Source organism: Spea bombifrons, chromosome 3 (genome assembly GCF_027358695.1).
Source record: "Spea bombifrons isolate aSpeBom1 chromosome 3, aSpeBom1.2.pri, whole genome shotgun sequence".
NCBI classification, from domain to species: domain Eukaryota; kingdom Metazoa; phylum Chordata; class Amphibia; order Anura; family Pelobatidae; genus Spea; species Spea bombifrons.
Window position 1 is genome coordinate 6,971,337 of NC_071089.1, and position 72,089 is coordinate 7,043,425.

General features: G+C 40.1%; 1 protein-coding gene and 1 long non-coding RNA gene across 2 annotated transcripts; both read left to right on the forward strand.

Moving 5' to 3' along the window:
- Nucleotides 1–18,634: 18,634 nt before the first annotated feature.
- DUSP10 (dual specificity phosphatase 10) lies at nucleotides 18,635–44,070 on the forward strand. Its single transcript, XM_053459604.1, has 4 exons — nucleotides 18,635–18,758; nucleotides 20,294–21,152; nucleotides 40,544–40,912; nucleotides 42,983–44,070. The coding sequence occupies exons 2-4, from the start codon at nucleotides 20,342–20,344 to the stop codon at nucleotides 43,246–43,248; spliced, it is 1,446 nt and encodes a 481-aa protein (XP_053315579.1). The 5' UTR covers nucleotides 18,635–18,758; nucleotides 20,294–20,341; the 3' UTR covers nucleotides 43,249–44,070.
- LOC128483406 (uncharacterized) lies at nucleotides 33,083–33,456 on the forward strand. Its single transcript, XR_008351067.1, has 2 exons — nucleotides 33,083–33,279; nucleotides 33,311–33,456. It is a non-coding gene; the product is annotated as an uncharacterized LOC128483406 (long non-coding RNA).
- Nucleotides 44,071–72,089: the final 28,019 nt, after the last annotated feature.

Genomic DNA, 72,089 nt, shown 5'->3' on the forward strand with positions numbered 1-72,089 from the left:
GTTGAGGGTGGATAAAAGTTTCCGGTTGTGACATTTACTGAAGATGTAACAAATAATTATCCTTTTTCTAAACTAAAGGGCGTGACACAACTGACTTTTATGGAAGAACAAAGAGACGCGCCGATGAGGAAACCACGGGGATCTCCACCATGCACGGACCCTACTCAACGTCTGTTTAATGGAGGAATGTCTTGCACAGATCCATTGTGTTATCGATCACAGCCATAAAGTCTCCGGATTTCACACGCGTAGAGCGCCCATGTCAGAGCTGCTTACCGGGTCTCAGGGCTCGTTTGTTTTATTTCCATGCTGGGGAGCGCCATTTTGCCGTGCCCTTCACTCAGCCTGGGTTGCACCCACTGTTTCAAGGCAGTTTTGGATACCTACCCCTATTCCTCACACCCTTTCCCGCTTCCTATATGGAACAGGACTGGAAAAGTGTGAGGCTTTTGGGGGTCAGTTCTAGGACGTTCTCAGGTATGATCTTAACTAACAGGGATTTATTTACTGGGCAACATTCCCCCAGGGCAGGGCTGGCGATGATGGGGCAGGCCAGGCACTTTAATGCCAGCAGCCACTCGATGCTGTGTGTGGTCCAGAGCTGAATACATGCGCAGCCACATGTTACGTTTTTATGCTCATGTAGCCTGCAGCTAGGCATATCCAGCCATCCGGTGAGTATGGTGCGGCGATGGCCAGTGGCTCACGAGGCATTTGCCCGGGGTGCCCGATTGCCAGTCTGGGCCTGCTTTCCACCTCGATCAAGCCCAGGAGATTGACCCAGAATATAATAGCCCAATGAAATCTTTTGGCAGACTGCAAGCTAAACAGGCATATATTATTTCACATTGGATAAAAAGGATTGCATAAAAAAACTTTTATATGAAGCACAGAAAGGATCCAGTTGTGTTGTACATAAAAGGTTTTGTTTCCTGCCTCTCTTGTAATCATCTTCTGCACAATATTCTGTATTTCACGTTTCATTCTTAACCCCTTAAGGACAATGGGCGGTCCCTAAACCCATTGAAAACAATGCATTTTGAGCCCGTACATGTATGGGCTTTGTTATTAAGGGGTTAAAGTCATAATAATAAGATACAAATCCCATTTTTCGTGCTGTAAAGACTCAAACCTTAATCAGTCGTTGGTCTCGTCTTAGATTCAGGAGCCGTATGTCTATCCCATGCATGTTTAAATCCCATCGCTGTATTACCCTCTACCACTTCTGCTGAGAGGCTGCCCCACTTATTCACCTTTCTCTCAGTAAACTTTACATCTATGCTTTCATACGTTCATATTTCAGATGAAATAGCAAGTTCAAAAATATGTAAAATAAAAGACTTAAAATGTAACTTTTACTGCCTTTAAAAAGGGGCTTTCCATGAAATCATAAAAGAAAAAGTACTTTTTTTTTTAGAAACGCAGTTCAGATTTTGAGTGGTATTTCAGTTCTGTTTTTCTTTCTTCTTGTGGTATTTAAGAGCAGACGGTGGTTTATATATACGGTATATATATATATATATATATATATATATATATATATATGAAATAATTCACGTAGGAGAGGAAGCTGATGTGGCGTCTGCTGGATTACAGACGGGTTTCGCCGCCATCTAAATATTGAATATGTGGGTGTGGTTTGTGTATTTTTACCGCTGCGGCTTTAATGAAGATGATGTCATCGTTTAATAGCAAATCTTTCATCAGAGACGGGCAGCTGGAAGGCGGCTTTTAGCGGCAGAAACCTCACGATAACCCTCCGGCTAATCACAGAAATAGCGCGTCTAATCTGGGCCGCTCAGGGCCGCTGCACACACTCCGAGACGCATGCAATATTATGTTGCACTACAAATGGCAGAAAGACAAAAATACCCCATATTCACGGTAGCTTTAATCCTATTGAAAGACGAGATAAAGTTCTGCTTTGGATGTCTAAATGTTCTTCGCTACTTTAGAATCTAATCCCCGCGTGTAAATATAGACCGGTGCATAAGGACCGTCTAGTGCGCCCGCTTTACCTGCGAAGACTCAGACCTTGGTCTTGTCTTAGATTAAGGAGCCATGTGCTTGGTGTACTTTTCAATAACCTCGCTGTATTAGTCTCTACCGCTTCTGCTGGGAAGCTGTTCCACTTTTTTTGTCACCCTCCCAAAGAAGTTAAAAAAAAAAAAAGAAAAAAGAAAAGGGTATAATTTTTGTCTAAATTCATTCTCGCACGGGAATTTGACATTTATAAATCAATAAAAAATAAAAATTATATATATATAATTTTATATATATATATAATAACTCAATAAAACTGTAGCATAATAATATAAATGCATTTATATATATATATATATATATATATACACAATAATAATAAATCAATAAAAATAAGAATAATAATATAAATCCATTTATATATATATATATATATATATATACAATAATAATAATAATAATAATAATAATTATATGCATTATTCGAACATTTGGCCCATTTCTCCTGCTGTAAAGACTCAAACCTTAATCAGTCGTTGGTCTCATCTTAGGTTCAGGAGCCGTATGCCTATCCCATGCATGTTTAAATCCCATCACCGTATTAACCTTTACCACCTCTGCTGGGAGGTTTATCCATTTAGCTATTAGGTCAAATGTAAGCTGAACATCAGAGGCTTGTCTTAGCTCCATCTATAGCACGGTTTGGAGAAACTTGTGGGGTGTATCATAAACATTTAGAAGTTTTATCAGTTTTAAGGTTTTACCAGTAAAGGTGTTGATACAATAATAGAATATATTAAATATCCTATAATAATCCTATCATACACTCTATAATATAAAGTAAGAGGAGCTTATATGAGGGCATCGAGGCGGTAAGCGCAGGATGACCTCAGATGTTGAAAGACCATCTGTCCGGACTTTTTTTGGCTCGGATGTACGGTTGCATCTCTCTGTTCATGTTTTCGTGACAGATGTTTCTGTGGAGGTAAGGACACACGGATATTAATATAAATTGACATTTAATATGCCTGAACGCAGCCATCGAAACAGTTTTTTATGTGTTTTTTTATTTGGTTTATTATTATTAGTTCCCAAAAGAAGACCTAAAACAATTACCAATGCATTTCATTTCTATACCTTTTATATATATTTTTATATATTTTATATATTTTATATATTTATATGGTATTTCTTAAGGAATCAGAAACAGCTTTCAATCAGTGGTGAGGATCAAAGTAAGATCTGGGGCAGAAGCCTTTTCTGGTGACCATGGGGTCCTTTCTTGACCTGGGGCCACCAGCTTCATGCTTCAGTGAGAACTTTAGAGACACAGTTGGGTATATCCAATAAAGCAGAACTTTTCCTAATGCTAAAATTAAAAGATTGTTTTTAATATAAAGTGCTTCATTTTGTACCACCCATTTTAGGCATACTCTTTCAAGCTGTCACCAAAACATACATACCAACCTTTCCTCCATCCCTTTCTTCCTTCCTCACCTTCCTTCCTTATATTCCTTTTTTACTTTGCCCTCCTTCCTCTCATTCTTACCTTCATCTCCCTCGTTCCTCCCATCTGCTTCATTCCTTCCTTCCTTCCTTAATTCATTCTTTCCTTCCCTCCTTCATTTCCTCCTTTGTTCCTTTCATCTGCTTCATCCCTTCTTTCCCCTACTCTCTTGTCCTCTCCTTCCTTCCTTCCTTCCTTCCTTCATTTCATCTGCTTCATTCCTCTTCTTTCTTCCTTACCCCCTCTCTCCTTTCTTTTCTTCTTTAGCTGTCTATACCCCCCCCCCCCGTGAATCTGTAACAAGCTAAGCACTCTTGACAAGTTAAAAGTTCCTTCCTACTGATACATTTATGACTGTTTTTTTGTCTTTCAAGTGACTGTAAGTTTTTCTGTCGTGCAAGCTTTTAAGCGTCGGGTTCCTTTGTGGTTGTCTTATTTGCTAAAAAAAAGATTCAACATCACTGATAAAGTGTGAATTACACATAACGATATTTTTTTTATTTTAAACAGTATGCTTATCCCGGAAGAGTCAATGAACGTCACAAGTGTCAGATGACTGTACCGCTACGTTTCACAACGACTAACCTACTTATTCTGGTTTGACATTTAAGAAAAGGAAATTATGTTTTAACTTCTACAAAAAAAATGGTTTTACTCAATGAAAAGCCCCTGCCAAAAACTACCTACACGCCAGCAAAAAGCAAACTTTAAAATGTCATATTATATATATATATATATATATATATAGTATATATATATATAGTATATATATATATATACTATATATATAGTATATATATATATATAGTATGTATATATATATATATATATATATATATATATATATGTATATACTATTTATATATATATATATACATATATATATATATATATAGTATATACATCCATATATATATATAGTATATATGTATATATATATATTTACTATATATATATATATATATATATATATATATATACACTATATACATATATATATATATATACATATAAATATTTAACACCAAAAAGTTATCACCCAAATCATCCCAATATAACAAAAAGTCTTAAGACGTAAAGAGGGGGATTGTCACCTACAAGAAAAAAAAAATACTTTATATGAACATGAAAGAGTATCAAAATGTGTATATTTATTATGTATTAATTTATCTAATGCCATCATATTCCGCAGTGCTTTATCACAATGACGTAACAAGTAGTGCATCACAAGACAATTTGGATTTACAGAGATGAAGGATGAGGCGGGCCCCGATCTACTGATACACATATCTACTAGACTCGTGCATTCGGATTTGCATGAAATTTTGGCAAATTTGATGATTTGTAAAAAGCGACAAAACTAGGCCAGACCCCCCCCCAATGATGCGGACAAAAACAATGCAAAAAGCTCTGAATTTTCATCCAAAATTTGCAAATGTCCAAGTTACATTTGAATTATTATGGGCAGATCTGCCAGAAAGACCGGTAGGCTGATTGGAAAAATCCCGTACCAACTCCTACTTTTAGTAAATAAACCTCTTTGAGCTGGCATTGCAACAAAACCTACATCCCATTTTTATGAGCTTGGCTGCTCCGCAGATCCCCATGCTTTGGGACTTCATGAACTGACCTTGAATCTCTCCTGAATATTAAATATTTACCGTAATAATCCGTCAAACGTAACGTAGTAACTTGGTGATGGTGGCAACTAAGTGGTTCTAATAAAGATTCTGTAGCAATCATAACTTATCACGCCAGTCTATAAGTGGGCTTATAACGTGGCCTACAATAATCCCGGGGCAGGTCGTCAGCTCCATACTGTGTAAGCGGCCCGAATTTACTACTCTTTTAATGATTCATCACTTTATACTGTACATAGATAAATCTATATGATGTCTACATGATCTGCTTTAACTTACTTTCTTTATAAACCACAAGAGATAAATAAGAAGGTGAGAACGGAAAGCGTAGGCGTTAAAGATACCTTAAAATAAAATATGAAACAGTCTAAACAACTCAACAAAACACACTTTTACAACATTTTATGACTTTGAGCACTCTATTATAGAAACACAATTGGCACTAACTAGAAATTTGCGTGAGAGAATCTCAACTAGAACTAGTTTTTCTCATCCTTCTCAGATACTCATCAATATCCTTTTGTTTAGAATCTTCAAATAGAACTTTCAGATGTGTCAAGCAACCCTCTCCCTTTCTTCCATCCTCAGGCTTTGCCGAAGGCCGTTTATAAAACGGCTGCACTTTTCAATATCGAAATGCGCTTCTTTCAACCTAGAATTCTTTGCAATCCTTAAATGCTTTTGTTCTTTAACATCCCCAAGGTGAAGGCCGTCTCTTACCTTCAACTTCACCCTTTGCATTGCAGTTCATTACCAAGGCACACCGAGGGTTACGTGCACAATCTCATACCATACCTTACAACTGTCACGGTTCACACGGGGCAGTCCTGTTCTGAAGGCTCTGTCTTGTTCCAAGAAGTGGTGATCCAACCCATAACGGGGCAGGTCTAGGGGTTGCAAAGAGAGTATGGCTGAAGAAGGTGGAGGGTCCATTGGGACAGGAGGTATGGTAATACTTAAAATGCTCCTTATATCTCAGCCGGGTCACTGGTTATGGTGAATGCATGATTCTGAAACAATAGAAATATCCCCGGGCCTGAACGGCATTGGCTCGAAATATGGGTTTAATAAAAACCTGATGTGCTCGCTAAAAGCTAACCCCAGTCGTCTACAGCCAGCCACACAACATTTGTGAAACAAGTACTACATTTGTTTAATGCTTGTCTAGGTCATTAGCCTCACATTCTAAATGGACAATCTATAAAGCTGCCTTATTTACAAAAGCAGTTAGAACGCTGTTATTTTCCATTAGGTGCAGATGGAGGAGGAAAATCAACGTAGAGGGACGTGTAACAAAATCTTCAATGTCCAGCACGGGACTTCTTAATATTATAAATCCTATCGCAAACGTATAAACGTTCTTTCCATTTACATAAAAGCGATACAAACCATCACTTATGGTATAAGGGAGAATGGCGTTTGTAATAAACGCGAAAATAATGGAGACGCTCATTCAGGTTTGGACCAGGGACATATTTCACACCAATAATTTTAAAGCACGGCATACAATCGTGTGAAAATCTATACAGAAAAAAGTTATTGCTGCTAAAGGTGGTTCTATAAGCTACTAAATTATAAGGTGTACTTCGTTTTCACACATGGCTTCTCCATTTTGATTTTATTTTTGTTGAATAAATCATGACACAGTGTAATATGTCATGTGTTGTTGTTCATCTGATGTTGTATTTACCTAATTTTTAGACCTGCTAAGGAACAGATGATTGTTATTATGTAAAACCAGACTTGTTAAGTTGATAGTAAATGGCAATAAAAGAGGGATTTCCTGGCATGTCATCAGGGGTCTTAACAACGGGCATTCAAGGCAGTTGTCTTGGGTGCGTGAATCATAGGGAACCAAGCAGTGGCTTATTCCCCTAAGGAAGATAGGTCGCATGTTATCTAAAAATGAAAAGAAATGCTGGGGACAAAGATTATTCTGGCCTTTGGTGCCACCTGGCCTTGAATCGGCCCTGCAGGTGGTGGTAGGGGCAGACACTTTGGGGTTTTGGTTTTCTTCCTACAGTCTGGGCATTGACCTATAAACATTCATTCAAACAAGTTGTTCTTGGCCCATTTAGTCTATTTATTGTTTTTAATTTACCTACTATAAAACCTCAAAGGTGTTGTACTCAAGACAGCCAGCCGTATGCCTATCTCATGCATGCTTTAATTCAGTTAACTGGATTAAACTGCTGTAAGGCGGTTCCACTTGTCAACCACTCTCTTAGTGAAGTTATACGTTCTTGCATCACACCTCGACCTATTGCCCTCTAATTTAAACTATGACATCATGTCCTGGCATCTTATACTTTCTTTTGCTCCACTCTGTATTTAAATGTTTCTATCCTATACCCGTCTCTCAACTTCCTTCCAAGCTATACTTTTTGACTTTGTCACGAAGAAAGAAAAAAACAATTAAAAGATTCTTTCCTGCCTTAAGATATCTCAACCTCAGCCCTTTCTGGAAGCCTTTCGGATTCGTAAGCCGATGACGCAACAGGTGAAATCTAATGAGAAACATTATATGTTTCAGAAAATGATATGTTCCCGGCTGTGGCGTTATCTCAGTTAAAATAAGATATAATATATCTGAACTGGGCTGTTATAGAGTTGTGTATAATTTAAGGATAAAGCACACGCAGCTCTGATGAGAATAACCTCTCAGCTCCCCAAGTAAATAAACAGACTTTACGTTCGATGCCAGAATTTAAGGTTAAGAGACAGGTTTATCCAGAACTAAGACCAACAATGTCGCTGTGTCTTCATGGCCGCTGGTTTTTAATAATTACCACTGTTCTGTCTATAGTACACAGCGTGGAACAGCCACGTGACGATGACCTCAACCGTAAGAGACTAGAATCCGGGAGGAGTAATGTTTGTGAAGTGTGGGCATAGACAAGGTGTACTAAGATTCTATTCACCCTACAGGGTTATGAATGATTAATGCACTAAATCTCAAAAAATTATCACGAAAGAATGGATTCCTATCGTCACTTCGTGGTAATTTGTCTTAGAAGCTTCTGTTGTGAGTTACAGAAGCCAAGGAGGGAAGGAACCGTCTCAAAGCAGCTTAGGTTTCTACTTCCTTTATAAAATGTCATGTAGTGGGTTATTTATCAATGTGATTTTTTTTTTCTTATAAATGTTGAGCTGCAAGTGCATAATCATCTATCAATGGCATATCATCAATCATACAGATTCTATTTTGTTATATGTATTGTATCTATTGTTATAGTATGATATTATGTTATATATTTTATGTTATGATTATACTATATTAATACTATTATACTGTATTAAAATCCAATGTTAACATTCATAGTTGATGTAGATTGTTTCGCTGTTTTAGTTTAGATGTAGCAAGAGTCATTAATACAATATGACCAATAGGGGGGTATTTGGGATGGAATTGGTTCAGCTAAGATGAAGGAATTTTTGAGTTTAAGAGGTATGGGGGCAGCGTGAGTTAAGTCTTGTAAGTGGGAAAAGAAAGGGGTAATAAGCAAGGAGGAGAGCCTTAGCCCATGGGAAGAAGGTAAGGATAGAGTAGGGAAGTATTTTGTTACAAGAACACCATTACATTAGTTATGGTGGGTAAAGGTGATGGGGAAAACCCTTCCACTAAAATTTAAGGGGTAGTAGAAGTATTATTAAACACTCACCTACAGACACCAGACAAGCCAGAAGGCTTGTTTTTCCCTCAGAAATCTCATGGTGCTTCCACAGCCACAAGGGATTCTGGGTAGGCGCATGCAAATAAGGCTAACAATTATCCTTATTTGCATGCGCCTACCCAGAATCCCTTGTGGTTGTGGCAGCACCATGAGATTTCTGAGGGAAAAACAAGCCTTCTGGCTTGTCTGGTGTCTGTAGGTGAGTGTTACGAGAACAGAAATACATGCACAAATTTAATTATTGAGGGAATAGGAGCCAGTGGCGGACCTAAGAGAGTGGGGGAAGCAGAAGAAGAGCGTCGAGTCAGGAAGATGAGCCTAGACAAGCTAACCTGTTTTTACCAGTTTATATTAAAAACTGTCTGTTTCACCGAGACACTCAATGACCGCACCAACACGCATCTAAATGCTGCATGGATGAACGCTGGACGCCTACAGAAGTTCTCCGAAGTTTCCTGAGAATTCCAAAAATACTTCCAGACTTAAATTAATCTTTAATAATGAAATTTAACACGTAAGAATATTGTATTAAAGAGAAAAATATGTTATTGCAACTAAAACGGATATGGCAATAGAGATGGACAATCCATTGGCATTCCTTGTTTAACCATTTCAGGTTTCTTCATTTTGTTTATCCCCTATTATTGAAACTGACCAGACTGTTGTTAGTTTGAGTCACTGAAGCCTTGTCAAAGATGTAAAGATGTAATGTCAGATAAGCTTTTTTAAGACCACAGTGGTCTCTTCCTTAAACGATTAGGACAATGCTTGGGTCAGACATGAGTTACAGAATTACACCCCCACACCGGTCGCTATTAACTGTAAGTGAACCTTATCTTATTTTTAGCAAAATCAATGCTATGTGGCCCAAACTGCTCAAAATATATATATTTCTCAAAATGATTATTTAAAAAAAATGGTATTCCTTTTTTGGGTTTCCTTCCTCTATATTTTAGGTCAATAATTTAATCAGAAAGTTTATCAAATAAAAAAATGATGGAAAAAGTAAGAGAAGGCCAGTTTTATCAGAATATCTTCATACTTTTTTAATGACTGCAGTCTGTGATCATTACGCGGATCTCTGCCTGAATAAGTAGGGCAACCGGCATGGATACGCTTTTAGAATTCAAAGATTCGTTAAACGGATAAATGAACCGTACTCCCGAACACATGGGCAAAGGCGGACACGTCGGTTACAAAACGCGAGCCTAGGGTAAGAACACAAGCAGGAATGAAACTCACAAGAATCTGCGTTTTTCTCTATGTTACATCAAACACATTTAGTGATTTTTTTGTTATCTGTTAGTAATTGCCGTCAATGGGAATTAACACTTTAGATAAAAATAATCTTTTAGATTAAAATAAGTGTAATCTCGCAGTTTGGTTTTTTTAGGCATTTTTGTAAATGGGCATCTGGCACACTGGGCGAATGCCGAGTTGGCCGCCGGCTAACGGTGCCACGTACCAGATCTGCGTTGTGTGGCCAATGACGGGAAATGTCCGACTGCACGCTACGCGAGCACAAATTTGTTCTCGCGTAGTCGGGCATATCCAGCAGCCGGTCGCGCTTACTTTATCAGGTGCCTGCTGGCCTTAAAGCGCCAGGTCTGCTCCATCATCGCCAGTTTGGTCCTGGATTCCGGGGAATTAGTCAGCAAAACACACACAGGTGTAAGTGATTTTTATTCTGAGTAGTAAAATGGGAAAAAAATAGATAAACTTTTGAACGAAACAAAATACTAATATATATAATGCAATAATATAATATATATGTAATAATATATATATATATATATATATATATATATATAGTCCCTTCACAATGCATTATTCTTAATGGGTTTAATTGTCCTTAAGGGGTTAAATTATATATATTATATATATATTCTATATACCGTATACATATTACAGAAAAATCCATTCAAAAGTCATCTCCCTTTTAATTGGCCCATTGAGCAGTGGCCCTACAGGGAGCCTGAACTCCCAATAGGGCGACTGCCTCCCCCTGGCCCTTCCGCCTTCGGCCTGAATATGCCAATGTCTGCGTCACACTTGTATCAATCTTTTCTAGAGCTAGATGAAAAGTGAGATTTTGTTAAAATTGTGGTTATTTGCTGATGTCATGACGTACGGATTAACTATTTGCTTCCCGAAATTGATTTGATTCCTTATGTCGTAATGGAAACATCATGATGCGCCTGATGTCACTGAACATGGAAACACTGGGTAGAAAAACCCCAAAAACTCATTTATTTATTTTTTAAAAATAACAGAACATTCGCTCAGTTTGTGATTCAAGCGTACGATGTATTTTGTAGAAGACTAGAATGTTTAATTTATATGCGCAGTTTAATGCACACACTTGCCGCAGGTTAAATATTTATGGTCTTATTTATTAATAAGGCATGTAAAAGCACGCATAAAACACACTATAAACCTTTATTTTCTTATAATTCTTTGGCCAAACCAGGGGCATTGGATCGAGAGAGTCCTGGAATTAGGGATGTCCTCCTTTTATATGACTTCATTTTAGAACAGTTAATTTCTTAGCTGCTACCAGATTTGATGGAATGTGAATTTAGAAATAATTATTAATTTTGTTCTGATTTCAAAACATATTACAGCGATTTTAAGGAAAGGTTGGAGACGCGTTCCTTGTAGCAATGTCACGACTGGCCGCAGCTCTCCCTCCTGTGTGGGAGTGGCTTTGTGAATGAGTGGGAGTATCCACACATGGGGCGTGGCTAGAAGGAGCAAAGGAGGAGGGGTAAAGTGGGCAGGGAACAGGCAGAATATGGGTGTGGTTTCCCTGCTCGGAGAAAGAAGAAACTGACCTGGGGAGCAGGGGAAGCAGAGCTTCACCCAGAGACTCCGCGTCCAACACGGAAAGTTCCCAGCTAAGCAATGAGTTATTTCCCATGATGCTGTGCTTCTGCACGGTCATGATAAAACATCTCATTTCATATTCCGCTGTCCAATGAGTGGAGCCTCAGTACTGACGAGTGACAACATGATGTAACAGGATTCCTCCACATCCCAGCTGGTACCTTGTTTTCTTGGTACTGTCCCTTTAAACATTCCCCTTACAATTGCTACTTAGTACTTTTTCACATTTTTAATGTATCCTACGGAATCATTCCAGGTGGGGGATGGGTGCAAGTGTCATTGTAAAAACATATTACTAGAAAATGGGATCTCAAATGCAAATTTAATTACCTTCTCCCTTTTGCTTGTCACATAGAGTCCTTAATGTCTGTAAAGTTTGCTGTATTCATTCTTCAATACATTAAAGCATTTTGAAAACATTTAGTTTGGAATATCAGATATCATAGAGATTAGAATTTTTAGAAACTTCACGCTGTGTTAATACGTTGGAAATGTGTTATCCATTACAGAGTCAGATGGATGATGAATGTATGGCTTTGTGTATTTGTAATGTATGGCTTTGTGTATTTGTAATGTATGGCTTTGTGTATTTGTAATGTATGGCTTTGTGTATTTGTAATGTATGGCTTTGTGTATTTGTAATGTATGGCTTTGTTTGGGATCCCAGCCCTGCGCAGGACCCAAAAGTCAACTGTTTAGAGAACAAACCTATTTTTTCCTTAAACCTACCCCATTCACGTGAAGAAGAGGTCATGGGACGCGAGCTCCATGAAACAAGTTCTTACAAGACATTGATGGTTATGTAAATAATGGAGGTGAACTTTCCATCTGTCCAAAACACAATGTTCCATTACAATGGACGGGTTGGAACACTGTGGAAAAATAAAGAATAAATAGAGTGCAGCAGGAAGGGGAGTCAGGGTGTACAAGGAAAAAAGGGTAGAAGGTCAAGAGGATGAAAAGGAATAGTGTGTGAAGGGACCAAATGTAGTCCGTAGAGAAAGGACATAGGGTGGGGGTATTGTTAACATATAGGCAGACCAGGGCATCAAGCTGGCAAGGGGCTGGAGTATGTGGGAGGGGGTATGCTAGAAACAGTTCACATATGATGCTAGGAAACCTAAGATCAGTCTTGGTAGGATTGAAGAACCTGTAATACCCAAACGGGAGACAGCCCCTCTGCCACATAATGCGATCAGGCTACCCAACACTCCACTGCTCCATGGGGTGGTTGGGGAGATTAGAGATCTTGCATGTAACCGGCCCAAATACACTAATGGACACAACCTCCATCGTGAACTTACTCCACTCCACACATGCAGCGTGCTGGGATATGATGTCATGTTCCGGTGTTCAACATAGAGGACAGCAGTTGGCGAGGTAAGTGGTAGGGAGCTGCCCCAGGTTTAGACTAGTCTAGGACAGCACCCAGGCAATATATACGTCTCTGATACCTACTATAACAATTATAATTCTTATACTCTTATAAAAAACAAAAATATGTATTTTCAGTGCTTTTGAAGAGTAAGAAAGAGAGGAAATTTGACTCAGCTAAGCCTTAGGTTTCTTGCCCCAATCTCAGAGTCTCTTGATGATGGGGCAGATTGTTAGGTCACACAGTCTGGAGGTGACCCTCTGTTCTACCTGGTTGTGATCATCTATAAGACTCCCAACTGGTGCTTTTGGATATACGTATGTTACGGTTGATATCCCTGCTTCAACGCAGGTGACTCAATTAAGTGTATCTTTAAATAATGGCAAGTCACTACATAGAATATTTACAAATAGCTATTAAAGGGTTAATATTCCAGGAGTCTCAGGGTCAGCTCATTTAGAAAGTTCTCAGGAATGGTCATCATTCTTACAACTGCTGGTCGGTTCATGTATGGCAACCTGACAAGTATATTAGGAAGAAGAGAAGACATGGGACGGGAGGAAGGAAAGAAAGGAAAGGAAAAGAGAAAGAATATAAAAAGAAAGGAAAAGGAGGGGATGATAACAAATGTATATACATAAAAAAAACTAATAAAATAAAAAACCCTTCTACCAACCCCCCCAAAAAATCAGCATTCATTCAGATAAAAATAAATAAAATAAAACAACATCTTTCATTTTGGATTTTAAACCTCATGTGAAATATATTTTCAAGAAATAATCCTCTAAAAATATTCGCTATGAGTAGTGGAGGAAGCTGTTCTGTGAAAATGCTCATCATTCTTTTTGTAATCCTTTAAGACTGAAAACCAAAGCGGGTTCTTTCTCCAGCACTATGACTCAAGACCGCCTGAGCCACGGGGAAAGCGTCTGAGATGGTTACGGAGAGATTCAGCTAAAAAAGAGCTCAAGGGAATGGCGCTGTCAATAATATCTGACTATTAAATAATAAAATGCAAAAGCAAAATGTTAAATGTGAAATGGAGATGTAGAAGTCTCCATTAGACCTGTGCTTTTGGATTCGTATGAATTGCAAATTTACTGAATTTTGGTAAATTCAGCGATTTGTTTGACGCCCCGAAAACGAGTCCACTGACCCCCCCCCACACATTCACTCACACTCTGAGTGAGGAGAGGAAAAAGGACTTCAGGACAGGAAAATGATTAAACAATTCAGGCTCTGCAGCCAATCACAGCTTTCACGAGGCAAACTTCTAAACTTATTATCTCCAAAACCATTACCAACAAAATACCAACAAGATACCCCTAATAAGTTATTTTATGATAGAAGCTGTAAAGGTGAAAGTTCCACTTTATGACCAAAATTATGTGGACTCCCCTTCTAATTATTGAGTTTAGGTGTTTCAGCCGCACTCATTGCTAACAGGTGTACAAAATGATGCCCATAGGCAGCCGTCTCCATAGATAAACATTGGCGGTAGAACGGGTCGTACCGAAGAGCTCAGGGACTTTAATCTTCCATAGGATGCCACCTTTGCCACAAGTCAGTTTGTGAGATTTCTGCCCCAGTCCACTGTATGTGCTATTATTGCGAAGTGGAAGCGTCTAGGAGTAACAAAAGCTCAACCACAAAGAGGCAGACATACATTCACAGAGCACAATGACGAGTGTTGGCTGAAGTGGAGTAAAGCACACGGCCACTAGTCTCAGAATGCATAGTCCCTAATGTAGAGTTTGGAAATAGTCTGGGGCTGCTTTTCAGGGGTTTGGGCTACTTAGTTCCAGTGAAGGGAAATCTCAATGCTACAGCACACCAAGATATATTGGACAATGCCATGCTTCCAAGTTTGTGACACCAGTTTGGGGAAGGCTCCTTTCTATTCCAGCATGACTGTGCCCCAGTGGACAACGCAAGGTCCATAAAGACATGGTTGGATGAGTTTAGGGTGGAAGAACTTGACCGGCCGTACAGACCCCCAACCTCAACCCCATCAAACACCTTTGGGATGAACTGGAACGGAGATTGTGAGCCGGGCGTCTCGTCCAACATCAGTGCCTCACCTCACAAACGCTCTACTGGATGAACGGGGCAAACATTCCCATAAAATCTTCTGGAAAGCCTTCCCAGAAGAGTGGAGGCTCTTATAGTGGCAAAAAGGGTATTAATATCCATGGATTTGGAATGGGATGTTCATTTAGGTGTGATGGTCATGCTGTGAATAAATAGGCTAAAAGCAAGGATTTGCCATATCCGTGGTACAGGATCTGACCATTGTCCTCCCTAGGAATCAATGTGTTTGCATGTCTTGGGTACAGGCAGCAGAGAAGGGCCATTTAAATTGCCGCAAACTCTTTTCGTGGCAAAAAATCCCCTTTTATTATAAAAAAAAAAAACGATACCGCAGACCTTTAGGATGCGAGCGTTATCTAGATCAAATGCTTTACAGTCACGCTCGGCTTCCTCTTCCTCTTCACCCTTACTGATTTCTGAGCAGTTTGACATGGCATAAAATCTAGGTAATTTCTGAAATAATAGGACATGTTTGCTTCCTTTACGCGTCGCTGCTTAGCCAAACGTAACTTAACCCGATGCTGCCCTTAATTACCTAGTTCTGTTATTCCAGTTAAAACGTCTCTCTCCATTTTACATTTGGTAAAGATTTTTTTTTTTTAACACTGATTTCACAAATCCGACCAAAAAGAACTTCAACCCAAAATGTAAGAGTTCTCATGCAGGATTTAATATTCATATTGAAAACTCTGTACCCGCCATAAAATAAATCATTATGCATGTGATGTCATGTGACAGAGGCAGGAAGCTGATAGAACAACTTTATTGCCTATGTATTGGTTTTATACATGAATAAGGATAATATAACATATAAAATGACACACAGCTATAGACAGACAGACATATAGCTGGTTAATAATGTTGCTGCATGTTTTTTACATATACTGTAGCGCTAAACATAATGATGGTTGTTAATCACCTATAATATAAATACCACATCACAAAACGGGTAACCCGATCCAAGAGGAGAGTAATCTGGTTTAAAGAGAGGGATCGGAGGTTACTTGATATCCAGGGACTGGCTGCCCTCTAGAATTTCATTGTTGGGAAATCATTGTCCCCCAGCGTTTCCTGGCATTTAAAAGGAAAATTCTAAAATTATCTGCTTTAAATTGCTATAATTTTTTTTCCTCCCAAATAATAACTGACTTATATATATATATAAATAATAACTGACTTATATATATATATAAATAATAACTGACTTATATATATATATATAAATAATAACTTTTTTTTAGCTCTACCGCAAACTCGGCTTTCTGCAAATAGAGAAGTTACCCCGCTTTCCAGCTTTCTACCTGGGTGACAACTCCATTGTTTGTGTCATTGACTTTCTTTTCATATGAGCTCTAGGTGAGAATGAAGGCAGGTGTGTGAGGGGGGATTGTGAATCTTTTTTAATCTATGTAATAAGGATGCTGGAAGTTGCAGGTTGCTGTAGTTAAAGTTACTTTATAAATGTAACTAAAGAAAACAATTAGATGAAGGGTATTATGATGACCCTATAAGAACACTGCAAGATACAAAGAGTCATTCTCCAATATTATTTAGAAATAACCAATATATTTCTAGCTATCTAGACCTTAACCTTTATATTGTTTTATGTTTATTGGGGAAGTCTCATGGAAACAAATATTTTTTCTCTTTGAGCATTACCCCCAGCACTGTATACAGTAATATAACCCCCCAGCGCTGTATACAGTAATATAACCCCCAGCGCTGTATACAGTAATACAACCCCCCAGCGCTGTATACAGTAATACAACCCCCCAGCGCTGTATACAGTAATATAACCCCCAGTGCTGTATACAGTAATAACCCCCAGCGCTGTATACAGTAATATAACCCCCAGCGCTGTATACAGTAATACAACCCCCCAGCACTGTATACAGTAATATAACCCCCCAGCGCTGTATACAGTAATATACCCCCCAGTGCTGTATACAGTAATATAACCCCCCAGCGCTGTATACAGTAATATACCCCCCAGTGCTGTATACAGTAATATAACCCCCAGTGCTGTATACAGTAATAACCCCCAGCGCTGTATACAAAAGTAAGCTGCCACCATTGTTCTAGGAGTAGCAAGCATGTGTAACAAAAGGCTTTTCTGGTGGAAAGTAGAGAAATATATGGCTAGTTGGAGAAGGAACTAATAACTGGATATTTTTTTATAAAGTTATATAAAGGGAGCGTGAAAATAGACCAATCACAAGAGAATAATGTGTATCTAGTGGAGACAATGCGCATGAGTGTAACTGGGACACCGTATTTGCTTGATTATAAGACGACCCCCCCAAATTTTAATAGAATGAGGTCCCACGTGCCTCCAGCCACAAAGGAAAGCCAGAGAAAGTAACCTGGAAGGCAGCGGGACCCAGCAGCCACAGAATGAAGAACTGAAGAGCTTGTTGCTGAGCAACCAGGAGGCGGGGCTTAGCTCTTACACTGTAAGACTTACAGCAGCAACTTGAGCTGAATGAGGGATGGAGAAAAATATCTAATGAAAGGGAGGGCATAAAGAAAGTGAAGAAGGAGAGGAATGATCATGACGAGACACGGGGCAGCTGGGACTGAGAAATAAAGTGCTATTCAGGAGAGCAAACAGAAGGGGCAGCTAGAAGAGGGGAGGGTGGCAGCACGGGGTATATAGTTTGCACTTTGCAGACACCGGTTAACGAGCGCTGGATACTGCGAGGTGCGACCGTGAACCGGGACGGCTGATTCTTGCTGCAGTCGGCTTGGCTGCATCCCAATTGCCCGCACTTTTTTTTTTAAACTGACGTAAGGGCTGGGAGGGAGCGGGAATAGAGGGGCCCTTCCCACAGACTCCGGGGATGATTTTTACTTGTCAAAAAAATCCTTACTGTCCCTTTAAACCGTAAACATTGTTTCGCATGTTTTGTCTGTTTGAGATGCCGGGTATCGCCTTACTCCAAACAGGATAAAAACGGCATTCAGGTTCAGTGCACTGAGCTTGTGATGGGGCTTAGAATGTAAGCTTATGAGCCGGGCTCTCTTTGCCTAATGTATCGGTTTGTCTTAGTCTAGTTCTACTTTTGTCAGACCCTTTGAATGTACGGAGTGTAAGAAGAGCTACGTAAATTGCTGGTACGAAATAAATAAAAGATGATGATAATAATAATAAAGCCACTCACAGCACACTAAGCAATGAGGGAACGAAGCACTTCCTCGCAGCCCTGTGTGCATGTAAATAGTGAGCAGCTGCTTCACACCGGCTCAGTCTGGCTGGAGGAAGCTTCTGATTGGCTGCCAATGACATCAGAAGCCGAGTTCTGACCCAGAGGCCAGGAACCGTACTGCTTGATACACTACATTCTAACCACGCCCCCCTCTTCCTTGCTTCAGCCAACCCAGCACCAAAAAGGCTTCCTGCTAGGCCACGCCCTATAGTGTCGAGGCTGACTGTCATTCATCAGCAGCTCCGCCCATTGTGAATCTTTCATTACTCCGTAAAAGAGAAAGTAACTGTGTTGCAGCGGGAGATCAATGGAGCCAAGTGAATGGAACGTTTATATCTAAATCAATACCTGCGGGGAAAGCATCAAATGCCGGGGAGACGCGCTCATTTCGGCACGGTAAGTGTCTGCACGGGAGATACCGCCGTATCCATTAAAGGGATGCAAGCACCTGATGATTAGACCAACTTGTCACAATGTTATGGTATCGCTAAGTTTATTTACTCCGTTGCGTGTCGGTAATGCCCGGTGCTTTAACGATCTGCCCTGCCTGATCCCGTTGGACGGACGGCTGTTTTTGTTGGAGGCTGCCGTGTTGTAGGAGAGAGATTGCTGCAGTGGGGTGAGTGCATTAGTACATTCATCAGGCTAATCCAGGACAGGGTAGCGGAGATGATCCAGCTGCCGAGGGGGGGGACCTGAACTCAGATCACCGTGGCTGTTTGAGGGTGATGGGAGTGGAAGGTCCACCGGCAGCTGGTGGGCCACCCTTGGCCACTAACCATCCATTTGACATACATTTCATCCATGGAAACCAATATTTCTACTATTTATATTTATTTTTGCTAATATTTAATGTGCAATGACCCAAATCTTTGGCATTTATAGACAGACATATAGAAAAATCGCGAATATATAGCCGCTCTATAATTCTCTGATGAGCGATCAGGAGGAACTGCTGCAGGGATGCGTATAGAACTAGATTCACTTTTCACATGGATCAATACGAACTTAGCCAGCCAGGCAATAACAGCGCGAGACGGGGGCTTTAACATGGATCTGATGAGTGATCGCATGTAAAATTATCAATGGAGCGCAAATCTATTGTACCCAAGAGATAAAGCCGGATCCCCCTGTTTACCCAGACTTTGTTCATCTCTCTGGCTACTAAAGGGTTAGAGTGACTTGCTGTCTGCTGACCGATCATCCCGTATTCTGTCAATTTGTTATTTCAAAGCAATATTGCGTTTAACCGTGCGTGCGCTAGCACCATCAACAACCCCATTATTTCAGGGATTTGTTTACCGTCCATTGGGAATTCAAACAGGAACGTGATCGCGTCTTTCTAGAAATGTTTTTTGGGAGAGCCCGGACAAGGAGCAGCTCTTCTTGTGCCGGGGCGAACTAAACGGATATTGCAGCTCGATAAAACAGTGGTGCATATCTGCGTTGGCAGCGTCTCAGATCATGTATGGTCATGGCCGGCTAAACCAGCGATCGGTTAATATGGATATCTTCTGCTCCCGCTACGGAAGGTGTATTAAAGCTAATTTTATTCCAGCCCGCATAGTTAAACTGCGTGCCCTTGGCTGCTATTTTTATCCCCCCCTGGCATTCGTTATCTCTGTGCTCCAGCCGGTCAATGTGAATGTCAAAAAGACTCATTTAGATGTCGTAAACCTTCCAAATTTCCACGAATCTTATTTTAACCTTAAGTTCTTCTATGGAGTAAAAGCCCCTCTGACTTTGAACCATGTGATCGGTCTACAAAAAAAGTTTAAAATGTGCAGGGACTGAAGCAGAAAGGATTATTATATTAAATTACTATATTATATTACGTGTTTCGCCATGACGATAACCATGATGGTAGACATGGCTTTGGGGGCTAATCAGAAGTTATTTTACATATAATATTTTTTTATTCTTCCGCGCAGAAGGTGATCGGTGGTTCGAGTTGAATCGGCAGAGCTGCCAGCTTCCCCATGCCTCCCTCTCCTCTTGACGGCAGGCTTATTGTGGCACTCTCGAGACCGGTGAGACCTCAGGAACTCAAGCTTTGCTTAGACTCTTCTTTCCTCGAATCCAGCTCGGTCAGCGAGAGCTACAGATCTTTGCTAAGCACAAGCGTAGTGTCTCTGAACGCAGCTAATCTGACGTATATGCCCTCTTCCAACGGCTCTGCACGCTCCCTGGGTTGTGGATGTAGCAGTGCCAGCTGTTGCACTGTGGCAGCTTACGAAAAAGACAGCCAAAGCCAAAGTCAGGCCATAAGTAGCTCCACCATCTCCAGCAGTGCTGCAGGACCCTCATCCTCTTGCCACCCAAACCAAATGGTCAACAACAATGAGGGCAGCGGCACTTTGAGTCCATCTGGTGGAGTGGGAAGTCCCGTCTCTGGTGCTACCAAGCAGTTTGCCAACGTGAAAATCATCTACCCCAATGACTTGGCCAAAAGGTTAACGAAATGCACCAAAACCCACCTCCCAAACCAAGGGCCTGTTATCATTGACTGCAGACCGTTTATGGAGTACAATAAGAGTCATATTCAAGGAGCCGTGCATATTAATTGTTCTGATAAGATCAGCAGGAGGAGGCTTCAGCAGGGCAAGATAACGGTCTTGGATTTGATATCCTGCAGAGAATCCAAAGACTCGTTCAAGAGGATCTTTTCCAAAGAGATAATCGTTTATGACGATAATACCAATGAGCCAAGCCGAGTAATACCTTCGCAGCCGCTCCATACTGTGTTGGAGTCACTGAAAAGAGAAGGCAAGGAGCCTCTTGTTTTAAAAGGTACCGTGTTATCTCGCGTCTTGATATGCGTCCAGTCTAGCAATGACTGTACGGCCATTGGCATGCAGCTTTTGCATCAGTGTGGCATTTAAAAGGTTAATCCATTTTAGAAATATAGAATTTCGTGGCAGATAAAAACCATTGGGCGTATCTAGTGCGACGATTTTTTCCTGCTTTAAAGACTGAAATCTTAATCAGTCCTTGTCTTAGATTCAGCGTGGCAATTAAGAGGTTAATCCCTCTTAGAAATCTAGAATTTGATGGCAGATAAGAACAATTTGGTCCATCTAGTCTGCCCATTTTTCCTGCTGTAAGATCTTAATCAGTCCTTAGTCTTCATCCTAAATTCAGTATAGCTTAATGCCTATCACATTTAACGTTCCATACTGTATTACCCTCTACTGCTTCTGCTGGGAGGCTGTTCCACTTATCTACTACCCTCTCAGTAGCTTCCTTTCATTACATGTAAATCACTATTACTTAAAAGTGGAAACTATCAATGCAGTTGTCTGATTAAAAGTAGGCATGTAAACCTTTGCAATTCCTCGCTCTTCCTGAGAGATTGTGAAATGGTTAATTATTCTACCTTTATTTTTAATGCACAACTGACTATGGACGCACGATTTGTCTGGCAGTGAAAGGGTTACAGCCTCCTCCTCCCATGCTTGCATTTTGACTTGTAATATTACCCCTTGGGGTTTTTTTTTTTTATGTAATTCTATTTTGATCCCAACCGTGACAGTAGAAGAACGACTGATTTCTGCCAAACGGGGGAAATATCGGGGATTAAAATTATTTGGGGAAATATATACATATTTTTATATTAAGAATGATGTTCCACGCGCTTCAGGTATAGTCTATGTGCGGAATTTACAGCTATGATATTTGCGATATGGCAAAGTACCCAAGGTCGTAGAAGGACATTAACCATTTAACCCTTTGAGAGCAAGCTGTTTGTTGCTTACGTCTGTGGCACCTATAGGGTCAATGTAATACTCCATCAGTTTCATTATTATCATTATTATTGTTAGGACAGAAACGGGGTACTTTGATTGATATATCCGGAAAGTTATGTCTTAGAATAAAACCCCAAATATATCAAAACCACACTTTTGGAGTAAATTTCCGTTTTCGCGTTATGTAGTTCAATACAGGATTTTATTTACGCAGCACCGAAAAACCCAGAAGGAAATGATTACAGAGTTTATACAGCATCAAATATTGTTTTTCCCACGCTGCATGTGCTGGGTGTGTGCAGTCAACACCTTTTTTGATTTGTGTTCCCTCGCTTCCCGTAGACTAATCATTCGAACAGCTCATAGACACGGATGTGGCCCATGCGGCCCCATCTAGTCTGCCCGCTTATCCTAAAGACTCAAACCTTGTTGGTCTTTTCATAGATTCAGGAGCCGTGTGTCTATCCCGTGCATGTTTAAATTCCCTTACCGTATTAGCCTCTACCACTTCTGCTGGGAGGCTGTTCCATTTATCTACCACCCTCTGGATACATCTCACTGCAGTGTTTAAAAATTCTATTCTGATCTCTGTACAATCAATGGAGATATATAAAGGAATACTTACATTGAGGTTCTTAAATGGTTAATTATACAATCAAAATATGGACACGTTTATAATATCTTAAATAACGGATTTATTGGTAAAACTGAAAATTGTAATAAAATTTGTGCCCATGCTTTCAATGTTTTTTATAGGGTCCCTAAGCAAAAAAACCAAACACACACAAATGGGGGGGGTTGTTATTAATGATGAACTTTTTTACGGCTGTCCTCTACTATCCAAGAAGCATTCTGTGTTGTCTTTTAAGAGTGTCCGATGTCTGCGCATGCACGAGTGTTTGTGGCATTAACAGGTGCTGGTTGGGTAGCGGTACCAGCGCCAACAAAGGAAAGGGTCTCTGTAGTCCTTGGGGCACCACCATCCGTGCAGAGTGGTATTAGGGTGACCACGATGGCCATGTTTTTGACTACACAAGTGCTGCCCCCTGTAGTATGTGGGATGTATAACAGTGTAACTGTTTCGCGTCTGTGAGTTTCTATACCCCACGATCTGCAGGGGGAAGCACTCTACGTGTGCAAGTCAACAACACGTCAAATGCATGCGTGTCCTGGAAATAAAAGTGACCAACGTAGGCACCCTAGGACTGCATCAGATTATGAAAGCGTTCGTTAACGCGGTTAGCGCAGACGGCCTCATCTCATTAGGAAGTGAAAACAACCGACGGGGCAACTAACGGTAGAAATGGTGAATTCCGTGAACATAAGTCCCATCTTATTAAATGCCTGTTGTGAGCAAAATGGACCCAGTAAAAATTGCACCTGTGATCGAAAAATGAGGAGGTTTCGCTTGATTTCACCCAGGGCCAGAATCGGGTAGCCCGTGGCCACCTAAAGACGTAAGTCATACCTCCCAACTGTCCCACTTTGTGCGGGACAGTTCCAATTTTGCCACTCTATCCCTCTGTCCCTCCAAGCTCTACCTCTGTCCCAAAAAGCTTGTAGGACATTGGGATTCAAGACCCGTAGGACATCGGAGAATGCATGCCCCGCATGTGCAGCGCCGCTAGTGACCTCTACCCCCCGGGCTGCGGGGTCCCGATTAGTCCGGGGTAGAAGTTGGGAGGTATGCGTAAGTGCAGCCGCGGCCATAGATTACATTCTCAAGCTCGTGTACCATGAGCCCGGGCATCCGGTCAGTATGGAACAGGCCAGGGGCCCACCGGCCATTTGTCTGTTATGCCAGGTGGCCAGCCTGGGCCTGATTTCGCCTATATGTTGGATCATCCATTTATTAAACTGGCCCCTTAATTTTATTAACATTCAATAAAAAAAAAAAAAATATTTAAAATAAATATTTTTTTTTTTTTGTGTGTTTTTGTTTACATTTAATTTAATTGGCTTTGGGGGGAAAGGAGCCACCTTTTAGTTCCCCGTCGCATTAATAAACAGCTTTTGCCATCCATGTCTGGGGCATATTAAGGGTGCTGTTTCACTTATTCTGCTGAATTTAAAGATCTTGATAGAAAATGCCGCGGAAGAATGACTTTTTCTTTAAATGCCATGTAAAATATTCACTGGAACGCCTCATTACCATGTGACCAATAACGGGCTCCGATAGGCTGTTGCCATAGAAACTTATTATTTTTATTCACAAGGACTTTAAATCAAAATCTCCCACACTCACAGATTTCACATTCATCTATTTAAAGTTTTTTTTTAATGAATAACGGGACATTCAGGAGGGGAAGCCTTAAATCTATCAGCGGTTCTTTCAAACAGATGCTTTTTATTATTCCTTTTGAACCGACTTGATAAGGAAAGAAATCATGTTTTTATTACCTTCTTTGTACATTTCGGTTGTTCTTTTTCTAAAAAAGTTTTTCTTGCGATATCACAAAAAAAATGAAAGTGCAAGTTATTTTAAAATCGATTCTCCAACATAATCTTCTTTTATTTTATGTCCAGAATTAACACTTTAAAGGAGCCCTGCGGCTGCCTTCCTCCTCCATCGTTTCAGGGTCCTTGCCGCTGATTGGCTGCCGGAAGCAGCAAATCAGTGGCAGGAGAACACTCTCATTGAATTAAATGGGAGTGCTTTCCACGTGGAAATGAGTAGACCCCCCATCATTTGCCCAGCTAGAACTGGAGGGGGCTGGTGGCAAGTATGGAGATGAACACGCCGCCTGCACGTAAAATAGCTGCGGGGGTGGGGAAAGGGGCAAATGCAAAAGGGGTGATACTACAGAATCCCCCCCCATTCATTTGCATATGGGAAACCATGAAGATTTAAAGGGACCATGCAGCTATAATAAGCATTGCAGGGGTGTCCAAACTGCGGCCCTCCAGCTGCTGCAGAACTACATCTCCCATAATGCTCTTTCAGCTAAGGGGCTGGCTGAGGAGTATGGGAGATGTAGTCCTGCAGCAGCTGGAGGGCCGCAGTTTGGACACCCCTGCATTAAAGTGTCCCTTTAAGTGCCAGAAGTTGGCAGATTGCACTTTAGCACAAGATGCTCATTAAACGTGCGGATACCGGCTCGGCATCCCTTCAAATAGAATCCAAGCGTGTATTCCGGTTTGTCTGTTTCCTTGAAAAAGTGTATTTCCTGGCAGTTGAAGGAGCAATAATGACAAAAAAAATATATTTTCAGGGATCAATGAAAAACAACAGTTTTTCACCGCCATAGGAAATTGTAGGGGGCTTCAGTAATTTAATAAACCGATTAAAAAAAAAATATATATATATATTTTTTTTCCTTTAAAGGGGATGATAACTATTTAATATTTTCTTTTAAAACATTTCTGTTATTTTAAAAAAACAAACAATTCCATTAATAACACAATCAAATCGTTCCCTCTGAAAAGCTGCTGTCACGGGGTCAGTAATGGGGTCTTTGACGAGGGCTGGCGTGATTCGAGCGGTCGGGAGCAGTAATTGTTTCCAATTTTCACAATCTTTTTCATATGCTGTAGTCGGAGCCTTTACATAGAGGACAAGGTCTTGGGATCAAATCTAAAATAGACTTGTTTATTTGTCGTTTCGCAACCTTTTAACAATGTTTGTCCGATTTTTGTCTATTTTATATTTAATGTGTATGTTTTCAGTTTGCTAATGTCCTGATTTGTATAAGCGTGATGGGTTTTGAAGCTTCATAATGGTCGGAAACTTCAGGAATGGAAGCTTTCATGGGCAATAACTTTCTATACATTTTAGTATATGTTCTGAATGTTGGTTGGCTTTAATCCCCTTGATTTGGAATATTAGAAATGGAGATCAGCGGCAGCCTGTGGCAGGACCAGCAATATGATGCAGATAATGAGAAATGTTAAGATACACTATATGGAGAAAAGTATTGGGACATCTGCCCGTTCATCCAGTAGAGCGTCTGTGAGGTCAGACACTGATGTTGGGCAAGAAGCCCGGCTCGCAATCTCCGTTCCAGTTCATCCCAAAGGTGTTCGATGGGGTTGAGGCCAGGGCTCTGTCCCGCCGCTCAAGTTCTTCCACCCCAAACTCATCCCACCATGGCTTTATGGAACTTGCTTTGTGCTTTCCTTCATGCTGGAATAGAAAAGAATAGAAACGCGCCTTCCCACAAAGCTGGAAGCAGAGCATTGTCCAAAATGTCTTGGTATGTCCCCTTCACATTTGAAAGCCAAAACGTATGAAGTATACCCTGTACTTTGTATATATTGTATCTTTCTATGTGTCTGCCTATCTACCATTGGGGTAACTAGGGGTGGCAAGAAGTGTAAATGCCACCAGAGTCCCAGAGGCTCTAACATTTGTTTACCTAGTGACCTATTCTCTTGGTGGTCTACCAAGGAAGATGTGGTCCTTGGTGAGCAGAGATGTCTCTCATCTATATGCATTGCGAGGGATGAAGGGGGTTAATGGAATTGAATCTATAAGCATCTTTTCAGCTCTTTCTATAAATGTTTTCGCATATTGTGAGCTCCTAGAAAAGAGGGACATCAGGGGAGGAAAGAGGGGCAGAGGAATTTCTGACCCAAACAGGGACTCTCCTTAAGACAGGCAATGGGGAGGTATAATATACGATCTCCCGACACTCCTTTTATTTTAGGTGGTGTGGTTAGAGGATGAGTCTGTATCAAGGTGTCTCCAGATTGTTTTTTGACCTGTTGTGTTTAGTATAAGGATGTATTTTATTGACATAATTCTATTTAGAGCATATTTCTGCTGTTTGTAAACACATTATTGGGGGGTTTTAGGGCTGTAGAACCCTGCGGTACCCCCAGAACATTCTGAGCTTCTAGATGAGAGAGGCATAATGGGAGGAGAGAGGACACGTGAATTTGGGTCCCAAAGAGGGATTGTCCTTCCTAAATAGGCAGACTTGGTGGGCATGATATAACAGGGCATATACCAACACTGTGTGCTATCGACACAGGGAAACGAAAAAAATAATCAAAATTCAGTGTAAAGGGAATTCTACAAAGCAGACAATGACGATGTTCGGTATCACAGCTGGTTTCTAAAATGCACAGACCTTTTATAGGTGATAACAACGACAAATGACCCTTACAATATTCAGAATTTTGTGCCTGAAAAACTTGATTCAAAAACGCAAGCAGACATTGTGTATCTGGTTCTTGAGTTTTTGCTTTCGATGAATGCTTTAATGTCCCACGCATAGATGATGGCGGTGTCACCCTGTACACTCTTTTAACGGTCTATGGGCAATATTTGCTTAATCATGTTTGAGCTCTAGGGGCTACCCTAATATTTTCATCTTGCCGGTACTAATGTTTTTTTATTTTTTTTTATTTTTTTTGCGCATGTACCCTTTTTGGTAAGAAAAGCTTCTCTGTATCTCTTTGGGAAGCGTGATTTATCGTCACTGTGGTGTTAGCGTGTGTAGAAGGACAGATCACTCCTTGGTAAACATGTTTCCAGCAATGACTTCTAACGCAAAAACTCAACGTATTCATGCGCTGGCAACCGGAGCAAATTTCCACCCTGTCCTGAAGATGAACCACAGCTTTAAAAAAAAATAAATATATATATATATAATAGCGAGCGTATACTCTGCGGTTCGGCAAACATTCTATAGCCGTCTGCTTTATTTTAGGAAATGTATTTTCACCCTTTGCGATTCAGTCATAATTTATTGCCAGGACAACTGATCCCGTGTTTTTCTGTTTGTAAACACCGGTTGCTAGCTTGCCAGTCCAAGTTTAAATCCCCCGTCCTCCTTCTGCCACCACGCATTCCATGTTTGGTTCTGCGTGTCAAGCAGACGGCTCTGTTACCGTTTCGGTAGCTCAGGATCACGCTGGATAGAAAGCGATCATAGAGCCGCTCGGATTTAATTACCGTCTCAAATTATAGCCCGGTTATAATGGCGATCCTGGAAGATCACAAACGCCACTTATTTTGGTTGGTGCAGGAAAGAATAATTCACTTTATATAATATTATTATTATTTTTATTATTATTATTATTATACACAGGACTTCTTATTAAATCACATTCTCTGTGGCTCGGGCTTATTGATTGAATAGCCGATATAATGTTTTACTAACGCAGGATATTTTAATAAAAATTATTATTTATTGTAATTATTAATTATGAACATATAATAACTGTAATAATGGTTTTAATCCCATAGGAAATATTCACTTTCTAAAGTGTTCCCGTTTTTCGCAGGACAGTCCTGACTTTTGGGCTGCGTCCTGCAATGTCTCTCGTATCTGCCTCGCTGTCCCGCGTTCGCAGGCTGTGGGGATGATGGGAAGGTTGGGAAGATTCTCCGATCTCCCCTGACCGCCCATGGGAGCTGTAACGTCAGTAGAGATATGTGCTGATGCAGCTTCCACGTGGCCACCTTGTGACGCTCTGCAGATGCGGACTGCATGGTGGCACTTTGGGAATGGTGAATGGGGGGTCTCTCCTTGATGGGCCACCGCTAGCCATACCCTTTCAACAAAGGTGTCCAGATTTAGACTCCAGAAATATTGGGGTGAGGGTATGAATTATTTGTTGGAGGGGGGCGAAGTATGGACGTCTCGTCCAACATCAGTGCCTGGCCTCACAAACGCTCTACTGGATAAACGGGCAAAAATTCCCACAGAAACCCCCCAAAATCTTGTGGAAATCCTTCCCAGAAGAGTGGAAGCCGTTATAGCTGCAGAGGGGGGACCGACTTCATATTAATGTCTCTGTATTTAGAAGGCGACGTCATCAAAGTCCCTGTTGGTGTAACGGTCCATGCTTTTGTCCATATAGCGTATAGCTACTGATGAATATCTGTCTAGTGGCCGAGCAAAAACGTGTGATCTTACAACATATCCCCAGGAACAACAGACACAGGTGTCATTCATCAAACATGTCGTTCACACGTCTCGTTCATCATACGTGTCGTTCACACGTGTCGTTCATCATACGTGTCTTTCATCATATATGCTGCACAGCCTTTGTTACTATGTGACACAGGATGCACGTTACATAGAAGAGATGATTTTTACTACGTAAGTAAAAGGGTTTTGCCAGACAACACTATAAGAAAATTGGATCTAGCTGTATTACCCCGGATAAAATTGAGTCTTTAGTCAAAGCGGGTACTTTTGTATTGGACGGTAACGTTAGATTAGGGTATTTTGGAAATCCCAAAAGCTTATGGGACATAATAGCCAAATAACAACTCAAGTAGACGTCTCCGAAATGAATAAAGCAGCGATACGTTTTATCCGTTCATACAATGCAAGAATGGAACAAAGCGTAAATGATTATATCTCTATCCACAAGACATAGATGGAAAATAATAATATAAAAAATAATATACATCGTTTCTCTATACAGCCATCTAACATTCAACTGACGCTCCGCCTCACTGAAGAGGTACATTGTGGGACGTTTGTTTCATCCTTTAATTAAGGTCCATGTTAAACAGCATGTAAGGTCTATCTAGGCTGTGTAGCCCCTTTATTTTTTTTTTGTGGGGTTTGGGGTCACTGAGAAATTCCCTTGTTTTTGAAAAAAAAATAGCGCATTTTGTCAATTAAAATAACATGAAATGGATCAGAAATCCAGCGCAGACGGGGTTAATGTTGTAAATGACTATTGTAGCTGGAAACCGCTGATTTTAAGTGGAGTCTCTTCATAGGCGTACAGAGGCTCTTTATCACTCCCATCACTCCTGTGTTCCAATGGCCCTTTATCACTCCCATCACTCCTGTGTTCCAATGGCCCTTTATCACTCCCATCACTCCTGTGTTCCAATGGCCCTTTATCACTCCCATCACTCCTGTGTTCCAATGGCCCTTTATCACTCCCATCACTCCTGTGTTCCAATGGCCCTTTATCATGGCCCTTTAAGGCAGCTTTTGCAAGAATGGGGAAGAGAAGATCTCGGCGTCTTTCGGTTAAGCTTTCAAACTTAACACCTCCAATACAATTGGGCTGTGAATCGGATCGGGGGGTTATGGGTAGAAATACATGTAATTACACCACGGTTGCTGTTTAAGGGTTCCTGACGTGTGTTCACAGTACATCTAACCCCTGCGTGCTTTGCTTTCACAGCTTAGTCCTAATTTGTGTGTCGCTCGTGATTACGGGTTGTGCCCATGCGCGTGTTTGCAGGCTGCCTAATATGACTGTATGTGCAAACATTTACCTTTCTGAATGCGCTGCTTTAAATGGGATCCTCTCGGCAGAAAATACACGGCGCTGCTGCGCAGAGAATAAGAAAGACTTATTTCAGCAAAGCAGTCTTAGGAGGTAGAGATGTATTCTTCACATAACAGCAGTCTGGTAGAACGATGCAGGCGGATCGGCACTCTGGAGAGCAAACTCCGTATTTAACGTTTATTTAATAAAGAAGTATTTGGCTGGATAGTTTTATGGCAAAATGTGGCCTCAACTGACCTAACTCACTGATTGAACCATGCTTGATTTGTGCAAAATGATCCTAAAACTTTAACAGGCGTAAGCATGGAGATACCCATTTATTTTAAGGGTTACAATGTATTAAATTACGTTAAGTAACACTGCTTGCCACCCACCAGGGATCCAGCGCGTCCTTAGCTACCTGTGCTAGTGCCACCCGAGTTACCTGGAGCTCAGACGTTGGAGGTCGGCACTCACGCCAGGACAGATGATCCTTGGGTCAGATTCATCCAAAGAGATAACCTGAAACCTGGGCTCCATTCCATATCCTATGCCCTATGGGTCGCGATCTATACTTCAGAGCCCAAACATCTCTATCCTGAACCCATAACCCATTCTCACGTAGTTAAGCAGATCTGGGCCGTTATACTTACTACACAGCCGAGCTCTCGCTACCTACTCGCCTCTAGCAATCCGGGACTCTGGGCACCAAGTTGCTATTTTATAGCACAGTGTCATGTGACCTTTATAACATGGTGAGATGCACGGACGTCCATGTTTCCTGAAAATGCACAGGAGGTGAAGGTGCAAACTGCTTAACTATTTCAGCGCTGCACCTTTGTGTCAATCATCAAGTAACGTGGCCGGACTGGCAATGGCGGGACGGACCTGGCACTTTAAGGCCAGCGGCTGCCTAATGACGGCAGCTTATGGCTGGATATGCGCAGCCAGATGGATTTTTTTTGCTGACGTATGGCTGCTGGAGTGGCAGATCCGATGAGTGTGTGATGCCCATCTGGCATTTGCACAGTGTGCCAGACGGCCAGTCCAGGCCTGACTGTAATAACATTTATAACAATTTAAGTTCTAGTAAAAGCCAGTATTCCTCCGTTTAATCTACGAAGCTTTTTTTGCGATAAAATGCTATATTTAAAAGCCGCTGCTCTTTCATTCAGAAGCTCTCGGCTTTTATCTGTAATGCGGTTCTTCCGCCGGTGCTTCGGCAGCAAAAAGTAAAATAAATGACATTGTATATCTGATTCACGGATACGATTTTCCATTTTTTCCCCCCGTGCTACGTGTTTTTTTTTTTTTGCCGCTCTTCCAGCAATCTGTGACACTTCTGTTCCTGGCACACAATCTGCCGGCTCCGTCGTGAGGTTTTTTGGCTGATTTCTCTAATGGTCAGAGGTTTTTCGCAGGGCACTGATAGCCTTAAGGCGATGTAACCAGCGGCGCGGAAAAAATTGGGCTTGAATGCTGAAGCGTTTACGACAATCTCTGTTGCCACCTGTCACATGTTATTTGTCAGATCGCACACCCAGGTTAAAAATAAAATGTAGGGAGGCTGTCTATTACCTGCTTTATTTAACATGACTTCTGCATGATTGGCTGCTGCCGCCACAATACATTTATTTACAAACGGGTTACCAGTCTTATTCAAATGCCAGATCTAAAGAGTTATATTTCATATTTTCAAGGTGTTTTGTTACCTCCCCAGTAACTCATATACGCGCTGACACACATATTTACACACACATTCTCACATTTACACAAACGTACACACGCTATCACGCTTACACATACTCGCATATACTCACACATTGTTAAAATACTAGTAACTGCAATATTTGATTAACCCTTTAGCACCCAGAGGTTTTGGCCAACAAAAAGGACCATACTGTGTTCAATGATTTAATTCCAGGCCAGTGAGGACACCGTAGTTTATATAGCTGGCCGATCGTTTATAAACCAAAATAAAAGGGAAACAAAATAATAATAAAAAAAATAATAATAAATAAAAAAAATAATTAATAATAAAAAATTATATATATATATATATATATATATATATATATATATATATATATATATATATATATATATATATATATAAAACGTTATTAAATTAATTATAAAAGAAAAATTCTCTCCCTGCCTCAATATAAAGCGTAATTCCTCTTGATCAACCTAATATAATGCGGATTTGGAGCATGACTCTTTTTGTGGACTGTGTCCCCCGCCATCCTGGGGAGGCAATAGATGCCCACAGTCTGCCTACAGCAGATAAGTGAGTCAGCAGATGGTAATTACTAGTAAATATTGGAATTTTGTGTTTTTTATGTATATTTTTTTTATATTGGAAGTAACTATATTTAATGTTTAGTCTCCCCCTTTAAGTGATGTAAAGGGGATATCGGTGTTATTACACGTATTGCTAGTCATGTCTGCTCTTAGTATGTATTCAGTTTTTAGTAGGCAGTCAATCACATCGTTGTAACTGACCTTGAGCCAAGCAGGAATACACGGCTCACGCTGTATACATATAAGCTTAGGAGATATTTACAGTAAGTGATGTATTACCTGAAATTCAGGTTCAATGTGATTGAACATACGCTGGTTTGCACGTTCCGCAGGGCAGGTACGGCAGTCTTGCCTCTTACTGATAGAAATAAACATTTTAAAGGGACAATCATCCATGCGTGGTGGGACAGGGGGTAATTATATCAACCTACTGAGGGTATATGGCCAAAATATATCCCCCCATCACCCCTATATCCCGATCCTATCCCTGTGACTTGTTGGTCACAATAGGAAGGGCTTAAAGCAAAGTGCATGCTGATAAAGGATTGTCAAATAGTGTTGAATGGGAGGGCTTATGGGCTCCAGAGTTGTATGCAGGGAGAGTGAAGGCCTAGCGGCGTGAAGCCTGCGGATGAGGGTTGAGGGGCTGCCAGATAGTGTTGTGTCTGTGGTGGGGAGTTGTTGTAAAGTCTTGTGTACCCAGATGAGGGAGAGGAGGGAAGAGAAAGAAAGAGAGAGATGGAAGTAGACAGTAATAAGAAGAAGGAGACAAGAGGGGAGAGAGAGACAAGGTAGTAGACAGTAAGAAGGAGACGAGAGAGAGAGAAGGTAGTAGACAGTAAGAAGAAGAAGAAGGAGACGAGAGAGAGAGCGAGAAGGTAATAGACAGTAAGAAGAAGAATTAGACGAGGAGAGAGAGAGAGAGAGAGAGAGAAGGTAGTAGACAGTAAGAAGAAGAAGGAGACGAGGAGAGAGAGAGAGACAGAGAGAGAGAGAGAGAGAGAAGGTAGTAGACAGGAAGAAGAAGGAGAGAGAGAGAAGGTAGTAGACAGTAAGAAGAAGGAGACAAGAGAAGAGAGAGAAGGTAGTAGATAGTAAGAAGAAGAAGGAGACGAGGAGAGAGAGAGAGAGAGACAGAGAGAGACAGAGAGAGAGAGAGAAAGAGAAAGAGAAGGTAGTAGACAGTAAGAAGAAGAAGGAGAGAGAGAGAGAGAGAAGGTAGTAGACAGTAAGAAGAAGGAGACAAGAGGAGAGAGAGAGAGAAGAAGAACATATCTGTGTAGATCATTTTAATCACCAGAAAGAAATAAATATATCTGTGCACCTAATTTCAAGGATGGACACATAAACTAGTCTCACATGTAATGCATGTATTATACATGAATACAAAAGTAGTATGAAGTTGTATGTGACGTTTTCATGTAACAGTAATGTGTATTATACACAGGTGAGAATGATAGCCAGGATTTTACAAAATAACTTATTAAGTACATAAGACTATTTGGTTGCCAAAATCGCAGAAATAGCTTCAGCCCCATGCGCAGGGAGACGTGATTGGTAGAACGTGGACCCTTCCCTTCGAGGAAGAACATGAATCTAGTTATTAGAGGCAGCAGCTACGTACTGAGACTAATGGGATGATCTTCTCAGTAATCATCGTTTAGATACATTTGGTTCATTTGTAAGTATAGTCTGTAATTAAATTATCATCAAATCCTTTTTTTCCCTTCCCCATAATAAGCAGAGTTTGTGTGTCCTGTTAAGGAAAATTGAATTAAATATCGTCACGCGCATTACTAGAGCCTCCGGGGGTGAGTGCGCTTTATCCTCCTGACTTACAGTGATGGATCATAAGACGTGGACCATCATTCATGGTTTCCATACGTCCCATCATTGCAAAAGACCAAAGACACTTTTGGTTTTAGAGGGTGCCGCTAGAGGTAAGCCTGGGGGTCAAGCGATACCAAGACTTTTTTATGTGACCGTGACATATTCATTGGATACAATTAATTAACAACTGCTGTTTAAACACACATTGTTAGGACCGTAGAACCTTGTGATACGCTCGTTCCCAGCAAACATTCTGAACTCCTGGAAAAGTGGGCAACAGGGGGGGACAGGGGAGCTCAGGGACTGTCCCTCTGAAAAAATGAAACGTAATGCAGTACCTGTGTTCATCACCCATACAATGAATTAACATTTATCTCTGACATTTAGTTCTCCCATGAAAGAGAAACAAACACTCAGTTGCATAGCAGTTGTTTATTTGCTGTGAATGGATAGTAAAGAATGTAGGTAAACTTGTCTCAAATTTTTGCCCCCCCCCCAGCTATTTGCAGTGTAAGAGGCGTGTTTGGGATGTGATATATTTACCTCCAGTCAGCTCCGGGGCATCTTGGGTAACCCTCTGGGGGGGATCCAACAAGATCCCTGTGACCCCTATGGAAAGCGCTTCCTCTGATTTCAATGGGAACACTTTCCTGCCACTGCTTTCCTGCTTCAAATATCAGATTAAGAGGGAGTGGGATGCTAGAGCTCTGGAGCTGCAGCTTCTCCTTAAGGTAAGTATTTTGCACGCGGCTAGCACTAGTATATCGTATCAATCTAAAAACTATGATTAATGACTAAGATCTTCTCGTTGACGAATAATTATCATATTGGTTTCTACAATGACTCGTTTCTTCGAGACGATCGATAATGTGCCATCTGTCAAAGCTGCAGACCAGGGGGATAACTTGTACTTCTGCCTGGATTTTTTTGTTTCTGTGTAAACATGCGATCTAAACAAATAAGGAAGATTCTTCTGTATTTATACAGCAGCAGAAAGTTGAGTGGTGTCTGCCAAATGGGAAGGTTCTCCAAACAGATCTGCAAGGACTCCAAGTCCTTCTTGCCTCCGATTTGTCTACTCTATCCTATCACTAGTACGTACCCCAAAACATTTTTTTTTGGAAAGGAAGGGTGAATATAATGTAGGAACGTGTAATGACAGAGCTCTTTAACCTGTTTAACCTGTACAGTCTAAGAGCAGACCTTGCAACAAGTTATTGTATATGAACAAAGAATGATGATAAAAGAATCCGTTTTGCCTTTGGGTGACCCAATGATCCCAGAGCTTTATCAACCAATCAATGTAAACAAAAATTCATATTAATATTTTATTGGCTTTAAATAAAGTTTGTGAATTCTTGGTATGTCTGATGAATAGAGAAGATTTGGGGAGTTATCAGATAACTCAAGAGGGTTCTAGGAGGTCAAGGAACCCACTGATGGTCATTAAGTTGGACCACGGTGGCTTATTCTCTGATATTCATCCTCTGTCTAGGATATCATTCCACATACCTTAGACACACGTTCTTTTTTTGCCCCGCTTGGGTTTCATTTGCATCATGTGCTTGATGTCTAACGAGGGTCTCCATGCTATTCAGGAAGCAGAACATTCAGCATGCACAATAATTAAAACACATACTGGGGATAACTCCTGGTTCTCGGGATAGACCTGAATTATTTGAAACTTGGTTTAGACCTTTTAGGGTCCTTGACCCATGAATTATACATTTATTTCCCCCAAGGCCAGAGAGAAACCAGAATACTGACTTACAGAGACCAACACTGGGGCAAAGTTCTTTTTGTGTTACACTGGTTACAGGACTTGGTGTGTATTGTATTTTTAGTTTTTCTGGATAAAATGCTGCCACATGGTTTCTACAGAAATACTGGACGCAGACAATGAATGTTTCTGTAGCCAACAAAGACAGACACAAAAAATGCAATAGTAGGTATTATAGGTATATCCAATTAGGATCTCCTTTTCTAACATTTCTCCTCCTGTACTCTGTTAAATCCCTTTATGTATTTAAATGTTTCTATCACATTCTTTCTCTTATTATTTCCTGATAATTTATAACCTGTGTTTTCGTGAACTTTCAAGGAATGCTCTCTGATTGGTTGTTGCCATAGTAAATAAAAACGGCTTCTTAGGTTCTAATACATCATATTAGTATCAAGTTTGTAGAGGACTTCTCGTTCTCCCACCAACCACCTCCTTTTAACATCAAAATGTTGAAATTGTGTCTACAACTATAGCAAAGCACATATTACTTTTATTATTATTATTATTATTATTATTAATTATCATTAATATTATTATTATTCATAGTCCTCCAAAGTTTATTTCAGAAGAGAGTTTTATCACATCTCTACACCACTGAATACGCAAAAAAACATTATTTTGGCAATTTCATTAATCAATTCGGGTTAACGCAGCCTCGTTCCCCATATGGCGCCATAAAACTAAACAAGGCTGATTTACAATGGGATAGAAGTACCGTCCTTGTCATTTTGTTTCAGTTGAGTAAATAAAATCCCAAGCCACCTGTTACCATTACATCATTGTTCCCAAGATCACAGTTGCACGAAAAGCTTTAAACAAAGTAGTTCTTACATTGTTTGCACTCAAAGAGTTGATGTCATGCCAGCTGATGTCATTGTATGCCTTTGTATAATTGCCATAGTAACCAGGCAGGTGGAAAGCCTACTGCTGATGTCATCGTAAATAAAATGGTTAAAAAAAAAAAACGAAAGGAAGAGAGTTTTGAAAGCAGTTGGACTCTTAACTGAAGCCAGTTCCTGGCGCTCGGCATCAACGGGACAGTTGGCAACTATGCAGTTTGCATGGAAAATGTGTAGATCACAACCTCGTGGGGTCAGAGCAGACTCCCAGGACTCCCAGCCAAACAAAGGGAGTTGTTTAAGGCAGCTGAAATGTCAGGAGCTGCGTGTGACATTTAAATTAAAATTTTAATAAAAACTTTGTTGATCTTAACGTTGGTTTATAATTAATACTGTCGGAAAGTAGCCTTTAATTTTTGGCAATCTACTCAAACTCTGTTTTTTATATAATATACTCATCTTTAGTAATCAAGAGCACCCCTGTCAATTAATTACAAAGGGAATTTGGAATTATGTTTCAGATCATCAAACTATTTTTAATATCAAAAACAACGAGACTAAACACATTTATTGATGGTAAATAGTTAATAAAAACCTATATCACCTATATGAAAAAATAATTGCCCCCCCCTAAACCTAATAACGATTGAGATAACTGGCAATGAGTGTTTTGCATCGCTGCGGAGGAATTCTGGTTAATTCTTGAGGCAATTGTTTTAATTCAACCACATTGGAAGGTGTTCAGCAATCGGATTCAAGTCAGGAGTTGGCCAAAACCTTCATTTTTTTCCCCTTTTGATCCATTTAGAGGTGGATTTCTTTGTGTGCTTCGGATCTCGGTCCTGCTCCATAACCCAACTGCGCTTGAGCTTTAGGTCTTGAGCTGATGGCCGGACGTTCTCCTTCAGACAGCCCCGGACCATCACACGACCACCACTGCGGTTGCTAATTTGTACGATGTTCTTATTGTGGAATGCTTTACGTCAGATGTATCGGGACCAATGTCCACAGAATATCATCCCAAAAGTCTTGGGGGTCATCAAGATGTTTTTGCCTTCGTGTTCTTTTTGGTCAGCAGTGGTTTTTGTTCCCCTGGATGCCATTTTTGTGAAGTCTCTTATTGTTGACTGGTGACCACTAACCTTAACTGAAGCAAGTGAGTCCTTTACATATTAGTCTGGGTTCTTTTGTGGCCTCCTGGATGAGTTGTCGATGCGATGGAGGAATTTCATGCTGGGATATGCCATGTCAGAACATTTTGTCAGTTTGTAACACTCTGATTACTAAATGTGATTTTTTTTTTTTTTTTTTTTTTTTTTTTTTTAGGTTTTTTTGTGCGTGATACGGCATAGAATATATCGTAAGTCAGCAGCTACAGTGTAGCGGCGGTTTTCATTTATGTTTATTGCGTTCGTTATACAGCAAAGTTCTGGTATGACGTAAACATGATTTATTTTGGAAAACTGAGCATTCATGTTAATGTGACATTAAAATATTTAAATAAGCCCACACAGTCTTGCAGTTTATAGCCTGTATCTTTATTACCTCTTGGCACGGCAGACTAATAGCGATACTGAAAGCATATCCAGGTTGAGGAAAAGGCCAGGCATCGTTTTACATGCAGAGATTTGAAAGACATAGAAATAGCACCGGGTGAGTATATTTAGGCTCATGGGGGGGAAAAAAAATCTGACCTGGAAAAGCATTAAAACTTAGTGGAGTGAGCAAGTCAGGGTATATTAATTGGTCTTCCAGCGCTGAAGAGGTTAAAGAGCATATGTGATTTACCAAATCCTATGTTATACAGTTTTGTACGCTGAAGTACTATAAAAATATGCACTATATGTATATCTGTGTGTGCGTATATATATATATATATATATATATATATATAGTATAATAATAATATATTATTATATATATATATATAACATTAGAAACCCACTATATACTTATATTATGGGAGCAGCCCATATTCCTTTTTTACAACCTACTTAATACCCCTTTTATTAAACTGTTAAATTGTCAATTACCGTATTTGCTTATAAGACGACCCCCCCAACATTTGAATATTAATTTAGGAAAAAAAGTAAAAGCCTGAATATAAGACTACCTCATGCTTCTGCTGGCACTTCCGTGCTGGAAGGTCATGTCACTCCGGCGCTCCGTCATCGAAGCCCCGGCGGAATTGCCAGGCAGCAGCGGAGGTTGTCTACGCGCATCGCTCAGACGTGAACCGGCTGCCAGAGTGCAGGATCCAGGTCCCCTGCAGCGCTGCGGGCGATCTGGATCTTATTCTTAAAGTCAGATCTCTATTTGAGGTCCGATTATAAGACGACCTCGAATATAAGACGGGGGGTATTTTTCAGAGCATTTCTGAAAAAACCTTGTCTTATTCAAGCAAATATGGTAATTACAAATGAAATTGGTACATATCTCATAATTTGATAAAAATCATCAGCAAATAACACCCTAATATTCTTACTTCTAACTTAATTAGTCTAATATATTGCATAGGGAAGTTGGCGAGATGAAATGCATAACCTCACCTGAAATTCAAGGTTTAGTGAATATATCCCAAAAGAGGCATTACATTATTTGATGACTACTGACTAAATATAGCCCCCTTTAATTTTGACTTTTATATTAGTCACAATTATCACCCCTGGAAACTCATCGCGTTTGACCAATCTTGGCTTATATGATGTGAACTTTTGATAAAAAATACAAGCTATAAGTGCTTTCAATAAATGGATGTACTTATGCCAAAAGCTGTAACGGTTTCCTTATTAACAATAGAATTTTTAAGTATTAAATGGCTTTCTCACCCACGATATTCACTAATCCCAGGCTCTTCTCCCTTTGAAAACGGCATTACACGCAAGAAAATTATAAAGTATAAATGAAAAATGTAACTCTTATTTTTTATATTAATTTATTAATTATTAATTTATGCAACTCGTAAGTACTAGTTCTAAATAACCAGATCTACAAAATAAATCACAATGTAGTAAATTACAATGGGGTTTGTACAATTTACAGATGTGCCGGGTATTTGTGAGTAAGAGTGGGATTCACCCATGGCTAACATGCTCTACATAACCAGACGTAGACTGTGATCTCATGTCTTCAAGAACCCATTTGGTGTCATCATGTCATGATAAGAAGAAGACTTGAACTGTCTACTTTAAATGATCATTTTCTCCCCCCTTTGCAAATGCATGGAGGGATTGAGCAGAGCAGCATCACCCCATGCTTTTGCCTCCCGACGCTCAGCATCCAGGTTTGGTCGAAGACATATCTTGCTTGCCAAAGTGCCTGCTCGGTAGAATCACAGCCAGCCGGCTTGCGCATGAGACCCCCACCCAGTAGTGCGGAAAGGGCTCCCACTGATTGCCTGTCGCTCATTGACTGCCCCTTTACAAACATCTGTCGGTATACGTTTTTGGGCGCAGTTATATTGTTACTATATGCTCTTTTTTTTTCCAGGTGGACTCAGCAGTTTCAAACAGAACCACGAAAACCTCTGTGATAATTCCCTCCAATTACAAGATTGCTCTGATGGAGGGGGAGCCTCAGCTGTGTCAATCACACTACCTCAATCCGTCCCGAGCACTCCGGACATTGAAAACGCGGAGCTGACCCCCATCTTGCCCTTCCTTTTCCTTGGAAACGAACAAGATGCCCAGGACTTAGAAAAGATGCAGAGGATGAATATAGGCTACATCGTCAACGTAACCACTCACCTTCCTCTCTATCACTACGAGAAAGGAGTCTTCAATTACAAGCGGCTACCGGCAACGGACAGCAACAAGCAGAATCTCAGGCAGTACTTCGAGGAGGCCTTTGAGTTTATTGGTGAGTGGTAAATAATTTGCGACATCATATCGGCAATATACGTAGGAATAGGCGGCATATATCGATCAGAAGAAACTGGTGGAAAGAGCACCTTTTTCGTTCATGGAGTAACATTTTATAGTCGTCTGTAGATGTGTACATCACATGTATTATCATTAACCCCTTAATGACAAAGCCCGTACATGTACGGGCTCAAAATGCATTGTTTTCAATGGGTTTTGGGACCGCCCATTGTCCTTAAGGGGTTAAATTAAATGTACAATTGCGCTTACCGGTATTATTTCTATTGGGCAAAAGCTATACTTAAGCAATATCTTTTCAAACATCACGGATGGGAAGTTGGAGTCCAATATGCAGGATGGTGGCCGTGAAGGGGTATCCAAGGACCACCTCCTGTTAGAGGTTGAGCGCCATTGGCGGGCTGAGTTAGCAGGCGCCATGTTCTCTGGTTGGCCACTGGTTCATGGTGGAGAATCAGTGCCAAATTATATTCAAACATCAAGTATTGAGGAGTAGCTTTCCTTCTTAAAGAAGTACACTAAATGTATACCATAGGGGCAGCCATCGTAACATCCCATTCTCTTGATTTGCATGATTATTTCTCCCCATTGTCTCTCCCCTACTGTTAATTTGCCCATTGCTGTTCAGACAGGCTTTGTAATGGTAGAGGGAGTAGAAGGCAGAGAATCATAGGACATTTAATGGATTAGATCATGCTGGCTGTGCCACAGACCCCCCCCCCCATTAAACCATTAAACAAACAAAAAACCCACAAACTATAGAAAGTGTCCATTATAGAATTAAGAAGCTGTGACGGACACAAAATCATATAGACAATAGCGTATTAGCCACTTCGCGTCCTCCTCGTGGCTGTGGCCGGGGATGATTGCTTTATGGGTTATCGTGAAAGCTATTAATTTGCAGTACTAGAAAAGTATGAACGAAGAGAGTAATCTCTTACTAAACCCCTGCTTGAAATTACTTTCTACTAAATGTCAAGTTAATTTTAGTGGAGGGAATATCTTTTGATTGGGTGCAAAACACGTCTTGATATTGAAAGATTCATAACGTGTTTTCGGAAAAAAAGTACATAAGTAAGAGTTTTACCTTCTTTGCGTTCGAGTGTTACAAGCTGTGAAATAAAAAGATGCCAATAAGACTGTATTTCAGCGTAAGCGTGAGTGGATGGGTTGTACAGTTGGCAAAATGAACAAACGGCTAACTTTTGATTGGTTCAAAGAATATATATAAGTAATCAAATTAAAAATAAGTTATTTCTTTGTGTTAGCAGAATTCTATGGGGCATGGTGAGAAAAAAGCATCAAATACAGTGGATGGCTGATAAGCTTTTAGGCTGGAGAGTAAGCCAAGGCTACTGGGACAAAAATATGGGCGCCCAAATCACATCTTCTACTCCAAGCATTTTTCGCAGTTTGCCTGCCATTTGGCAAAAAGTTGCGGCAAATTCACTAAAGCCAACTAGCATTTGCACCCCCCAAAAAATCGCACACAATTGCAAGAGATAAAAAAATTGATGTGAATTCCTAAAAAAAGAAAGAAACTTGCAGATTTATTAACCGAAATTCAGAATTCTGTTTGTTTTTTTTTTAAGGTTAAAGGGGGACCCCTATTAAACCCTCTTGGGAGTTAAAAGTAATAAAAAGGAGTCCATGGGAGTTACAGACCCAACCCACTCCCCAGTGGGAGTACTGAATAGGATTAAAAGTATTTTAAAAATAAATTGGGGAGGGGGGCATCTATGTCAGCCCTCATTTCATACCTGTTGAAGTGAGCGGAAATAACCAGCTTAAGAAAACCTTCTAGATCCCATCCGGTTCCTCTCCCCTTCCATCCATTCCTGCCCTGTAGGATCGAGAGATTGGGGGGGGGGAGAAAAATATTGGCTTTAGTCAAAATTTTTAGAATTTTATATGATTAATTCTATTAAATTATAAAGTCCTGGAAACGATCCACCAATTATTTCGGAGGTATCTAGCGTCTTACTATCTAGCATTGTCTCTCTCTCGTACTCCTTCCCTGTAATCAAGCGATATTTCTATTTCTTTTTAGAGGAAGCCCACCAGTGCGGGAAGGGTCTTCTCATTCACTGCCAGGCCGGCGTTTCGCGCTCTGCCACCATAGTCATCGCGTATCTAATGAAGCACACAAGGATGACCATGACTGATGCCTACAAGTTCGTCAAAGGAAAGCGACCAATCATATCTCCCAATCTGAACTTCATGGGACAGTTGTTGGAATTTGAAGAGGACCTAAACAATGGAATTACACCCCGGATTCTCACACCAAAGCTTATTGGGGTAGAGACCGTCGTGTAGCAGAAGATCTATTTTTTTTTATTTTTTTTCTCCTTCAAGCAAAAGTGTTCGAAATAAAATGATATTAAAGAAAAAACTTTCTTACCTATTTCTGGATGAAGATAATACCAGAAATAATAAAAAAAAAAGTGTAAGGGTATAATATTGGTAAATAATGACTTTGGGTGCTTTTCTGGTTCTAATCATGGAACGCAAAAGATTTAAAGCTTAAAAAAAAAAAAAGATAATTCTGCTTAAAAGCTTACGAAAGGAGGTCTGTGCAGGTTCATGGACTGGGGTAACTAATGGAAATCGAAAAAATAAGTATCCAGGTATGGGCCTTAACTCCAAAGACATTCTCCCGAGAGAACACGAGTGCGATGACAAATTAAACCATATCTGCCATAAGAAATATATATATTAAAAAAAAGAAATATCTCCAACTGTTAAATCCGGGTGTGTTCTGTTATATTTTTGTATTGGGTTGATAAGGTTTCATAAATAAGGAACTTTGACCATTTCTTGCCCCTTTGCGGCATATCGTGCAATAATTCTGTCTTGAGCGTGAGATCTGTTAGAGCGGGCTGAATGTGGCGGCGTACTAGAGAAGGAGGAAAGTTTAAAACAAAAGCAATTATTATATATTTGTTTTCATTTGAAATCTGGTTATGGTGCCATAAACCTTTTGTTAAATATGTATATCAGAATGTAAAAAAAAAAATAATAATAATAAGAGGTTTTATTTTAACTATTTTTTGCACAAAAAAATATAGCTGTGTTCCCGTTGTCTGTGTAAAATGTCATTTTGACTATAAAACTGACAAAAAAGTTATTTTGACAACGCATATGTCTCATTTATTTCTATTTCTATCTATATTTGGTATGTTATTGAACAATGTGTGCTTTTTAACCCCTTCATGACAAAGCCCGTACATATACGGGCTCACAATGCATTGCTTTTAATGGGTTTAAGGACAACCCATTATCCCTAAGGGGTTAATTTAATTGGTAATTTTTATCTGTAGCCCGAAATTAAGACATAGCTCAAAGCAGCCAATCAGTGTAAAGAATTGTCAGACGGCAGGGCTGCAGCTTCTACTTCAGGTGGTTTTTCTCGAAGAATGCATATTAAAGTACTCGCAGAGTTGTTCTTCTTTACAGGGGGCTGTCAGGAACATTAAACTGCCCCTTTAATGTATAAACAGACATTTTCCTAATGTTTTTTTTTTGTTCAACAACATTTATTTTAATACTACCTCTGAACTCCTGTGCTTAGAACATAACATTGCTCGCATGCATCTGCCCTGATTGGCTGCTTATTTTGTATCCTTTTTGTTAATGCTGTGACTTGGTGAATCTGTCATTTTTCACATTTTTGACATATTACATTTACACGCAGAAATTTAGAAAGGCGCCACTCTTAACATAGTTAGGCAGATGGAACCGGTTATGAAAAAGACATTGTCATTGAAATCGCATGCCTTCGCCTGAAACATGCAAGAATTAAAGGTGCAGGCGCTCGCATACGTTGGCAAGCAACTAGTATGTTGTGGTATGACTGTTGGCCCCGTGATAAAGACAGCCATGTCAATTTTGTGTCAAAACAACATCTCTCAGGGAAGAAGTAGTTAGAGAAGAACATCTCTTTGGCTGAGAAATGCACGGACAAGATCCGCTTGGGCCTCCATGCGGCAGTCTCAGCTTGGGCCTCCATGTGACACTATTAGCTTGGGCCTCCATGTAACTGTATCAGCTTGGGCCTGTGACACTATTAGCTTGGGCCTCCATGTAACTGTATCAGCTTGGGCCTGTGACACTATTAGCTTGGGCCTCCATGCGGCACTATTAGCTTGGGCCTCCATGTGACACTATTAGCTTGGGCCTCCATGTAACTGTATCCGCTTGGGCCTCCCTGTGGCAGTATTAGCTTGGGCCTCCCTGTGGCAGTATTAGCTTGGGCCTCCCTGTGGCAGTATCAGCTTGGGCCTCCCTGTGGCAGTATTAGCTTGGGCTTCCCTGTGGCAGTATTAGCTTGGGCCTCCCTGTGGCAGTATTAGCTTGGGCCTCCATGTGGCAGTATACTTTCCTACCCTTTCAGTAAAGTAATATTTCCTGATGTTGCCTTTAAACCTTTGCCCCCTTGAAGTATTTAAATGTTTCTATCATATCCCCCCTGTCATGTCTTTCTTCCAGGCTATATAGGTTAAGATCCTTTAACCTGTCCTGGTAAGGTTTATCTTGTAATCCATAAACCATTTTAGTAGCCTTTTTCTGAACTTTCTCCAACATTTCTATATCCTTCTGGAGATCCGGTCTCCAGTGCTGTACACAATACTCCAAATGAGGTCTCACCAGTGATCTGTACAACGGCACGAGCTCTTCCCTCTTCCTACTGCTAATCCCTCTCGCTATACAACCAAGCATTCTGCTCGCATTACCTGCTGCTCTACTGCATTGTCTGCCTACCTTTAAATCCTCAGAAATAATCACCCCTAAATCCCTTTCCTCACATGTTGAGGTTAGGACAGTATCAAATATTCTATACTCTGCCCTTGGTTTTTTATGCCCCAGGTGCATAACTTTGCATTTATCTACATTAAATGCCAGTTCCCACAGCTCTGACCGTTTTTCCAGTTTACCAACATCATTTGCCATCTGGCATCTCCCTCCAGAAACAAGTTTTTGTGTCGTCAGAAAAAAGACATGCCTTACTGCAATAACACTAATAAAATATTAAAGAGAATGGGTCCAAGTACAGATCCCTGAGGTACCCCACTGGTGACAAGACCTTGATCTGAATATACTCCACCGACTACAACCCTCAGTTGTCTGCCACTCAATCCAGTCCAAATGGTGTCATTAGCTCCAGGAATTCTTAGTATAACATTTAATTTGTTGAATGCCAGCAAATTCCGTAGTGCTTTTACAATAGGAGAGAATGCATGCATACCTATAGTCAGATCAGACAACATTAACAATAACACACAATAGGACATTCTGGCACAGAAGGATAAGAGGACCCTACTCACAGTTGATTAGAAGGTTGTATGGGAATGAGACAAGAGGTGAGGGTCTGTTTGGTATTGGAGTTGATTGCATATATATATTAAAGTTTGATGTAACAAATTACTTGTGAAAGCAGGTTGTAGGGGTTAAGGGGTGCTGGTGCGGTGAGTTTTTAGTAGGTAGGATAAGGTCAGACAGAACATACATCCTAACATTTGTAGACCACATCTTAGGTGGACTCCCATGTGTTAAATTTCTAATATAGACAGCAGCCAGTAACTCGTTTAAGTTTGATTCAGAAGGCGGATTCTAAAATGGAAAATTAAATTAACATTAATGAACACATCAAACACCATTATCGTTACATAATCCCCGTGTTATGTATTTCCGTAGCAGCTAGAGACACTTGCCATAGATGAAGTATTCTAAAGACCGCATCCTAGCGTCCCAGACATCCAAAGGGACTATTCATTCACTGTTTCAAATTTCATTTTAACAACTTGTAGTGAATGCAATAAATATACTTATTTTAAGCAAATAGATTTCTAAACAATAGCTTCAAACAATGGCTTTGTGGGAAAAATATATTTTCTTTTTTATGGAAAGACCATGTTTAACCTTACTTTGAAAAGTGTGTATTTTTAGTAGACTCTTTGTGTTCGTCTTCATGGGGGAAAAATCTTCGTATTGCATGAATATTCACCCGTTCCTGTGTTCGGTTCGGGCGAATATTCGTGTACATTCTTCGTGTTTCTTTTTTTTAAAGGGTTCATTCAGGGTTAACGCGGTATGTAGCAGCCTTGGCGCCAGGATTTGAAAGCAGCAGCCTCCTCTGCCATCAACAAATGAAGTGCAGCTGCTCTTCATTGGTTGATGTCAGATGAGCTCCCTGCCGGCGACCAATAGAGTCGCTCGTACGGACTTTTAAAATCCTGGCGCCAAAGCTGCTGCATACCGCGTTAACCCCGTTTGCACCTGGGCTCACCTTTAGACTAACAGGAAATTTCCACAGGGAGAAAATTAATAACCAAAATATATGACTAGCTGAGCCAAGAAAGGACTATCTCAGTAACTCAGTATCTTAATTGGTGCAAGAGCCTAGATTGAGAAGTCCATGTTTGAAATTTGGTTAATCGCCCTTAAATAAAATAATATTAATATTTTATAGTAAATAACCCCAACATTATTTAAAATGACTGATGTTATTTTCTAATGTGTTTGAGTTAATTGAACGAGGGGCAGGGAATCTCCTGCTGGAAAGAAAAGATGAAGGCTCCTAGTTCGGAGATTTGGGCCTACTCTCGTTTGCAACTGATGACTTACCTGAAGGCCGCCATTATGAAAGCTGAGATCTGTGGACGATGTGGCTGAACGCGCATACAGTAATGGTGCATTAATGCTATCTGCCCTTCTTCTCCAATGCCCTTACAAAGGCTACAAGAACCCATCAGATGCCTCCATAGAGGGACAGCAACTTAACAAAGAGGAAGAAATAACTAATGAGGAGGAATAACCATGCAGATTCTGAGAACTGGATACATACACGATACATATACACATAGTATATTAATATCAGGTAGTCGAGTGGAGCGCATGAGTTATCGATGTAGTCGCACTCATGAAAGTACAACTCATCATCCCGGTTTACTGTGATCCTGCTATATTCTTTTAAGCTCTATTGATTTCTGCAAAACATCTTGTTCATTGTTCAAACTAAACTAATTGTTATTCATGAATTCACTTTATTTTAACTCTTTTTCTCATCGACATTGACCTCCTTAAACTGCACATGCGGAGACGTCACCTAATTATTTAGATGTGTAGGCATTTAATTAATTTCTACAATAACTCTCTGGGTTGACTTATAAAGAGCTACAAAATTCCACTGGGGCATCCATATCAAGGCCATCTTATCTCATAATTATTGGTGTTTTGTAATGAGTTTAAACTCTAATTTAAAAGGTAGGATTTATAAAGTGAATTGCTAGAAATCAACACATCCATGAGTAAAATTCTCCAAAATTACATAGTGGAATGGGTAAACCAAATTATATCAAGAGTGCCATTGAGGTTCATGCATATAATTTTTTTTTTGGTGCTTTTTTACTCTCGCTCTTATTTTCTGTAAAAAAAAAAAAAAATCTATTAACCCCTTAAGGACAATGGGAGGTCCAAAAACCCATTGAAAACAATGCATTTTGAGCCCGTACATGTACGGGCTTTGTCATTAAGGGGTTAAAAGTGTACCAATCAATGAGATCACTCCTTACTGTGAGATCGCTGTCTCATTGATTTGTTATTCTTGTGTACTTCACATTGAAGACCGAATGAGATCAGTGCCAATTATTTAAGGGTTTGCTATACTCGTGGCAACGGTATTTTTTTTGTTCTTGAAAGAATTTCTTAAGATATTGAATGTAAGAAAGCTTACATTTTAGACACACAAATAATCTATATCATCTTCCGTTGACTGGATACATTCTAAGGAGTGACAAGCAGCATGAAGAGTCCTGTAGGGGTGCTTACTGGACTGCATTTACATGTATTGCACCCAGGATGAAGAGTACTGTTCATACTTTAAAAGCTGCAATTCTGGATCAAAGGTTGGAATGTGGAGCAGTTACCATGGAAATCAATTTAATGTTCTTGCTGGCTCCCCTATTCATGCACCGGAAATGCTCTTTACAAATATGGCCTGTTGAGTGGACATGGGCGAGCTGGCTATGGCACATGATGAGACCATGCCGGACCTTGCCAGACCATAGATCTCCAAGCGGATGGAGTGTTTTTAGCTGGTCGGCTTCTGAAGCGTCTTCCCGAAGTACTAAGCCATGCAAGACATTGGGTTAAAACTCACAAAAGGTTCCCGGGGATTATCAATTTGTGTGAGAGCTTGCCAATGCTTTATATTTTTTATATCTTTTATTATTTTTTTCCAAGAGATTAATCCTAGCACAAGTTTCAAGGACTTTATACTAAAATAATAAGGACTTATATTAAAATAACCAATGTATACTAATCTATGAGACAGAACAAAACAACTAACAAGTATTTCAGTTAATATAAGTCGAGAGATCATAGAAAGGTCACTGAAATGCAACTTTTTCTTTTAGGAAAGAAAAAAAAAACCAATCTGAAAATACCTAGCAAAGCGTAGCCAGAAGACGTTCCAAAAAAAATAAAAGGCTTAAGCATGTGTCTTGTACCCACTTAAGACTGCATCTCCGCTGAAAGATCTATTAGATACAGGTGTGTCTTCATCCTTGGCTTATCCCAAGTTTATGGGTCGTCTTAAAATGTTGCACTTTAAGAGCAAGTGATGGGACGTGTTAGTATTCTGTTTCATTGGTCAACTGTGACCTACTTATGAACTAATTGGGCAAAATTGCTGAACAGTGTTTTAATCACCTTCGACGCGGTGCTATTTTAGGGAGCTGGCACTTACATCTGTCGTCGATCCGGCCGATGCCAACATCTTATTTACACTACTGTACTTTGACACATTGTCTGCTCTGCGCTTTAGCTGAAGGCCGACGGTGAAGGTCATGTCTTTTGTGATATGTTTTATGAGTGAATCTGATTTATGCTTACTGTGTCATGCTAGATAGAATTTCCATATATAAATAAAACTCTTATTTTGTCCTTATTTTGTTACATAAAATAAAAATGTCCATTTGACTATAACTTCCACCTAATTATGGAGCTATCTACCTTTGGTTATGGAGCTATCTATCAATGGTTTGCGATAGTATCCTTAGACGCTTTAAAAAAAAAACTAACTACCGTATTGGCTCGGATATAGGCCGCCCCCGTATATAGGCCGCACCCTAAAAGTTTGGTGCTTTTTTAAAGAAAAAGTTTTTTTTCTTTAAAAAAAGCACCAAAAAAAACATGCTGCCACTGTCCTCCCTCCCCGAGATATGCTGCCACTGTCCTCCCCCCCGAGATATGCTGCCGCTGTCCTCCCTCCCCGCGATACGCTGCCGCTGTCCTCCCTCCCCGCGATACGCTGCCGCTGTCCTCCCTCCCCGAGATACGCTGCCGCTGTCCTCCCTCCCCGCGATCCGCTGCCGCTGTCCTCCCTCCCCGCGATCCGCTGCCGCTGTCCTCCCTCCCCGCGATCCGCTGCCGCTGTCCTCCCTCCCCGCGATCCGCTGCCCTCCCTCCCCGAGATCCGCTGCCCTCCCTCCCCGAGATCCGCTGCCCTCCCTCCCCGAGATCCGCTGCCCTCCCTCCCTCCCCGCGATACGCTGCCCTCCCTCCCCGCGATACGCTGCCGCCCCTCCCCGCGATACGCTGCCGCTGTCCTCCTCTGCCCCCCCTCCTCGACTTACCGGAGCAGACTCCCGGGTGTCTTCAGGGCCGGCGAGGGACATCTACGCAATACGCGTATGCAACTTCCGGTACCGTTACCGGAAGTTGCATTTGCGTATTGCGTAAATGTCTCCCGCCGGCCCCGCAAGACACCCGGGAGTCTGCTCCGGTAAGTCGGGGGTGGGCAGAGGTAAAACGCTTAGATAACCTCCCGTGCCGGCACCCCCCCCCCCCCCGTGGGAAGTGCTGGCAGGGGAGGCTGTCTGAGCGTATCGGGGAGAAGGATGCAGGTCCCCTGCACCGCTGCGGGGGATCTGTATCTTAACCCCGCTGCCTGCCCGGCGCCCGGGACTGCATGTCCCGGGCGTCGGGCGCTAGACCCCGAATATAGGCCGCACCCCCACTTTAAAAACTTAAAGTGGGAGAAAAAAGTGCGGCCTATATTCGAGCCAATACGGTATTTCTGGAGATAATACCATTTTCTCCTTTTTCTTGACTTTTCTACATCACCCTCACTCTCCTTCCATCTCAACACTCTTAATAGATAGAGCCGGACGTTCTTCTTCTTCTGTACCACTACGTCTTAAGTTAACGCATGTTAATCTTATTGTCACATTTTATATTGACAATTTCAGTGTTTTTTTAAATTTCACTGTCCCCATATTAGAATATTATTACAGAATCTGCCAGCTCTCTATCAATAAACCTGCAGGATCATTAAAAACCTCAAAAAAAAACAAACCTCAGAAGGCATCACAGTTGTTACCAGTAGAGGTTTTCCAGCGGGATTTTAACAGAAGAAAGCTTTTGCATGAAAATCCCCAGCTGAATATCATTACATTACATTCTTGCAAATCAATTCCATGTTGGGCTCTAGAATTAATAGGAAACTGTAGAAAAAAAAAGTCTACTAAGCACAGAGTCAATCTTCAAGGAATCCACCCCAGAACCTTACATTGGACGTTGGACCAGAGTATGATGGGCAGCATGGTACCAGAATCTACAAAACACGGAGAAACAATAAAAAGAGTCCAACTTACTGCAAACCATACCATATGGCATGGGACAGAAGCTCACAAGAACCTCCAGACAATGACTGAGCGAGTTATTTGAATTATATTTTAGAACTTTATATGCTATAAGATATCAAAAAGAACCCAAACTGCTTTTTTATTTCCTCTTTGACATACAGAATAATAAGTTAGATGTCATAATGCAATAACTATAAGAAAGCTTGGGAGAAAACAATTAGATCACGATTGATTGCCTTGGATTTATTTATTCCCAAAAACTTTCAGCTGGCATGACCTTTAACCTCATGGAATTTTATCAACAATAAACCACTTAAAACACATTTTCGATGACTGATTGCACACACGTATTTGTATTTTTTGAGTAATAAGAGTTTCCATTGGGTATAACCTGATTACATCATTCCTATGACATCCATTAATTAATATGTCAATTAATACATCAAACTCCTTTAGTAATTTTTTAAAAAAAACAAACCCTTAACAGATATAAGTAATAGTATAGTAGTGGTCTACAAAGTCTATCATTGGCCAAAGCCTCCGGTAGTTGAATGTAAGTGTTTTATGTATCTCTAAAAATATAAAAATTACTATATTAAAAATGTTTTATTTTATTTATTTTTTTTTAGTAATAAAATAATTTATTTTAAAATAATAAAATATTTTTTTTTTTATTTTGTTTACTTTTATTACGGCAGATGGCCTGGCTGTATTTTACTCCACTCCCAAAATATGTATTTAAAAAGTCTAAGACATCTTACATAATCGTGGATTTATGGCTGAGTGAAGGATGAGTGAAATATTGCTTTGGAATAGAACAGTGGTTTCCAGTTCCTATCCCCGAGCATCACTGACACGCCAGGTTCATATAGAGAAAAGTGATACATACATTAATGTTAAATGATGTATTGCTCGTTAAATGGAGAAATCCTAACTCCCTGGCAGAAAAGCGGCCGTAGAGCTTTGAGTTTCAGTGGACCTAATGTAGACTATTCCCCAATAAGATTATAATTGAACATCTGATGGAGAGGAAAGGATGATAATATGCAGAAAATGAAAAATAATCCTTGCAATCATAATTTAATGGGACAGCCAGGGAGAATTGGATGCAGCTGGTAATATCATTTTAGGTTTCAACCGTGCAGTAGGAATCCAATTAACTGTATACAACACAAATCCATAAGGATTGAAATAGTGATTCATGAATCGTTGGTTGAGGAATGTTACCCCTAATTGGGGAAAAAAAATATAATATATAACCGTCTGCCTGGAGGGTAAAACGATCCGTGATACATTGAAAAAGGGGTCTGCGTGATTTGTGAGAGCATTCCGATTGAGTTTGTCATTATGACATATTCCATATAGAATGATACCAAAAGTACCACGATAGAGCGGCGCGTTCCCGAAGCCGTGAGTTTGCAGAAGAGTTGGACATTTCATCTCCTGGATGCAAGATGCGTTATGAAGAGCCAACCTTAACGAGCTTCTCGTGCTTTGATTAATGGTCATCTTAAAGGGACACCCCAGCCATCATATGCAGAATTCTACAGAATTCTCCCATATGCTAAATGCCATGCAGGAGATGTATTCGACCGAACACCATGCACATGATAGACTTACCTCCAGTCAGCTCCAGCACTCGTACACATGCGTGGAAACTGGTCCCACTGATTCCAATGGGAGCACTTTCCTGCCGCCGACATCTTCTGTCAGGGTCCTCTAATTCTTTTTTCATTGGGGAAAATTAGGTAACAAATTAGGGACATTAAAGTCCAAAGAGGGTTGTAGTAAAAGATGCCCCTGAGGAGGCAGAGAAAGTCTCCGAAATGCGTAGGAGAAACACGGATCGGGTTCTTTCAAGCAGCCTCCGCGATACAACTGTTGCCCAGCCGGCAGGGATCTATCTATGTACTATGGTAGAGCGGGGGTGGTGAGCCTGAAATTTGGATTAACCCTCGTTAACTCCTAATTAGCCTGTTGGCAATGAATATCTTGTAACTGTAGCAATTAAACAGACACTGAAACTTTTTATTACAACACACTATGGTGTTCCATTTTTAATTTTGCAGAATCTGGATAAGGGATACCCCGAAATTGAGAGACTTATTTATTACAACTGGACACAAATTAACAGCTAACTGATTTGACATTGATAGATTTTGCTTTGCTCTTAAAGTACATTAAGTTCATCGCCAAAAATTGAGTATTTTTTTGTATTTTTCAGCGTTCATACATTTTGTTTTACTGTTCGCAGTGTACAGTAATGTGGTGCATACTTTTTGTGAGATTCCCTAATCAATTTCCCACTTTTGTCTTTTTAGTGAAATACTTTCTTTTAATGCCCCAAATCCAAATAAGGGGCAGTTTAAGAATGTTTTTCAGATATTTTTTCCTCCAGAGTAGAATCTGTTTTTTGCGCGGCCCACTTTGTTTCTTGGATGTTTCCATGGGCCGGCTATATCACGCAGCGTCAGTCTATTAATTCCAGTGTTTCTGCATAACCAAGAGTCAAATAAAATGCACTCGGAAACTGATACCATCAGGGATCAAAACACCTATTAAATATGAAAGCTCTTTACGAGAGGGTAACCGTCCATTAAATAAAGTTGTCAAAAACTGCATTGACTTCAGAAAGATCCATTTTAGTGATTGCCAGCTGGCACGAATGTCTCCACCGGGATTTAAACTGCGCGTTGTGTCCATAAGAAATATAATTGCTTGACTGGGCATCGTCCAAACTCAGGAGATTTTTTTTATCAATGTGAATCGTTACCTGTACTGTTAAACCAACATGTCATTGTGTTGTAGTAAATTATCTGATTTTCATAAATAAGCATTACTGTGGGAAAAGGGTACACTGGCCTTAATAGGTATTATACTATTAAGCACTGAGCGGTCAATGGGGTCTTTTTGGTAAAGTGAGAGTCTACAGGAGAGTTGGGAAGAGGACTTTCAACTCAACACCACTATACATTATCAAGGGTCCATCCTGGCATATACCCTCTCTGGGTTTATTTGATTACCACCCCCCCACCATGCTGAGGGTGGGGAAGAAGGAGGCAATTGTCGGCTCCCATGGTTAAAGGGGCTCCTGGGAAGTTCCATAGATTTTTTAAATGCATTTCTTATAGTAAAGGGGATGCTGATTTTACAGGTTAAAGATGAGGACATGTGAGTTCACATTGGCCATATATATGTCCTTGCATGTAATTTGCAGAAGGTTAAGGGGTTAAAATAAAATTTAAAGAAAGTAACTAGCAAAAGGAAAGGTTCATTTGACTGATCAGATTCAACTCCAGTCGCAGGCCCTTGCAAACCACTCACACTTTAGTGAATCTGCAAGTTGGTCTGTGAGTATTAGCATGAGAGGGCCTGCAACTGAAGTTGAGTCTGGTTAACCCTTAACTCTACTGATCACTTGGTTTCTTAGTAAATAGACTCAAATGGCTAGATTGATAGCTAGATATATATGTACATACATGTTTTTTTTGTTTATTTTGGGGTTTTGGCCCAGAATTAAGTTTCATTTTATAAAATAGAAAAGTTTTCAATAATATAAAATATTTAAACTCAACATACCCCAAAAGGTACTAGAATCTCAAATATAACGCAGACGCTCTGCAGTATATCCTGATCATTTATGGAGTTTAATTCTGACAGAAGCTTTCAAGATATGTAATCTCTTTTTTATTATAATTCTAAGCTAAAATATGTGAAATATATTAAATTCCACTAACAGAAGAATATACATTGTAGAATTACAGCAAACGGCAGACATATGACGAATGGTCTGCCAACCTCGGATCACATAGAAAGATGATCTACAATGGACATTTTCAAAGTTGAGTTAAAAATAGTGGAAGAAGTTATGGAACTATCTCCTTGGAGCATAAAGATTTAAATTGGTTCAGTTCCGTAGGAACCAAAAAGAAATAAAGCAATAAAGTACATTTATGAAAGAGAAATCACCTACAAAATGTTAACAGATAAATGCTTTGTAAGGAATAAAATGTACAGAATACTTTTTGAAAGGCGAAGGTCTCCTTAGGTGATCTTTTTAGGTCGGAACTTAGCATTGATCATCTTGGTTATTAACTTGGCCATTACATCATTGTTGAGTTCCATTTGACTACTGTTGGGTTTGTCAGCCAAGCTGGTTCTGGGCGTGAAGTCATCAGGTATGATTATTAGGAGAGCCGATGGTTGCGTCTGGGTCATATCGTCTCCTATTATAGAAAAGAACTGATTTTGTTGAGCTGAAGCTCTTCTTCGACTCAGCTGCTATCTTGACCGTTGTGAATCAACAAGTTGCAATGCTTATGTTTCCTTCTAAGAATGCTCCTAAAAATATGTTCTAAACATATTTACAGACGAAAGTTTGGTTAAAAGTAAAGTAAAAAGTAAAAAAGTAAAAAATGTGGGTTCATTTGCTACAAGCTGAGTTAAAGGACTAAATTGGCTGCCCAAATTTGTACGCTATAACTCAAAAACAAAACTTAACGTTCCAAGTTGCCCACAATTCAGTGCATGTGACAAAAACCCCACTAGTTGTACCAGATTGGGAGCCTCTGGCAGGGAACAGTGAATTGTATATGCAAGTAAATGCAGTTGCAGGCAAGGCATGCAAGTCGAATACTAATTTGCATACCCTCACATGCAACTCACAAAATGTGATAACAAAAATAACTCCCCTTGGTAAAACCTTTAAATTATAAATATTAAAGAAACAAAAACAGAACAAAAAAGAACCTTAATATACTGTAAAAAAATCAAATAAAAAATCCCCAAATTAAGCCCCAACCACATATGCAGAATTGGGGATAAAACAATTAACCCTATGGTGGGTGTTACCTCCATCCTCTTCCCAGTGGAATAGCGGAGGGGTCAAACTTAAGAATTAATGAATAAAGACTCCATTCTGTGCCTACTCCATTTCAAGCCTGGTGGGATTAAAAAAATTATTAAAAAATACAAAAAAAAACTGCTTTGAGGGACATAAATATAACTCAGATGAACCGATAGACTGTAACGCTATAGTATAATGTATAAAATGCCCCTGTCCTAGATTTCTTTTGCCCTCTTGCTCCACTCCGTTGTTTAAATTCACCGAAATCTTCTCTACTGGAATTACATCATATTATTAATAGTCTGGATATAATTATAAGGGATATGCGCTCACGGATCAGTGACTTAAATTTGTTTCTATAATGAGTTGTTTATTAAGTAAGTCACGTTGAAAATTATATGTCGCTAAGTTCAGCATTTATTTATAGTGTGTGCGGTATGTCATTGGGTAAATTTATGTAGCTCTTTCACACATAACATCTGAGCTGTAATAGAAGCCGCAGCATATTATAACATTTTCGAATCACTTTTTAGAAACAACAGGTGCGATATACAAGTCAGAATTTAAAATCCAATTGCCCCTAGGTACAAAAGCTGCTGGCATTGTGCCCCTCTCCGGTGCTCTTAAATTAAAGGTACCCTAAATGGGGTAGAACCTCATCGGAGCATGGCAGCTGTTGGGTAGAGTGGGCGGGGCTACTTCTAAATCCCTCCCCCTTTACACACCTATAAAAGTGGAGTCTTTTTTCAGGGAATTTGACACTAATAAACCACCATGAGGAATATTTAATAAGGACAATGGGCGGTCCCTAAACCCATTGAAAACAATGCATTTTGAGCCCGTACATGTACGGGCTTTGTCATTAAGGGGTTACATTTTTTATATACATATATACATACAGAGTTATGTCTTCTATGTTATCTTTGTCCTATCTACTACACAAATACTTGATAAGTCCTTATCATACCGCTTTAGAATAAGTAAAAGAATGTTTCGGCCTTAATAATCCAGAGGGACCCTCTCGCTAACGAAGGTCTATTGGGTAACGGACTTTGTTTGCATTGCCATAAACCGTCAGCTCACCGTGGTGTTTGACCATGGAAAGTCACTCAAAATATCACAAACACCCTTTTTGCTAATTAAATCACTGGACACATTGTACTTAGTGCTAAAACTTTTCCTGTAAGCATTATCAACATTGTCAAAACGTAGATTTTAGGAAAAAGTGCACAATCACATCATAAAATATGGCAAATTTTATGCATAACTATAAGAAAAATTGTTAATTTTGCATCCCCCGGTCTCATGGCAGCGGTGTTCAGTGAGTCCCACTCCGCCACCAGGTTCTGCCAATTCGATACCTACTCCCAGCCCAGTAAAGGTCAACTGGACTCAGGTACTGGTACCACTACATGTATCTCCTGAACAAAGCCACAGCGCCAGGAGAGAAGAAGCTCTGGGTAGCCAACCATGGTAAGTTCCCCGGTATGAACAATGAAGGTAGCTGGGAGTTCCATATCTATATAACATTTTAGGGCACTCGTTTATACCTTTATATATGAAGACCGCTTCCATTCCTCATCAAACCCCATCAAGGGTTGATAATTAATAAACCGATTATGCCCCTCAAGTCTCGTTTTTCCTTCATTCCATATGAACAAGACTACTCCAAAAATGATTTGCAGATTAAAACAAAATGCCTTGGCTGTAGGCAGGAGTAAGAAATTATACTTGTCAGCAATGCCTACTAGTATTGCGCAAAAAATGCTAATTAATTGAATGTTAAAACCGGTTCCAATTGGCAACGTTCTGTCCAAAGATCAATACAACTGAAAACAGAACACTCACACGTTCATAACTGCCAACAGACCTAAAAAAAACAAACTATCCTAAACAAAGGCTGTCCTGGTAATGGCTCAGTTTATCACAACAGCCTTCAGCTTTTGCGTGCTCAGTGCCAGGAATGGGTACTACACAGATATGTGCAAATTGGCCAAAAAACCATTCAGACACATTTTGTGGCTTGTTTTTGGCCCCTTCATTTTCGGGCAACATTCATTCACTATTTTACACTCTCATTCTTGTTTATTCCTCCACGCTCTTTAAATGTTATATTCAGTGCAGGCTGTATATAAACATAGGGCTGTTTGCTTAAAAGATTTAGTCCAAATAGCGTTGATCCAAATTGGTGTTGATCTATTTCTCCTCTCTTCTGTTCTCATATCACTAGTTGGTGCACCTTTTTTACTTATCTTTTCTGCTATTTTGAAGACTGGCGGTCACCTTTGATATTAAACGTTTTTAAGAGTTGGAACACTCTTTAGTTGCATGTGCTGTGTGATAATGAATATTTTGTTTGGCAATATATTGGGACCATTGCAGAAATATAAGCGCCTCTTGTACCATCTTTCCCATTTTAAAGCTAGGGGTGCGTTTTACCCCAAGCTCCATATGTAGATCTGCTGTAAGAAGATCAGAGCGGGCCATGTCCATGCCAGCCCTCCCTTGGCCACCAAATCAAATCACATTGTTTCCAGCGACCTTATTACGCTTTGTGTTCTGTTCCGAATTTCCTGCCAAGTGCGCCATTTACATCACTCCATTTAACTAACGGTGAACTGGCACGCTGTTAATTGTTAACATTAGCAAATGAATTGTTCCATAAATATAATTGTTATGATAGATCCATCACTGTTCATTTACAAGAAGCTACACACAATGAAATGGATGAGCGGCTTAGTCACATAAACACCGGACTGTAAATTCTTTTGAATTTAAGGGGTTAACTTACAAGTTAAAATGTATTTTTTAATTAGTTCTGAAATCAAAACTAATCGCACATTTTCAAATGTGTCTGTTTGCCCAATAATACATCCAGTTACATTGTATTAGTAGAGAATTCTCTAATCGAACTCTTGATCAGTAACTGGTTGAAAACCCATCTTAGTGCAACTTGATTTTCTGGGGAGACACATATTGCTATCAATTTTTTTGGGGGGCCCCCAAGGAGCCCTTTAACAATAAATGCACATAAAACTTCTCAGTAATTACTTTTATATACATTCACTTAGCCTTATGGAGAAATTACAGCCCCGGAGCTGCAACTCTTTGCCTCCTCTGTGACCATTTTTTGCACCTCTGATTGGCTGCTTCAAGCTCTTCCCCCGCTCAGTGGGCACACTTTCAGCCCACGAGGGTCTCATTAGACCCCATGCCCAGACTGTTTGCAGAGGCAGTGCAGCGCTTGAGCGAACAAAATATCACTAAAATAATTAACATAGAACTTGTTGGCAGATAAGAGCCTTTCGGCCCATCTAGTCTACCCATTACAATATAAATGCTAATATTTTCCTAGGTAAAAATTCCATTTATCAAAATAAAAATCTTGTAACCTCCCTGTATAACCTTCCCAAAAGCTCATCCTTGGAGCCTGACCCTAGGTTCCAACAAAAAAGGCTAAAGCCTAAGCAGGGGTTAATAAGGTCTATTCACTAAGAGGTAGAATTAGAATGTATTTTTTCCTAGTCAGTTATTAATAGGAAGCGTAGCTTTTAGTGTAACTAAGTTAATTTACTAAGTCCATTTTATAAAAATAAAAAAAAGTGTTTAACCCCCTTTGAGTGTCTTTATAATTTTTCACTTTTCACTTTTCTACAATAAAATAACAAAAATATAAAATATATTCTGTATGGACTTTAAATGCTAACACGCCAGAGACCTTAAAATTACAGAAACCTGGATTAAAGATGCAAAAGAAAAAAAAAGAAAAGATAAATTGTATCGACATCTGACTTTACCCATCACGAATAATGAAACATTTTAGGCTGCTGCCGAGATCTTCGTAAAAGGCCATTGTCTTTGAAAAATGCCAAACCTATCTGATATAAGATCACAGCTCATTGAACCATGAAATATCTATACAACTTGTAAAAGCTGACAGCAGAGAGCTTATTATTAAATACAACTCCGGAATAAAAGGAGACGCGGCAGGCATATATAAGAAAATAAAAGTAAAATGGGGCAGGATACAGATACCCCCTACGGTGCCCCCCATAGACATTTAAGATATTAAAGGGACAGCATAATGTCCCCGAAAGCATCACCAAAAAGAAAGCGTGTTAAAGTATTTTTTCAACATAAGGCACTACAATAAGAAAAATAACTTGAAAAAACAATAGGTAAAAGCGCCAGAAGTAAATATAAACGTAACTCACCCTCACCCCAATGGGTTATGTAGAATAAATGACATGAAAAAAAATAATAATAGTGCACTCTGTATGATAAAATATAGCAATGTTTTAAAAAAAATTTAATTTTTTTTTTATATTTTTTTTAAAATATTTTTTTTTTGCTATATTTTATCATACAGAGTGCACTATTATTATTATTATTATTATTTTTTTTTTCTTGTCATTTTTTCATGTCATTTATTCTACATAACTCATTGGGGTGAGGGTGAGTTACGTTTATATTTACTTCTGTCGCTCCGCTCGTTGTTGGTGGGTTGCACCACCAATACCTGTCTTTTATCAAGAAAAATAACTTATTGAGCTTGAGGTCCTCTCGTCCGCCATAGCCTGACGATCCTTGCTACTGATTGGCTACTTTAGGCAGCCAATCAGTGGCAGGAAAGTACTCCCCTCGGCTAAACTCATCTGCACGGAAAGTAGGGTGGCTGATGGGGAAAGGGCAAATACATATGTGTTTGTGTATATTCTACATAACCCCCCCAAGGGGGATACCGTGTAAATTTAAAGGACCCTCTCAGCTATCATACGCATAAAAGTACCTATGATGGCTAGAGTTACCCTTACAGTAATTATACCAACCCTAGTATTTCAGGTTGACATTTCAGCTAGGAAGTTTGGTGAAGTTCACTAATATTCGACAAAAAAGATACAAATACCCACAGAGTATACAATGGAAACGACTTTGATGAAAGGGGGAAAGGAGACATCAAATGTTCATCAGGAACCCTAAATAAGTCACCTTGGAATAAGGCAGAAACTAATTTGATGTCAAATAAGAACTATTTTTTGGATCCTTTTTTTAGCAGCAATAAGAACGTTTATCTCCGCTGATCCCTGATCTTGTCTTTCATTCAGGATAAACTTCTGCTTATCCCATTTCTGTTTAAATTCCCTCACTGTACCGCGGTACAGATGGTCCAGCCGAGCAGGGCCATCTGTCACATACAGGACGGTTCTATGTATTCAAATCCTCTTTTTCTCTATGCCTTCCGCTTTTTTTTTTCAAGTAGTCTCACGAAGCCTCAATACAATTGATAATAAATAATTAAAGAACTAAAAAAATATCCACAAAAAACACAATTCATGTCTGTAAAAAGGGTGAAGCTCAATTTAGATGATGCACTCACGCCAACAGTTCAAACGGCCTTGTGATATACTGATTACTATTTACAAATCTTCTGTATCTGTACACATAATTTTTGTTATTTTTTGGGCTGTAGATCACCGATACATCCAGGTCTCCAAACATTTTGAACTCCTAGAACATTCAGGAGCGGAACAGAAGACACAATGATTTGGGTCCAAAGATGGACTATTGTCCACCAAAATAGGGACACTTTGCAGGTAATAAAGGGAAAATATGGAGGCTTAATAAAAGAAATATACCATATTCTACTTAAAACACTTCAATGACAGATAAGAAGTTGGATTTAAGGGTAAGTCTTTAGACTCTTTACTGTGTTTTATATTTAAGTTAATAAATGGTTTACTGTCATATCTTTACAGCCAGCTGGTGGGGATTATAAAGTAGCAGAAGGTGAAACAATTCCCTTTGGTAAGCTAATCAGGAAAAAGGCACAGCTGTTCCTTGAGCTCATGCTTACAGCACACAAAGAGAAGACTCTGTGCAAGTCTCATGGAATTTTACTCTTTCGATGACATCATACCACTTTTTGTGTTGGTGAATAATGTTGTGTGAACGCGATTGTTTATTTAATGTTACCAAAGCCTCCAGAACAAAATGAAGAAACGGTGATAGTGGTAAAGTCTTCTAATCAAGAGATCTAAAACCAGACGAGGAAGTTTTAGAGCAGACGTTAGATTCAGGGATTTTCATTGGTGCAACATGGCCAGCTTCATTAAGACCCCCAAGCATAGTAATTGTGTTTAACCCCTTTTTGGCCAGCGTTACCAACGTGTAGGTGAATATAACACAAGGTAGGCACTCAAAGGGGTTAAACGCCATGACAGTTTTATAAAAACCACAAGGTTTTCCGTGTGGGTCGAAACCTCTGATCCTGCCCCAAGATCCCATGGTGGTAATCAGCAATAGAAGGCTACTTGCTCCATGAACCAATTCTTGCAGCAAATCGGACTTTTATTTTATATCGCAGACCAATCAACAGCTTTCTTTTCGCTATAATTGTTTTCAAGCCCTACTACATTACAAGGATGAATTTATATTGACTGCTTGGAATCCATAGGTTGTTATCATTCCAAGTCCAGTTTGCCAGCTACATATGATTCACCTGAAAAAATACAAAATAGGGGAGCGCACAACCAAAAAAACCATAAAAGGCATAAACAGTCGCTGCTAGAATAATAATAACCAATAAATACATAAAACAAAGCAAGAATCCAGCAAATATCATTCTAAAAACACCTATCTGCATCATAAATATTGGGGATTCCCTCACACTATATGGCAATATAGCTATGTAAAGTCTAGATTTTATCTTATTGTATTTATTTTTATTATAATTTTATTTTTCTTTGTCTTAAAATAATCATTTTTTAAAAAAATTATTTTATCGAGAATGCATTTGGATCATGAAGTTTGAAACTGCCCCGATTAATTGTATGAAGCTATATGGATAGATTATCCAAGAAGGAATTCGGGTAACCTTAGGAAATCAAGCCCCCTACCGGTCTCGAGATCTCCGCGCTCACAGAACACAATATCGGTGTATATTCCGTGCTTACAACCTTCGAATCACAACAAGCAAGACTTCTCCCGTTGACGTGTGAAATAATATATTATTTTTCTCTGCAGGATTCCTCGATTGTAATGAGCAACATGCTGCGTGAGGATTTGGCTTTGAAAATGCCATTCAGAATACAAAATAACTAAAATACATTCAATTTTTGATGAGAACAGGCCATGAAGTATTTGTATCGAGCATCTTTTATGCATAAAATCCACAGGTGTTTCACCATTATATTTGTTTTACGCAGCGCCTCGAATAAATTCAAATCGTTATTAGGGTTTCTCTTCTGGTAACACTGTTACCGCATCAATAACTATAATAATTTATGAAATGATTTATTTGCTGCATCAGTGCTCCTATCTATAATGTTAAATTGCAAAAAAAAAGAGTCAATAGAAACAAGTTATATAGGTCAACTCTCTTCATTAGGCTTCACAATTGCGCAATCTGTTCTGGCTAATATATTAAATGGTCCACTTCGCTGTCTTGCCCTCTCTAGATTCAGCTCAAGCTCTTCCTCAAGCAGATCATAGACATGCCACTCAAGTGTCCCGGTTTTTCGGGCATTGTTCCATTTGGTAGGGTGACCACTTGGATAGTTGACTAGTTGGTTCCTTCCATGAGTCTATACATCCCACATACTGCAGGGCAGCACTTTACCTGGGCTGGTCACCAATATGTAAAAATTATATGTGTGCTGGGAAACATGGCCGATGTGGTCACTCTACGTCACATGTGAAGATCTACTGATCCAGGGGTTTCTGTATATTTTGGTTCATAGCTGGGGTCCATGATCCTGGTGTAAACTGACCAGTTTTTTTAAGGGAATTTGTTTTTAACTATTTATATAAGTAACATCAGGGCAGAATGTGGCTACATGGATGTGGTGTGGTTTTGTGTCAAGGTCAGTCCATAATTGGGGTTCAAGGAAGAGATGTATCCTGACCTAGCCTGACTAGGCCCAGGGCAGCAGGTCCCAGGGGCTGATATGTCCTGCTGCAAAACCAAGGGGGCAGATCCCCTCTTGGGTGTGCTGCTGCTCAATGTGATGGTCAATGTGATCTCCCCAACTGGCCCATCTACATTATGGCATTAAAAGGTTATGAGGACCTTTAAGGCATCATATTTTGTTGCCTTTTTAGTGAAGACGGGGGCAGCAGAAGGATTTTTTTTAAACTATGCACCATAAACTGAGAGATATACCGCCTACAGTAGCCGTAGCACCAACATAAATAGAATAATTTAGCTTCCACGCCACAGAACTATGACAGCTCATCATCATATACATGTTGTTGCAGGACGGGTGATCTAATCTAATCTTGACATCCTATGTCTACGTTCATCAATTAATCCGCTCTTCTCACAGAAAGTCTCCAATCTGACAGTGCTGTCGGTATAATTTATGCCGTAGTTGGTACATACACAGCTTTTGTTTAAAAAGGCAGACAGTTCTAAAAACAAATGATTTTTCTTGTCCTTTGTCTAGGGATATACCTACACAAAGTGTTGTGAAATACACTGATGCTCAAAAGTTTGGGGTCACTTGAATTAGCTAACACAACCTCACTGTTGGAACACAGGAGTGATGGGGGTGATAAAGAAGAAGATATTCCATTACAAATCAGCCATTCCCAGCTACAATAGCCGTTTACAACATTAACACCGTCTGCGCTGGATTTCTGATCGATTTCATGTTTTTTTGGACAAAATGTGCTTTTCTTTCAAAAACAATGACATTTCTAAGAGATCCCAAACGTTTGAATGGTAGGGTATACGTGTTCGTGCGTGCTTACTGAGTGCGTCTTACTGAGGATTCATATGTGACTTACCGGATGTCATTTATGTAAATGAGTAAGACATTTAGAGTGTATAAACACATTTAATGGTGTTTATCGGCACATTATTGTGATATTTAGGGTTGCAGGACACTGTGATACACGCAAAACATTCCGAGCCCCTGAGTGATGCAGAAATATTTAAGGGGTAAAAAGGCAACTTAGTAACAGTGCTGCTTCATCATTAATCAACAGCGCCATCTGGTGCACAATTTAGAGTGTGACAAGTACGATTTTAATGTTAAATAGAATAAAGAGTTCAGGTTAAAGGTTTATGAATGATTACACATAGTAGTTAAAATGTAAATGTTAATGGGCTTAGGTATTGCTCTCTTTTTATAGCAGAAGGGGCTACTGTCATTTATCTCCTCTGATTGGCGTGATTTTTATTTTTAGCTCCTCCAAATGTTATCAATGACCCCACAGCCAAATAAACAATAAAACATACATAAATAAAAACAGAACTTATCAGCTGTTAGCTGGGGAGACCCTATAAGCAGTGCCTCTTCATCTACTCCCCTTTCTCTAAGCTCTTTATTCCCTCCATTCTGCCCTCAGTGGGGAAGGGGGTTAAAATATAAGATGAAACCCTATGGTTTGGGCATGGGGGAATCGATCCCACATATACCCCACATCCCTTGTTATTGGGGTGAGGGAGGTAAAGTGAACCCTTTAGAGAGCTAGAGATGCCATACTGCGTCTGTCCCCCTCTCCATGTCTTGTGGGACAGAGGGGTATATTAAGTAAAAATAAGTAAAAAATATAAAATGTTAAAACATCCCTGTCCCATAGGATGCAGGGGTTACCCTGTGATACAAAATAATCATAATTTGAAAAAAGTTTTCACTTACTTTTGACATAACATAAGCTCTCTGCCAAGGAATAGATGTAGTATAAAAATACAATTATAAAAAAAAGAAAAGCGACACTCAAAATAAAACCAAAGACAAAAAAGTAGTCCAATTGGGCTGATGCCTGTGTATTCTAAAATGGCCACTGTTTTTAACCCTAAGGGGTTAAATGCTGACTTTAAATTATGTAATTTTCTTTAAGAGGTGTTTAGCAAGAGAGAGTTTACCTGTTTAGGAACTTAAACGTTAAGGAACATGCTGAAGATACGTATAACCTTTACTTGTCCCTTATATCTGTTTAATATGGTACTCGTAATAATAAACGAAGCCATGAGGTCCGATCTATAAATGCTATTCATTGAGTGTATTCGTGTTTAATACTATCAGCTAATACCTGTGTATTGTTCCTGCACAATACTAGTGTCACTAATACAGAAATAATTATTAGATAGATTTGAGAAGATCGAGGACAGAACTGTATCTTGTGTACCTATAGAAGAAAGCGAGGAAAGAAGGTGGTGACGGTGTCGAAATCAGCAGGGAGAAGTGACCTTTGGTTTTGGCAGAGAGCAAACCATTATACTTTTGTTGGAGCTGTTTTGGTAGAGTAAGGGGGTCTGAAACCAGACTGTAGATGGTATTAGAAGAGAGTAAGAGGACTTAGAGGCAATCGGAAGGAGAGGGAAATGGTGGTAGTTAGTCAGACAAGTGGGATATAGAAAGGAGTTTTTAGAAAGGATGTGCTAAGCACATGCTTAAAGGTTTGTGGTACAGGTTCAGATGATAGAGAAAGGTTAAATAGGTTGGTAAGTGAGGGGAGACTTTGCAAGATGGTATGGGGTTAAGGGGACGGGTTATCGGGTGAGAGGAAAAAAGAAAAGTGGCAAGTTCTTCTTTTGTAGGGGGGGAATCACTTATTGGGGTATGACTAGGGGATGATGTGGTATAGACAGGGCTTGCATACAAAATGTCTTGACAATTTCGATCTTGCCTTTGAAATGGGTGGCAAAATCTTGGAGAGCAAGAAATAGAATGTTGCATTCCAGTTTATACTAGACTTGGGCACCAGGGGGCTCTTCGTGTTCGTCTTCGTGCTCGTCTTCGGCAAAAAAAAAACTTTGTATTCCGCGAATATTCACCTGGTCCTGTCTTCTCTTCGGGCGAATATTTGCGGACATTCTTCGTGTTCGGGTTTTCTTCGTTTTCCCCGGTTAAGGGGTTAAAACGGGGTTAAAGCCGCTCTGGCGCCAGGAGTTTAAATGTCCGTATGAGCAACTCTATTGGTCGTCAGCAGGGGGCTCGTCTGCCATTGGTTGATGGCAGACGAGCCCCCTGCTGGCGACCAATAGGGTCGCTCGTACAGACTGTTATACTCCTGGTGCCGTAATTCAATTAGTTAGTCTGTGCCGGGTTAAAACCAATAAAGTCGCTCGTACGGACATTTAACTAATTAAATGCCACTGGTCTCCCTCCCTGTTCAATTAGTTAGGGGTTAACTTTTTTTTAAAGGGTTAAGGGGCCGTGCAAGTGAGCCTATTGGTCGCTTGCACGGCCCTTTAACCTATGGATTTCCGCTCCCGTTAACCCCTTCAATGCTGTGTTAGATAACGCAGCATCGAAGGGGTTAACGGGAGCGGAAATCCATAGGTTCGCTGTCAGGGGTTACAAAGACCGTGCGAGTGAGCCTATTGGTCACCTGCAGGGTCTTCCTCTGGCATCAACCAATTGGTTGATGCCAGAGGAGGTCCCTGTAGGAGACCAATAGGCTCATTCGCACTGCCCTGTAACCCGTGACGGCGAACTTCCGGGAACTGCCGCGATGCCGCGAAGACAAGGTAAGTTAGAAGGGGGGAAGAATGGTAGACGAAGACGAAGACAATCACGAAGATCTTCGTGGTGTGTGTCTTCGTCTTCGCCTACGTTTTACCGCCGCCGTCTTCTCTTCGGCGTGTCTTTGGAACGAACACAAAAACGCACTTTTCTTGTTCGTTTCCATGTTCGCCCGAAGACGAATGCACAAGTCTAGTTTATACACAATTCAATGAAATTTGCCAACTTAATCCCACAAAAAAACATTTCCACTGCATTTCAGCCCCACAAGGACCATCTGACATCATGCACCTAAATCAACCATTTATTGGATCATCAAGAACTTCAAGGAGGGAGGTTCAATTGTTGTGAAGAATACGCCAGGTCGCCCAAGTTAGCTCAGGAATGCCCATACTGGGTTATAAGGGAAAGACGGGGGTAAAGGGTAAGCTTGACACAGAAACAGGAAAATAATAATAATAATAATAATAATAATAATGGTCTGCTTCAGGTTTTGTTGCTGTGTGGTTGTGTATGTTTCTAACTTTGTGGGAACCATTTGAGGAAGGTTCTTTCCTATTCCAACATGACTGAGCCCCAGTGGACAAAGCAAGATCCAAATGAGTTTGGTGTGGAAGAACTTGACCTGCCGCACAGAGCCCCCGACCTCAACCCCACCTTTGGAAAGCCGATTGTGAGACAGGCAACATCAACTTCTCATCCAACATCATCCACATTAACAAATAACAAAACAGCCCACAGCTGGATTCTTGAACCTCATGCTACCTCCAATTTTTTTTTCATTCGTAACGATGGACACTGGGCATGCAATGAAGACTTAAAACTAAACCCTTGGGGGCATCTAGGCTGCCCTTGCCTATTAGGGTGGGAGGGTTAAGATGCTTAACAAAAGACTCAATCTAAGGGACACATTAAAGTCAAGGGCTGGGGAATTTTAGTTCAACTCGCATTCCCTCGTCTGAAATTAGCAAAATTTAAAGACGAGCACCTACCATCCTTTACAATAATACATACATAGAATTATTTAATTTTACTTAGATACATGTTTCACGTGAGTACATACCTACCCATGGTCTTCTGGCACGCTGCCTTGCAACTTGGAAGCCTCCTTGAGATTGGAACACTGCACCAATATATACAGCGTGCGACATAAACATGTACCGATATGTACAGCAAATGCCATCTGACGTCCCATAAGGAAGCAAAACACGGCCTCTTATAGAAACATCGTCCTTTTTCTTGTTTTCAGGATAGCAATGCACATTTACATTTACTCACTGTGTTAACATCTGCTATTTCTGCTGGAAGGCTGTTCCATTAATCTACCTCCCTTCAAGTAAAACTTCCTTACATTACATCTTGACCCCTGACCCTCCAGTTTAAGATTATAACCTGTATCAGGCTGAGAAAAAGCAAATAAAACTTCCATAGATGATACAAAAGTAATTGTTTCATCAAATAATTCTAGTCTTGTCTTATCCCCTGAATATATGTATTGTAAGAAGCGCTGAGTAAATTGTTGGCGCTGTATAAATAAAAGATAATAGTAATAATAATACTAATAAAAGTCCAAGTGAACGCAGACAGTTGTGTTACCCGGTGATATCCAGCAGGTGGCCTGCAAGCCAAGGTAATTCTTCTTAAGCAGTTCATGTTTAGGCAAGTTGTACAGATCGGTGGGTTAGTGGATACAGAAAACCATTCAAGCAGCAGCAGTAACAGTCTGGCAAGGAGCGCATAGCGGAGTCTCAGGGTTTTTGCCCCAATCTCAGGGTCTCTGGGTGAAAGGGGGAGATTTTTAGGGTCACATCAGTCTGAAGCTGACTCCTTCCTATTCTACCCTGCTGTGATCATATATATGACTCCCAAATAAGTGCTTTTGCTACCAGTATGCAATGGGTGATATCCCTGCTTGAATACAGGTGAAGTGTATCTCTAAATAATGACCTATTCATTAAATAATAATATATTTTGAAATAAGGTTATGGGTTTCATATTGACCCTTTAAAAGATGAAACTTAGGAATTCTAACAGCCTTGGTACATTCCTAACTGGCGTTGAAGCGCCTAATCAGGCACTGGAGCAGCTGTATATATATATATATATATATATATATGTGTGTGTGTGTGTGTGTGCAGTGCTCTTGGCCAGGGCCCCTCAGCTCAGCATGCCAGATGGCTAGTGTAGGGTTGTGCCAGACATATTTCAGATGTTTCGACGATTTAGTAATATTCTATATATATATATGTGTTTTAAAAAAAAACAATTAAAAAAGTATGTAATTTTTTATTGCAGAACAATTTATTAGTTTTGTAAATATTTCCCGCTCTCACAAAAAGCGGGGTAAATGTGACGGCATTTTCTGTCCTGGCTCAACTTAGTTTTTGGCATGACTGGGGAGCAAAATAAATACTTCTGGAGGATGCTCATCAAAATTTAAGTCATTTGAGATTTGGATGGCTGGCTATTATCATTATTGTAAATGTATAGACCACCCAGCGACGTATACTGGCCTACACTGGAAAGGCCTGGGCCTAGGGCAGCAGGTCCGGGGGGGTCGGCAGATGTGCCGCTGCTCAAAGGGCCGGCTAAAGGGAAGATCTGTGATGTACCCAACTGACCAACTTACTCTACAGACTCCATTGAAAGGCCTTGTGTGTCTTTAAGTCACAGAGTGCCGGGTTATGACATCATATCCCAGCACTCCAATGAAGGATGCAGAATGCGGAGTGAGCAGCTGAGGGCCTAGACCAACACCAGAGCTAAATACATCTCTTATAATCAGAATTTAGATACATAATATATGGTCGCTATAGTTTCTGGTTGCTATAGTAACCAATGTTCCTCTGTCTAGGACTAGTCCATTGGTTACTATAGCTATATCATAGCTCCAGTTTCGTTTTTTACGCACAACCCCCTAAAATGTTCCTTCGAAAGGCAATTTTCAGTTTCTATATACCAGAGAAAGAATTATAGCTGCAGGAGCCAAATATTGGTTTAAAAGTCCAGAAAACCTCATTCTCTGGATAATAATGTCAGATTTACCTTTTGGCATTTTTAATATACTGAATCCGTTTCCCAGCCCCGTTTTCTGCAACACTAACACGCTAACGATATTACATTTTAAGCTGCGGCTGGAGGTTTTATGGTACGGCGTTCTCTCTCCGCTGCCAAGTATATTATTGGCCCTAAACAAACATGAGATATGTAACAGGAAAAAGTCACAATAACCTTTTTTTTTTTTCTCTTCAAAGTTGGGAATGACCGCATTGTTCTCAAGTGGAAAATCTATTAGCGGGTAATGCTTTACCAAGCCCCGCACGTGGAAATAATCACTCGGCAGATCAAATGAGAATAAAACTTCTTAAATATTATTATCCAATTACATATTTATTTTATACTATAATTTTATTAATTTTAAGTCAATATAAGTAAAAACTTTTTTCCCCCTGAATTTGCTCATACTAAGAATCTATTTTTCTAATATTATTGTTGAGATAAAACCGTTAGGTAATGTAATTTTTTTTTTATACATTCCTCCGAGACCTTAGACCATTAAAATGCAAGTAAGCCTGTCGATATAATCATATGGTCCTTTATTGACCAAAGGTCCATGTAGATGGTGGATATTTGAGCTATTCACCTTCCATACGACTTAAGTTCCATCATCCAATTTGAGAATTAATAATGTGTGTTTTTAGTGTTATGGTTGGCCTACTTGAATCCAAGGCCGGACTAGGGATGAAAAGTGGCTCAGGCACTCTAAAACCAGTGGCCGCTAATTGATGTTCCTGTGCCAGCTGGCTAGGCATGCGGGGCAAAACAGTAGGCTTTTAAACTATCTCAACATGAGGCCACGTGTGTCAAGCCTGGGACCGGATCTGCTGCTGGATTAGCTTCCACTAAAGAAGGAAGAATAACATAACCAATTTATTGGGAAATAACTTATTGTGAAACTGTCACAACAAATTTATTTTAACAGTTTAGCTCATGGAAGCATATAGGATAATATATCCTATGGGATAGAGGTGGCAATTATGGAGCCCCTTTTTTTCTCCTGTTTTAAATGTATATATATATATATTTATAATATAACTCTATTTACATATTTATATTTGTGAGGTAATGCAGCTCCACATTTTGTATGTTTTAGGCAAGGACATGCAAGTTCACATTGAACTTGCATGCCCT

Coding starts and splice junctions, on each gene's coding strand:
- DUSP10 (XM_053459604.1), top strand. CDS start 20,342: ATGCCTCCCTCTCCTCTTGACGGCAGGCTTATTGTGGCACTCTCGAGA. Junction 21,153..40,543: donor GGAGCCTCTTGTTTTAAAAG/GTACCGTGTTAT, acceptor TTTTTTTTCCAG/GTGGACTCAGCAGTTTCAAA. Junction 40,913..42,982: donor GGAGGCCTTTGAGTTTATTG/GTGAGTGGTAAA, acceptor ATTTCTTTTTAG/AGGAAGCCCACCAGTGCGGG.